The sequence below is a fragment of the Nomascus leucogenys genome, unplaced genomic scaffold (genome assembly GCF_006542625.1).
Source record: "Nomascus leucogenys isolate Asia unplaced genomic scaffold, Asia_NLE_v1 Super-Scaffold_285, whole genome shotgun sequence".
NCBI lineage: Eukaryota > Metazoa > Chordata > Mammalia > Primates > Hylobatidae > Nomascus > Nomascus leucogenys.
Window position 1 is genome coordinate 2,513,690 of NW_022095770.1, and position 72,089 is coordinate 2,585,778.

At 40.4% G+C, this 72,089-nt stretch overlaps 2 protein-coding genes and 2 long non-coding RNA genes across 4 annotated transcripts; 3 read left to right on the plus strand and 1 right to left on the minus strand.

Moving 5' to 3' along the window:
• Positions 1 to 11,465: 11,465 nt before the first annotated feature.
• On the plus strand, positions 11,466 to 19,543 carry KRT25 (keratin 25). Its single transcript, XM_030808225.1, has 7 exons — positions 11,466 to 12,762; positions 13,137 to 13,219; positions 13,588 to 13,744; positions 16,229 to 16,390; positions 16,476 to 16,601; positions 16,955 to 18,305; positions 19,178 to 19,543. Exons 1-6 carry the CDS (start codon positions 12,334 to 12,336, stop codon positions 17,174 to 17,176), a joined length of 1,179 nt encoding a protein of 392 aa, XP_030664085.1. The 5' UTR covers positions 11,466 to 12,333; the 3' UTR covers positions 17,177 to 18,305; positions 19,178 to 19,543.
• On the minus strand, positions 14,096 to 22,618 carry LOC115833605. The gene is made up of 4 exons (XR_004028988.1): positions 22,075 to 22,618; positions 21,279 to 21,370; positions 14,495 to 14,522; positions 14,096 to 14,234 (listed from the first exon to the last, which is right to left on the minus strand). It is a non-coding gene; the product is annotated as an uncharacterized LOC115833605 (long non-coding RNA).
• A 27,080-nt stretch (positions 22,619 to 49,698) lies between these two features.
• On the plus strand, positions 49,699 to 51,490 carry LOC100604175. The gene is made up of 3 exons (XR_001113608.1): positions 49,699 to 49,807; positions 50,919 to 51,016; positions 51,171 to 51,490. It is a non-coding gene; the product is annotated as an uncharacterized LOC100604175 (long non-coding RNA).
• Positions 51,491 to 65,641: 14,151 nt separating this feature from the next.
• On the plus strand, positions 65,642 to 71,297 carry KRT24 (keratin 24). The gene is made up of 8 exons (XM_003278274.2): positions 65,642 to 66,282; positions 67,425 to 67,507; positions 68,013 to 68,169; positions 68,922 to 69,083; positions 69,182 to 69,307; positions 69,644 to 69,861; positions 70,653 to 70,765; positions 70,963 to 71,297. The coding sequence occupies exons 1-8, from the start codon at positions 65,695 to 65,697 to the stop codon at positions 71,064 to 71,066; spliced, it is 1,551 nt and encodes a 516-aa protein (XP_003278322.1). The 5' UTR covers positions 65,642 to 65,694; the 3' UTR covers positions 71,067 to 71,297.
• Positions 71,298 to 72,089: the final 792 nt, after the last annotated feature.

Here is a 72,089-nt window from a genome sequence, read left to right on the forward strand (position 1 = left end):
ACTTGAAGCAAAATAAGGAAGAAATAAAAAGGATCCAAATCCCAACAGTGAGACAAGTCAAACTGATTAACAAACTTGAATCCACGACATGCTTCTAGAGCTCCGGCCAAATTAACCCCATGCGAATAGCACTTATACCCGTCTTAACCATGACTCAAAGTTCAGAAGCAATTAAAGAAGAAATGGATAAACTGGACAACATGAAAATAAAATACCATAAGCAAAGTCATCAATTCCAATATTGGGTATGCATCATGAATTGCCCCACCACTACTCAATTAAAACTGTCCTCTGGAAGGATGCCAATGGTTCCAAATTGCTTTCCTCAATCCACCTTTTCATTGTCCTCTCGGGTGATCACCTCACCCGCATTCTCGTCTCCCTTGGCTCCACTGATCCTCTTTCCCCCTTTCCCTCGTCCTAGATGTCCTTCTTTCAGGATTATTCTCTAGCTCTAATTCTTCCCAGCCCCTAAAGTGACTCCAAAAGTTCAGAATTAGACCTTCTGTACATTTCTCTCTAAATTCCTTCCCTTAGGGATCCTAACTACCCCCAAAGTCTGCTATTCTGAACTCTGTCCTTAACTGCAGTCCCGCAATTGCTTAAAGACATGTTTACATGAATATCCTGATATTACCTCAAATTCACGTCTTAAACCAAAACTCATCTTCAATCCCAAACTTTACTTCACTATTCTTTCCTTGTGCACTCACACCACACATACACACACACACACGCACACACATTCACTAGACTGTTAGACAACCTCTGTGTAATTCCTCGGAACCCTGAACATTGCTCAAATGTACCCCAGATTACCCTATATTATAATATCTGATTCGTGGGTATGTTTGTTTGCCTCTCCAAGTAGATTGTAAACTCTTGAAGGGTAGGAGCTGTATCTTGGTCACCTATGCATTGCCCAAGCCATATTGCAGGTGCTCGATAAAACCTGCTGAAGAAATGAATAAATTAATATATACGGATGATCTACTCCAGCCAAACTGATCACTCAGTGTCTCCACTTGCTTGGCATTTTCACAATTCCAACTTCCGAGAAGTCTTCTCTCTGCTGTTGCACACATGAAAAGTCCTACTCTTCCTTACAAGACTCAGCTTAAATTTCAACTGCACCATGAAACTTTCTCAGGTGGCCCCATTCCAACATGACCCCTTGCTCATTAGTCTTAAGAGTGCCAGTCTGGTGTCATGAAAACTAGCACCTTTGTAACTGTATCTCTTGATTCAAAACCAGGCTGTGTGTCATCACACAGACACTGCTGATATATAAATAAACAAATACATACATAATCTGGCAAATTTCTAAAACTTTTTAAGGTTTAGGTTTTTTAGCTATTAAACGAGGTAATAATACCTATCTTAGAGAATCTAGGGCAGGATTAAAGAAAAGTAAACCATCTAGATCATAGCAGATGTTCAGGAAATGTTAACTCCTTCCCCCTACACATCCAAGCCCCACCATCATTTTCCATTTATATAGCATACAGTGCTTAAGCTGATGGTATATGTCATGTCTCCTCAATTAGACTGTAACTACTGGCAAGATCCATAAGGATGGTAGCTGCATCTCATTCATTTTTCTATCTTTTAAATACCTACCAATGCACTTTACATAGAGACACAATAAAAATTGAGCACAATGAAAATACAGTTACAGTGGATTACAGCAATCAAGTGTAAAAGGTGCCAAGACTAGAATCATAAATGTTCACCCAATTTAGCTGTAGAATTATTATGTGGCACCTCTTAATTTTACTCATGCCAAAGGCTGATTTCAACAAATGACAGCGTGAATAAAGACAAATCAATTTCTACAGTATACAAGTTAATAAGTAATCTTTGGTAATAACCGTAAAAGGAGCTTAAATTAAATGGCATTTACATTTCCCTGAATTCACTCAAAATTATATAGTATTGGAGTTATCTGAGAAATTTTCCAAGTCAGTATTACCTTTTTGGCAATATTAAAGGAAGAAAATGCATTTTAAAGTAACTGTTAAGCTTTTTTCCATTAAACCACTATTACTCCTAAGTGAACTGTACATGACAAATACTGCCATGACATGAGATCAACTATGTATTTGCTTTTTAAATAGTCTCTGCCCAGATACATCTCCCGTATATAAGTTACATCCAGTATTGATATCACGCTTGTTCCAGGTACGAGAATGAGGTAGCTCTGCGCCAGAGCGTGGAGGCTGACATCAACGGCCTGCGTAGGGTGCTAGATGAGCTGACCCTGACCAAGGCTGACCTGGAGATGCAGATTGAGAGCCTGACTTAAGAGCTGGCCTATCTGAAGAAGAACCACGAGGAGGTGACACAAAAGTTATACTTTTCCCAGCCAAAAGAGAGTTCATTACGGTCCTCGTGTAGCCATTAAATCTTTCTGTTCCTCAAACAGGAAATGAAAGACCTTTGAAATGTGTCCACTGGTGATGTGAATGTGGAAATGAATGCTGCCCCAGGTGTTGATCTGACTCAACTTCTGAATAACATGAGAAGCCAATATGAACAACTTGCTGAACAAAACCGCAAAGATGCTGAAGCCTGGTTCAATGAAAAGGTAAAGTAATCTTCCTTTATAGTGAAACTCATGGAGGTTTTATCATTTCAGAATTTCCTCACCCTTTTCCCTGTTTTTAATACTCTAGAGCAAGGAACTGACTACAGAAATTGATAGTAACATTGAACAGATGTCCAGCCATAAATCTGAGATTACTGAATTGAGACGTACTGTACAAGCTCTGGAGATAGAACTACAGTCCCAACTGGCCCTGGTATGTTAACTCTCATGAAATGACTTCAACTTTATCATACAAAGTTTCATGCTCACTAAGAATATGCAATGCAACAAAAAAATGCAGAGTTGGAGGTAAGAAAGAGAAAACAAAGTGAAGCTCTATGTTAATGGAGGAAAAGTACTACTGGCGTTGATCTAAAAGTGCTGAAACTGAAATGGTGCCATTAAACATAAAACAAATTCTGTTCATTTTCTTATTCTTCTATATAATGCCTTACTAAATAATCAAATAAGCGTCACTATACTCAGCTGAACAAGGAAGTCACTAAGCCACAAAAAAATCCGTTTCAGAAGCAATCCCTGGAAGCCTCCTTGGCAGAAACAGAAGGTCGCTACTGTGTGCAGCTCTCACAGATTCAGGCCCAGATCTCCGCTCTGGAAGAACAGTTTCAACAGATTCGAGCTGAAACCAAGTGCCAGAATACTGAATACCAACAACTCCTGGATATTAAGATCCGACTGGAGAATGAAATTCAAACCTACCGCAGCCTGCTAGAAGGAGAGGGAAGGTAAATTTTAAAATGAAAAGTTATCCCAGTTTCTTTTATTCAATATTCCAGATAGCAAGGCTTATCTAAACCCCAAGATGCCAGAGAATGAGAGGAAGGGAAGAGAGGGGGTAGGGTACCGAAAAAGGAGTACGCAACCGCAATCTCACTTTCTCATGAATTTAGCCCAAAATGATTCTTAAGAGTTCTGTGAACATAACATTGTTTTCAAAGGATGAGTTTTAAAATATATACCTGGCAGGGTTTTAAAATATATTCCTGGCAGGGTTTTATTTTCTCAACACAAGTTTTGCTTATTTTCTAAATTAACGGCAACTGGAAAGCTACCCACCGTTTTCCAACGTTAGAGATAACCGAATGTGACCTCACCCCGTTTAGTTCCGGAGGCGGCGGACGCGGCGGCGGAAGTTTCGGCGGCGGCTACGGCGGCGGAAGCTCAGGCGGTGGCCACTCCGGCGGTGGCCACGGCAGTAGTTCCGGCGGCGGCTACGGAGGCGGAAGCTCCGGCGGCGGCTACGGGGGCGAAAGCTCCAGCCGCGGCCACGGCGGCAGTTCCGGCGGCGGCTACCGGGGCGGAGGTTCCGGCGGCGGCGACGGCAGCTCCAGTGGAGGCCACAAGTCCTCCTCTTCCGGGTCCGTGGGCGAGTCTTCATTTAAGGGACCAAGGTCAGCAGAAACTAGCTGGGGTAATGAGAATTAGTTTTAACTTCCTGTGATGGTTTTTTTGCGCTTTAAGCTCTAGAGTTGTTTTTAAAAATTAAAAATCTTAGAGACGGTTCCGTTTGCATTTGTTCACAAACTACTCTTAACACCAACCGTGAAAAATGGCATGATCAAAATGTCATACCTTAAGCATTTTTTTGGACTTAACAATGTAAAGTTGAAATTTCCTTCTTTTTACAATATATGCTTGTTAATTACTGAGGATCCCTACAGACTGTTTAAATTTTTTTTTCCATCATTCACACAGATACTAACAAAACCAGAGTAATCAAGACAATTATTGAAGAGGTGGCACCCGACGGTAGAGTCCTTTCATCTATGGTTGAATCAGAAACCAAGAAACACTACTATTAAACTGCATCAAGAGGAAAGAGTCTCCCTTCACACAGACCATTATTTACAGATGCATGGAAAACAAAGTCTCCAAGAAAACACTTCTGTCTTGGTGGTCTGTGGAAATAGACCTTGAAAATAAGGTGTCTACAAGGTTGTTTTGTGGTTTCTGTATTTCTTCTTTTCACTTTACCAGAAAGTGTTCTTTAATGGAAAGAAAAACAACTTTCTGTTCTCATTTACTTATGAATTTCAATAAACTTTCTTACTGATGCAAACTATCCCAATTTGTCAGAATTTATCTTTACTGAAGTACATAATACTCTTTAAGATTAAAGATTAGTAACCCATAGCAGTTGAAGGTTTATGTATCCAGAAATTCGGAAGACAGAACTATTGTCATGCCTTTTCTGCGTAAGTTTTTTTTTTATTTTCTTTTTTTAATTTTATTATATTATACTTTAAGTTTTAGGGTACATGTGCACAATGTGCAGGTTTGTTACATATGTATACATGTGCCATGTTGGTGTGCTGCACCCATTAACTCGTCATTTAGCATTAGGTATATCTCCTAATGCTATCCCTCCCTCCTCCCCCCACCCCACAACAGTCCCCGGAGTGTGATGTTCCCCTTCCTGTGTCCATGTGTTCTCATTGTTCAATTCCCACCTATAAGTGAGAACATGCGGTGTTTGGTTTTTTTGTCCTTGCAATAGTTTACTGAGAATGATGATTTTCAGTTTCATCCATGTCCCTACAAAGAACATGAACTGAGTAAGTTTTTTAATCGTATGTTCAGACCACTGTCAGTAAATTCACTGAGTAAAAAAGTCTGTAAATCCCCAATATTACTCTTTAAGATACACAGTGTGTGGAAGGCTCCCAGCTCTCTGGCTTTAAATTATTTCAATCCTGGAAATTCTGGAATATCTCAAATAAAACCCCCAAAATAATAATAATTGGAAATTTTATATTTTCTAATTACCTGACTTCTCACATTTGCCTTTTCTTACTTTCTTCCAGTTATTATATTACTTCTTCCCAATTGTTATTATAGCTTGACATATCTTCTGACACCACCCAAGTAAAATCATATCACCCCCAGAATTATTTGATGTCCATCAGATGAACATGAGAAACACTGTCAGGAAGTAGTGATGCCACTGTAACCAAAAGGACACCACTAGGTCTCTACCTTCCCCAACTGTGCCCAGTGATCAGGACTAAAGACCTTGTACTGTCATAGTCAGCCCAATCACATCCCTCAGCCAATAAGAACCCAACCAACATTACTTAGTACTCTACTGGGGATCCTATGAAGGGAATGAGCTGACGTGTCCCTTAGACTACCATGTGTCCTCTGATGAGTTCTTGGATTACTCATGTCCACCAAGTAGCAGCTTTCCTCAGTATCCTTGATTTGAGCTCCAGATCTGAGCCCTGATCCCCATGCCATTTGTTGGCACTCCACTGTGTAGACACTACTCTCTGTACCCCAAATTGATGACAGGAGCCTTGTTTCAATGGGATGGATTCCCTATAGTCCAGGCTTCATAACCTACTTAGCACCAAATATTAGCACAGCGCAGAGGCTCTCCATTTTCGTTCACGTGCCTCTAAATGCGTAAACGTCTAAATGCTCACATGGCTCTTTGTACCAGCCAACCTTCTTGGGAGCCAGTCTTCTCAGGTCCACTATTGAAGTCCCAACACGCCTCACTGCATAGAGCCCTGAAACACTGTGAAGTCCTTATGTTGCTGTGTAAGGACTCTGAACTCCTACTGTGTAAATAGTGCTATACTGCCTGCTGTTCAGAAACACCATCTTTTAAAATATGTATTATAAGGTTAACCAAATCCCTGGGACCTATTGTGTTTATATTCTGAGGTTACCATTCTCCTTATTCTGAAGAAATAGATTTTTTATATTCAATACCACTGATAAGAGGCAAATACACGTTACTATGAGATAGCGGTGCTTGCTATTAAGTTTGTCTCTTCTGCCCATTCTGCCCTCCTCCCCTAAGCCACAATCTTAGCAGTCAGAGTCCTCTATGTGGTTGGATGGTGACCCAAACTTTCATTCCTGAAAAGTCGGCATTTCAATCTTGCAATACCTCCTTAAACAATTATTTATATTCTCTCTGATAAAGTAAATACTTTATCTCAGATAAACAGCTGCTTTCTTGACTGGACTTAGATAACTATGGTTTGGTTTTTTTTTTTTTTTTTTAATGAGACAAAGTCTCACTGTGTTGCCCATGCTGGTCTTGAACTGGGCTCAAGCAATCCTTCTGCCTCAGTCTCTTGAGTAGCTGGGATTATAGGCACATGCCACAGTGCCCAACACTATGGTTTAATAAAGATAATCTGTCTAAACAAGCAACTTGACTTTAATAAGGACATTGGTATTTATAGTAAAATAATTACAGAATTATTTTTAAAAATTATTAAATAGCACAGGGCACTATTTTTACCAAATAAATTTGCATGTACCTATTAATCAAAAAATTCTGTACACATTCTTACAGATTCTAAAGTCATTACAGAATCCTGCTATTTAAGCAGGGTAGTGCCTAATTAGATTGGCAGAGCCAATTTGGCACCCATGTCGAAAAATATTACACAATAAAAACTTGTTTCTCCAAAGATGTTCTCTCATGATGCTAAAGGCCTAAAAGCTTTGCACCCTAATCTTGGTGCCCATGATGGCTTGATATTTTGCTTGGGAGTGAAGAAATAGCTTTGTTAGGGTCATCTTTATCAGGGAAGTAACTCGATTAAGGTTAAATAGGATGCATCTAATATTTCTCATCTATACTGCATTTTGAGAATGGGATTAGGGAAAGAGCTTATTCATGGTTATGAGCATGCATCTGAAGCACAGTGATCCCTGGACTTCCTATCCTGGCACCTGCATTTACAAATTATGTACCTTTGGACAAGTTACTTCAACCCTTCTGAGTCTGTTTACTTACCTATACAATAAGGATAGCTACCTTATATGAGGTAGTTGTGGTTAAACTAAGCTTGACAATGAAAATAATGATAATAATAGCCTTTAAATCACACCAGGCATTGTTCTGAGTAAATTAATGATGGATGGATAGATAGGTAGGTAGGTGGGTAAGTGGGTGGATGGATGGATAGATAGATAGATGATAGATAGATAGATAGATAGATAGATAGATAGATAGATAAAGATAGGTAGGTAGACTCAGTACATGTAACATGTATATGAACTCATTTAAGATTAGCTACTACCCTACAGTTTATTTTCAACACAGAACCATAGTTATCCTTTTAAAATGTAAGTCTAATTATATTAGATCAAATTGTAAGTCTAATTATATTTGATCAAAGTTCTTTGATGTCTCTCCATTTCTCTTTTGATGTTACCTTGGTTAATATTCTTTAACAAGATGGTCTTCCTTACCTCCTTCAAGCCTTTGCACAGTTGTCACTTTCTCTTTCAGACCTACCCTGATTTTCTGCTTAAAATTTTACCCGCCAATCTTCCAACTCCCCTACCTGCTCCATTTTTTTTATTATTATTATACTTTAAGTTCTAGGGTAGGTGTGCAGAATGTGCAGGTTTGTTACGTAGTTATACGTGTGTCATGTTGCTTGGCTGCACCCATTAACTCGTCATAATAGCTAAGGGTACTAAAAAGGCAAACACACACACACACATACACAAAATCTATATGCTGTCTACAAGAGACTCACTTCAGCTTTAAGGACACACATAGACTAAAAGTGAAGGGATGGAAAAAGATATTCCATGCAAATAGAAACAAAAAAGAGCAAAGGTAGCTATATTTACATCAGAGAAAAATAGACTTTAAGTCAAAAACTATAAAAAGAAAGAAAGTCATTATGTAATGATAAAGAAGACAATTAAGAGGATATAACAATTGTAAATATATATGCATCCAACATCAGAGCACCTAAATATATAAAGCAAATATTAACAGATATGAAGGAAGCAATAGACAACAATGCAACAATAGTAGGCGACTTCAGTACTACAGTTTCAACAATGGATCAATCAGACAGAAAATTAGTAAGGAAAGATTAGACTTAAACTACATCTTAGACCAAGTGGACCTAACAGAAGTATATAGAACATTATATCAAACAAGAGCAGAATACACATTCTTCTCAAGCACACACAGAACAGTCTCCATGACAGATTATATGTTAGGTCACAAACAAGTCTTAACAAACTTCAGATTAAAATTATATCAAGTATTTTTTCTCCACAATAGTATGAAATTAGAAATCAATAACAGGAGGAAATTTGGAAAGATCACAAATATGCGAAAATTAAACAATATGTTCCTGAACAACCAATGGGGCAAAGAAGAAATCAAAAGCGAAATCAAAAAATATCTAGAGACAAATGAAGATGGAAACATATGACAAAATTTATGGGATGTAGCAGAAGCAGTTTTAAGAGGGACGTTTATAACAATAAACGTCTACATTAAAATAAAGAAATAACCTACCATTACACATGAAGGAACTAGAAAAAAAGAAGAACAACCTAAGCCCAAAGCTGGTAGAAGGAGAAAATACCAAGGATCAGAAAAGAAATAAGTGAAACTATAAAACATTGATGAAATAAATTGATGAAGACAAAAATAAATGGAAAGATATGCATGTTCATGGATTGGAAGAATTAATATTGTTAAAATGTTTATATTACCCAAAGTGATATACAGATTCAATGTGATTCCTATCAAAATTCCAATGACATTTTCACAAAAAGAGAAAAAAACATGAATTCTAAAATTCATATAGAACCACAAAAGATCCTGAATAGCCAAAGCAATCCTAAGCAAAAAGAACAGTTGGAAGCATCACACTATCTGATCTCAAAATCTACTACAAATCTATAGTAATCAAAACATCACAACACTGGCACAAAAAGTGACATATAGACCAATGACAGAATAAAGAGCCCAGAAATAGATCTATGCATTTACAGCCAAATGATTTTCAAACAAAGGTGCCAAGAACACAAAATGGGGAAAGAACAGTCTTTTTAGTAAATGGTGTCGGGGAAACTATATTTCAGAAAAATGAAATTGGACCTTTATCTCACCCTATATACAAGAACCCATTCAAAATGTATTAAACAGGTAAGCATAATGCGTGAAACTGTAAAACTACTAGAAGAAAACATAGGGGAAAAACTTCTTGACATTAGTCTAGGCAAAGATTTTTTTATGTGACCCCATATACACAGGCAACAAAAGAAAAAATACATAAAATGTATTACACTAAACTAAAAAGCTTCTACATAGCAAATGAAATAATTAACAGAATGAAGAGATAACTCACAGATTGGGAGAAAATATTGTGAAGCACACATGTGACACAGGACTAATACCCAAAATACATAAGAAACTCAAGCAACTCAACAATAACAAAAACAAATAACCCAATTTAAAAGATATTTCTTAAAAGAAGACATACCAATGGCCAACAGGTATATGGGAAAAAATGCTCAACGCTACTAATCATGAATGAAATGCAAATGAAAAACACAATGAGATATCACCTCACACCTGCTAGAATGGTTATTATGAAAATGACAAGAAATAACAAGTGTTAGTAAGAAAGTGGAGAAAGAAAATCCTTGTACACTGTTAGTGGAAATGTAAATTAATACAGCCATTATGGAAAGCAGTATAGTGATTCCTCAAAAAATTAAAAGTAGAACTACCATGTGACCCAACAATCCCACTACTGAGTATTTAAAGGAAATGAAATCAGTATGTCAAGGAGATATCTGCATTCCATGCACATTGTAGCATGATTCACAATAGTCAAGATAGGAATTCAACCTAAGCATCCATCAACAAATGAAGTAATAAAGAAAATATAGTATTTATACCCAGTGGAATACTATTTAACCTTTAAAAAGGGAAATTCTGTCATTTGTGACAACATGGATGAACCTCTTGGATGAAATGATGTGAACCATACATCTGATCAAGCCTTAATATCCAAAATATATAAGTAATTCAAACACTCAATAACAAGAAAAGAGTGTGATTAAAAAGACATTTCTCAGCCGGGCACAGTGTCTCACGCCTGTAATCCCAGCACTTTGGGAGGCCGAGGTGGGCGGATCACTTGAGGTCAGGAGATCGAGACCATCCTGGCTAACACAGTGAAACCCCGTCTCTACTAAAAATACAAAAAGAAATTAGCCAGGTGTGGTGGCAGATACCTGTAATCCCAGCTACTCGGGAGGCTGAGGCAGGAAAATGGCTTGAACCTGGGAGGCGGAGCTTGCAGTGAGCCCAGATCGCACCACTGAACTCCAGCCTTGGCAACAGAGCGAGACTCCATCTCAAACAAAAAAAAAAAGACATTTCTCAAAAGACATACAAATAGCCAATAGGTCTATGAAAAGGTGCGCAACATCACTAATCATCAGGGAAGTGCACTAGGGAAATTTTGGTCAAAGAATACAAAATTTCATTTAGGTGGGAGGAATAAGTTTAGGATAACTATTGTACAATATGGTGACTATAGTTAATAACAATAAGAAAGTAGATTTTAAATGTTCTCAAGCTGATCTCAAGCTGCGTGCTGGGAGAACCACTTAAATGTTCTTACCACAAAATAGGTATGTGAGGTAATACATACGTTAATTAGCTTGATTTGGTCATTAGACAATATATTCATATATCAAAAAATCATGTTGTGCACCATAAATATATACAATTTTTATTTGTCAATTTTTTTTTTGAGACAGAGTCTCATTCTGTCACTCCAGCTGGAGTGCAGTGACACAATCTTAGCTCACTGTAACCTCTGCCTCCCAGGTTCAGTTGATTCTCTTGCCTCAGCCTCCCAAGTATCTGGGATTACAGGCACCTCGCCATGATGCCTGGATAATTTTTGTATTTTTAGTAGAGACAGGGTTTCACCATGTTGGTGAGGCTGGTCTCAAATGCCTGACCTCAAGTGATCCGCCTGCCTCAGCCTCCCAAAGTGCTAGGATTACAGGCATAAGCCACTGTGCCTGGCCTTATTTGTCGATTTTTTGTATTTCCATAATAGATAGAGTTTTCAGTAAATATATGTGAATTCCCACCCACTAAATACCTTACTGATGACTTTCATCTGAGCTGAACCACAATAAATTAAGACAGAAGAAACAGTTCCTACCAGGTTTGCTTCAGATTTTGCAGGGTCAGGAAATAAGTTAATGTCTTTCCAAACCCCCACAAAACATAACACCAATTAGGGGTGTGCTCCTAATTACCAAAATGGATAAGATAAGACAACTCTCCTCAGTCATAAGTGTCAACAAAATATGATGCTCATGTCAGCCAGAATGGAAGTTAACTTCCCATGGGAAACAGTGGCAAGAGGAATTTAAAAATAAAAACAAAAACCTACTGGTTGAAGAACCAGGTTGGGGAAATAATGATTACAGTTGTATTCTCTACTTATGTGGAAAAACTTGTGAAAATAAAAGCAGAAAAAGCCTCAGAAACATCACAACCTGCCTTGGCATAATAGCCCAAAACCATGATGCTAAATTTCTATTCTGTAATGAGCTGATGAGGTTTATCTTCTAAGGATGGAAGTGAAGAATGACTCACTCAGCATTTAAAAATGTAATAATGAACCTGACATTGCTCCACCCAGACCCATTTCTCAGATAACCACCAACCTGAGGGCAACTGTCCTCCTACAGGAATGAACCCAGCAAAGTGAGTTACTAATTAGAAAAAATCACCCAATTATGCCAACTTGCTGAGACTGGCAAGCCATGTTTTACTCTATGTAGGCAGAATTTCATTCAGAACACACTTGGGAGTTGCCTATAAAAAGGCAAACAAAACCATTTAGACGAGAAGGCACTCCATTCTGGCTTTCACGAATACAGCTCTGCAACGCGTTTGCCCTGATACCATGTCTCTTCGACTTTCCAGTGCATCCAGGAGGTCCTGTCCTCGTCCCACCACAGGATCACTCAGACTCTCTGGTGGGGGAACCAGCTTTGGGCCTGGAAATTCTTGCGGCATTTCAGGGATTGGAAGTGGCTTCTCTTGTGCCTTCGGAGGCAGCTCATCGGGAGGAAACACAGGGGGAGGTAATCCCTGTGCTGGCTTCACTGTGAATGAGGGGGGGCTCCTTTCTGGCAATGAGAAGGTGACCATGCAGAACCTCAATGACCGCCTGGCATCCTACCTGGACAACGTGCGTGCTCTGGAGGAGGCCAACGCTGACCTGGAGCAGAAGATCAAGGGCTGGTACGAGAAATTTGGGCCTGGCTCTTGCCGTGGTCTTGATCATGACTATAGCAGATATTTACCAATAATTGATGACCTTAAAAATCAGGTAAGAAATCATACTTCACAATCATTTTCATGTACCTTTATTTCTAAATTTTGTTTTCCTTTCTTTATTAAATTCTAAAAACATTTATCATTCCTACTTGCGATTTTTTTTTTTTTTTTTTTTTGAGAAGGAGTTTTGCTCTTGTTGCCCAGGCTGGAGTGCAATGGCAGGATCTCGGCTCACTGCAACCTCCACCTCCTGGGTTCAAGAGATTCTCCTGCCTCAGCCTCCCAAGTAGCTGGGATTACAGGTGCCTGCCACCATGCCCACCTACTTGTGATTTCTTAAAGAGAATTCCAATTTAGCATTAGAAATAAGCATTAAGCAGATTCAGTTGGTTTACTTCATGATAAAAGTCAAATTCCCATTTCTAGATCATCGCATCCACCACCAGCAACGCTAATGCTGTTCTGCAGATTGATAATGCCAGGCTTACAGCCGATGATTTCAGACTCAAGTAAGTAGACTGCCAGAATGAAATGAATTCATGGCAATTCATGCAAAGCATTACATCAAATTTACCAATTCTTATTCCAAAACTATAAAACACTTGAATTTCACATAAACAGGATGTTATTACTTTTTGATGCTTTGACTATTAAATACAAAGTGTGAACTGCTATTAAAACTAGCGCCCAATACCCTAGTTCTTTTTCTGTCAAATACTGCAAAGTAGAAACAATAATTATTATTATTATACAACAAGCTTTGAAAATGCCTCTTGTGGCCAAATCTTCAAAATTCCAGAATGCTAGCATTTGTCATTGATCAGTGACTATGTCTCCAACCATGTGACAAATTAGGAAATCATTAACACTCTTTAAGGTATGAAAATGAGCTGGCTCTTCACCAGAGTGTAGAGGCTGATGTCAATGGGTTACGAAGAGTTTTGGATGAAATAACTCTGTGCAGAACAGATCTGGAGATTCAGTACGAAACCCTGAGTGAGGAGATGACTTACCTAAAAAAGAACCATAAAGAGGTAAGAGCTGGTCGTCTACATTTTGTTATCCCTCCGCAGACACTGTGCACCTGACAGGAGATAATGTACATAACCTCTCATATAAAAAGTTGGTGCTGAAGACACATTGTCAGACAGACATGAGGGCTGAGCTGTCTTTTTTTTTTTTTTTTTTTTTGAGACCGAGTCTCGCTCTGTCGCCCAGGCTGGAGTGCAGTGGCGCCATCTCGGCTCACTGCAAGCTCCGCCTCCCGGGTTCACGCCATTCTCCTGCCTCAGCCTCCCGAGTAGCTGGGACTACAGGCGCCTGGCTAATTTTTTGTATTTTTAGTAGAGACGGAGTTTCACCGTGTAAGCCAGGATGGTCTCGATCTTCTGACCTCGTGATCCACCTGCCTCGGCCTCCCTAAGTGCTGGGATTACAGGCGTGAGCCGCTGCGCCCGGCCTGAGCTGTCTTTTTAAGTGTCAGATTCTTTGTATAGATTCACCCTTGCTCTCTCATCAAGTTTCCTATGAGAAAAAAAAAAAAAAAGGAATCATGTTTTCCAGACCAATCAGGGTTATAAGAGCAGTGTTTGGCTGTGTAATTATAACTAAGTTAAAATGATCCACTTAGGAGATTACGTCGAATTAGATAAAATAAATATAAAATAAATATAATTTAAGGCCATCCTTGAACTAGAAAACTAGATCTCAATTTCTATATGACAGTGGCAGATTTAAAACACTAAGACATTTACTTCATACACACGTTAAGTATACACACTTACCACTAGTACATATTCTTAATAGGTCTGGCTGTAAAAATAATGAGAATGAAGTTAAACTATTATACCAGAATTTACACTTAATCATAAACTTCCAAAGTGGTCACTGTTGGAAGCTAAGTTCCAAATTTTATATTGCAGCAATTACATCTTTAGGATTGCTTTCAGGGGCACTGTTTTCCAAAAGGGAAAAATCTTTATCCTTTGAAAATAAATTTGATATTTTAAATAGCCGAAAGACTTCTATGGTCAAGCCAAATGCTTAAAACAGAAGATCAAGCTAAGAATCCTACTTGATTAGTCATGAGGCTGTCTTATAAATATAACTACTTGAATAACATTGATTTGACTATGTGGATTCAAATATAGTTGCAGCCCATGGTGTTTAATCAATTTTTGATGAATTAAAAGCAATTGATTTTTGTAATGCCTCACTTACAGGCAAGCCTAGATATAGATATAGTTATAGATATAGATATAGATATATATCTTTTTTTATCTTTTTCTTTTTATGCTTGAACCAGGAAGTTTTCACTAAATCCTCAGAAGTAAAAGCCACATCTGTAGATCGGGAAGACATAGGGTCAACCAGGAGGAAAGAAGGCTGGAATAGCTGAGGGGCTCACTGCAGAGAGGAATAAAAGCCTTAGTTACCATCATTAAGACCAATTCATGAATGGGGAGGAGAGTTTCTGCAGCAGACATGAGCTGATGGGTGGTATTCCAATATACACAGTCTTCACAGTGATGCCTGCCATTCACAATCTTAGAACTGACTCACACATTCTAACAGCTTGCAGTTCAGACAGGGTAACATGTAGACTTTGACTGCAAAATAAATTCCAGCTTCTATGATGATAATAATCATAATAACCAGCATTCATTTAGCATTTATGTGCAAGGCAGTATCACGGAGTCTTATTATTATTATTAGTTCTTTGACTTAACAACTCAGAGAAGGGTTTTTAATTATCCTCAATTTTCAGATAAGCAAATAGAAACGTAAAGAGGTTAAGCAACTTTCCCAAACTCACCAGCCACTATAGGGCAGAACCAAAATTAACAGAGAGATTTGTGTGACCCCAAAGTCCTGCATGATACTCTAATGTCCCTGTATAGACTTAATACACAGCTGGGATTCTTTAGAGGATGATGTTCTTCCCTGAGGGGTACACACATACACACACACACACACACATACATACATACATTTATTTATTTATCATCATTTCAATTGTTCAAAATTATTCCAACTCAGCCCTTGAACCATGCTTATGGCTGTGCTCAGGGTGTAGCTGAGTTAAGACTGCATCAAAGCTGGCCTCTAGTGGAATGAAGACCAGTCCACAAAGGCGGAGAACACAATAAGCAATGGAGGACCATTCATTTTAAATGTTTAAAACTTTCATTTGGAAAAGAAATTAAGACTCATTCTGAGTAGTAGAACTGAAACTGATGAGTTTAAGTTATAACAGCAGGAGTTTGGCTCACTATAATATAGAACTCTGGAACAATTAAAACTCTTCCAGAATGAAACAGGCTACTTCATAAGTAGCGAGTTCACCGTCTTTGAGAATTAGGTCAACGGGACAGGAAGTATCAAATGTGGTGGGAGGGGGTCAATGCATAGCCTGGGAGGGGAAAACAAGACGAACTCTAAGTGCCCTTCCAAAGCTAAGCTTCTAGACTTTCCATGAGATTCCTGCAGAGCTGAGCTGAACACTTTTCTGCCTCTAGGAAATGCAAGTTCTGCAGTGCGCAGCTGGAGGCAACGTGAACGTGGAGATGAACGCAGCCCCCGGGGTGGACCTCACAGTTCTGCTGAACAACATGCGAGCTGAGTACGAAGCCCTTGCAGAGCAGAACCGCAGGGACGCAGAGGCCTGGTTCAACGAGAAGGTGACTCTCCTCCAGAAGACAATCCCTTTGCATGTTACCGATATTCACAAAACTAAGATTTGCTCCTTCACTTATGTCATTTCAGAGCGCCTCCCTGCAGCAGCAGATCTCTGAGGATGTCGGAGCCACAACCTCAGCCCGGAATGAGCTGACGGAAATGAAGCGCACTCTTCAGACCCTGGAAATTGAACTTCAGTCTCTCTTAGCCACGGTATGAAAAGAACAATTTTTTACCATCTCCCAGGTCATCATGTTAGATACTTGCCAGGTGGTTTTAAAAACCTTAACAATATTGAAATGTATATTTTTATAACTGCCTCAAAACATAACGAAAGAACAGGATTGTGTAGCTGACAGCTAAAACTACACGAATGTCTTTAGGTTTATTCCACCAAAAAGAAAGATTTGCTCATCTTCAAGCAGTATCACAGAGTCTTAACTATGAGTCCATGTGAAATCTGAAACAATTATATGTAAAGTTAACAACAGGAGAAAATCATATATCAAAGAAATCCCTGCATATCTGCATATCCATCTCAGCTTCTCTTTATTGCTTCCTGACAGAAACACTCCCTGGAGTGCTCCTTGACAGAGACCGAGAGCAACTACTGTGCACAGCTGGCGCAGATCCAGGCTCAGATCGGGGCCCTGGAGGAGCAGCTGCACCAGGTCAGAACCGAGACCGAGGGCCAGAAGCTGGAGTATGAACAGCTCCTGGATATCAAGCTCCACCTGGAAAAAGAAATTGAGACCTACTGTCTCCTTATAGGAGGAGATGATGGGTAGGTAAAATAATTTGCATGGATGGCGTAATATACTGAAATCTGCTTGCAAGTTAGATCCCACTTTCCACTGGAAAGTGGACATAATTTGGCTGCATGCATTTACTATCATGAATGCTAAATATTAAATATAATACACACTCGACTGCCAAGATACAAATTAACATCTTAACAAACAAATATGCAGCAGGCACCGAGTTTAAGGTATTGAACATTGAAAATATCACTTCTAGAGTGAAAAGAACAAACAGGAGGCTAAATGGAGTTTCAATATGTGGACCAGGATTCTGACTCTGGAAATGGTTTCTGAAGCTCAGCACTTCATGACATGAAGACAGAATCCTGTCTTCATAGCACTGATAAAGTCCCATGGGCACAGGTCTGGAAGTCTAGAGCTCAGGGTTGTTAGGAGCAGGAAGCTTCCTGAATTCACAATGAAGAGCATTTTCATCACCCCAGAAAGTTCTTCTGTGCCCCACTTCCCTTGGCAGTTACTATTTTATCCATTCTTGATGTTAATATAAAAGGAATCATACAGAAGAAAAATCAATTCTTAATGCTGAAGCAGAGCAAAAACATTACAGTCTCAGAGAAAACCCCACTTAGAAAAAATATCTTGTAATTGCCTGACTGCTGAAGTGATCTACACCACTCTTCCCCACCTATCATCAAACCCTCCCTCATTGACTAGAGTGTTGCTTCCAAATGTAAATCCATACACAGCTATATACATTTGTCACAATTCATAAACCTGCAAAACTTAAAAGGGTGAATTTCAACCTAAGTTGTACAAATACACCCAGTGGCATGCTAGAACTGCTGTTACCATCTCATGACAGCCTCTTCTGCCTATCTCTTCCTAACCCCTCACTTAGTGATGTCACTTGGTAACTTGATATCAGCAATGGAAAAGGTATTCATACCTCTACAGAAATCAGCAAACACTACAAATCAAAATACTGGGTTACACAGTTGAAAATAACAAAGAGTTAAAGAAAACCATATGGTGAACCTGGAATTGATGGGGTTCTCTCTAAATCACCCTCTTTTGTGGTGTTTTCACAGAGCCTGTAAGTCTGGGGCTTACAAGTCTAAAGATTATGGATCTGGAAATGTGGGAAGTCAAGTCAAAGGTAATTAAAATGAAATATGTTGTGCTATGCTACTTTTTTTATTTTTTAACTTTTAATTTAGGTTTGGGGGTACATTGGAAGGTTTGTTACATAGGTAAACACATGTCACAGAGGTTTGTTGTGCATATTATTTGATCATCCAGGAATTAAGTCCAGTACCCAACAGTTATCTTCTCTGCTCTTCTTCCTCCTCCCACCCTTCCCCCTCAAGTAGAACCCAGTATCTGTTGTTTCCTTCTTTGTGTTCATAAGTCCTTATCATTTAGCTCCCACTTATAAGTTGGAACATGTGGTGTTTGGTTTTCTGTTCCTGCATTAGTTTGCTAAGGATGATAGCCTCCAGTTCCATCCATGTTCCTGCAAAAGACATGATCTTGTTTTTTTCATGGCTGCATAATATTCCATGGTGTTTATGGCTTTATCCAGTCTATCACTGATGGGCATTTAGGTTGATTCCTTGTTCTTGCTATTGTGAATAATGCTGCAATGAACATTCACATGCATGTGTCTTTATGGTAGAATGCTTTCTATTCCTCTGGGTATATATACCCAACTACTACATTTTTAATGCATAGCTTGATTGTTCTTATATTACCATGGCTTGGTGAGAATACATACAATAAAGATTTGTAGTGGATATCCATATGTGCTAGATGTCTAATGTTAGCGATGTGTGCTAATTTTAAACAAAGTAACATGTCACCATGTTTTTTCCTAACCAAATAATCAAAATTATTCACCAAAAATGAGTCTAAGTATTTGTGCTTAGTGCAAAGTTCATTCTATATGCAAATCCTATTATTCCTTTAAATGATATAATTTTTATTCATTTTTTAACTACATAAAATCTCCTTTTAATTTTTAATTTTCAGACTCAGCCAAAGCCATAGTGGTTAAGAAAGTTCTTGAGGAGGTAGACCAACGCAGCAAAATACTTACCACCAGACTCCACTCACTGGAAGAGAAATCTCAAAGCAATTAATTTGAGATGCAACAGAGAACGTATGCCACATACCCCCTGCGAAGAAAAGGCATTATGTATCTGTCCAGAAAAATGCGCATGTCTAAGAAAAATGTGTATCCTGTTGTCTTTCTGTTACTTTCTTTCTGGACAATCAATGACAGCATCTCCTCATTCTTCTGGAAGAATGCCACACACAAATATGATGACTCATTTGATTATCCTACAAAATCTGTTGTCAATTCTTTGTATTCAATAAACCTCTTCTTTAGCAAGTTATCATTGGTGATATTGTCTTTAGAATGTTTATGTGTGCAATATAAATATGTGAACATCCAACAGCTTTTATTTATATAAAAACTCTTTCAAAATAATAGATTTCCTCATAGGTTTTCATAAGGCTTACCCTATAATTCAAACTGAGACAAATTCAGAAAGCATAAAAGTACTTCTATTTAAATCCCCAATCTGCCGTATTTTGACATACCAAGAAGCCTATTCCCTTTAGTAATAACTAAAATGTATACATTTCAGGTTCTTCATCTGTAAATGGGGATAATAAAAGTAGTTCTTTCAAATGGTTATTGTAAAGATTAAAGAAATAACTTATTGCAAAGTGCACATATGGGATAAGCATTTGACAGATGCTAATACTTACTTTTAATACTCAATATTTATAATGATTAATTCTCAACCTCATTTTCCTTTTGGATATATATTTTAAACAATATTCCAAATGTAATAGAGGTTATAGCAAAGTTTTAGTTTAGAATACAAGTTATAGGAATAGAGCCATCCACTTCTACTACAAAGTTGTAGCTGATGTTTATAACTCTCTTGACCAACAGATTTATCTCTACTAAAGGGAAATAAATTAGATTAATTAAAAGCGTAATTTCCTCAGATCAGATATTACCTCTAGATATTTAGTTGACCCTCTATCCTGTATGGATGGATTATCCATATTATAATCTATTCAAAAAAATGGTTTCAGCCTCTATGTGAAAATATAAAGCAGAAAAAGAGTCTTTTAAGTGTATTGTAATTATCTCTGAATTGTTTTTATTGCCTGCTTCTGATACAATCTTAGCCACAGGCCTAATTATGTTCCCCATTAGATTATGTGAAACAAAAATATTACAATCTCAGAGAAAATTCCACTTAGAAAAAAAATCTTGTAATTGTCTAAGTGCTGAAGAAATTTACACCACTATTCCCCATCTATCATCAAATCCTCCCTCATTGATATGGTTTGGCTCTGTGTCGCCACCCAAATCTCATTTTGAATTGTACTCCCATAATTCCCACATGTTGTGGGAGGGACCCAGTGGGAGATCATTGGAATCACGGGGGCAGTTTTCCCCATACTGTTCTCATGGTAGTGAATAAGTCTCACAAGATCTGATGGTTTTATCAGGGATTTCCGCTTTTGCATATTCCTCATTTTCTCTTGCCATGTAAGAAGTGCCTTTCGCCTCCCACCATGATTTGAGGCCTCTCAGTTATGTGGAACTGTAAGTCCAGTTAAACCTCTTTTTCTTCCCAGTCTTCATCAGCAGCATGAAAATGGACTAATACACTTATTGACCAGAGCGATGATTCCGAATGTAAATCCTTACACAGCTATATATGTCACGATTCATAGACAGGAACAACTTAAAAAGGTGAATTTTCATATAAGTTTGGAATACACCCAGTCGTGTGCTAGAACTGTTACCATCTCATGACAGCCCCTTCTGCATGTCTCTTCCTGACCCCTCACTTAGTGATATCACTTGGTAGCTTGATGTCAGCAATGGAGAAGGTATTTACACTTTTGCAGAAATTAGCAAACCCTACAAATCAGAAATTCTTCCTCCTCTGAAACCTGGTTATTACACATCTACCAGCACATCACTGATTGTACTCCAACAAAGGTGACTTTAAACACACACACACACACACACACACACACACACAATGGTTAATCTCTTCATATACATGGACAGAGAGAAAGATGAATACATCACTACCTTTCTTAAAATCCTCCAGTGGGATTGCTTGAGCCCAGGAGGTTGAAGCTGCAGAGAGCAGTGATTGCACCTTAGCCTGGGTGACAGAGACCCTGTTTCAAAAAAAAAAAAAAAAATCCTCCAGTGGATTCCTGATGTACCTAGGACTAAATTTAAATATTTTTCTATGGCCTCCAGAGCCCAATGTGACCTGGTTCTGCTTATCTCTCTATTCATATCTTATGCCCTCACTTCCCCCAGAGCCCTAAAAATATTACCCTCCTCTTATTCCTTGGATACAGCAAGCTCATTCCTGCCTCAGAGCCTCTGTGCTAGCTGTGTCCCCTGCCTGAAATGCTCTTCCCCAGATCTTCCCACGGCTAATTCCTTTTGCTCCTTCTCATCAGAAGAGCTGTCCCTGACCACTCTAGCAGAAGTCACTAGTACATCACACTGCCTTACTTCCTTCAGAACCTTCATCAGCACCTGAAATTATCTTGTTTATTTATTTTATTTCGTATTTGTTGTTCCTTCCCCTGCACCAGAATGTAAGCTTTCTAAGGCAGGGATATGACCCATTTTGTTCAACATCACACCCCCAGTAACCAGACAGTATCTGGCATATGGTAGGTACACATTAAATATTTGTTCAATAAATGAATAAATATACACATCTAAAACCAGAAGAAGTATTTTATAGTGGAAACATGTAAGACTAAAGTTGGTAATTAAAACTATAAAAGGTCACGGCTGCTATGAGTCAGGTGTCTCCCTCTCCCTAACCAGTCTGTAAGCTTTTAAAAGAAGGAGAGCTTACGTTACACATCCTTGACCAGCTTCTCATCATACAGGAAAGCCTGTGTTTGCACCAACTTGGTCCCCAGTGATTGTTCCAATTATGAGTTTTTGAAGAGTGAAAGTCTTGGCCTGAATGAAGAGACTCTAGACCCCCTGAGTGACCTTTCGTACTTCTCTGACGGCAGAGGAGAAAAGTAGAGAGACATGGACGGGTCTCTGAAGAGAGAAAGGGAACATAATAGGCTCGCTGGGAAGGCTAAAGCCCTGTGTTCCTGTGTCCTCCAAGGTGAGGGGCCTGGGATGTCTCGCCAGAAGCCAGTCTTCACATGGGATGAACTACCAGTTATCTCCATTAGAGAATAGAGAGGCAGTAAGATTTACTGAAGGAAACATTATATTAAAGAGAATGAATATGATAAATGTACATATGTAAAATAAAAAAGAAGTGGGGTCCTGTTCTAAAATGGGAATATCAACATTTAAGCAGTAGGTAGAGGAATGAAAATCTATGAAGAACAATCAATAGGAACAGTCACGGGGTAAAAAGGAGAATCAAGAGATGATACAGGAGACTTGGTTTCAACTGGTTCTCCTACTGGAAGCAACTAAAAATGCTGTATAAAATCCTTTTAAAATCTTTTTAAAAGCATTAATTGGCCAGGCACAGTGGCTCACACCTGTAATCCCAATGCTTTGGGAGGCTAAGATGGGTGGATCACCTAAGGTCAGGAGTTCGAGACCAGCCTGGCCAACATGGCAAAACCCTGTCTCTACTAAAAATACAAAAATTAGCTGGGCATGGTGGTGCATGCCTGTAATCCCAGCTACTCAGGGGCTGAGGCAGGAGAATCGCTTGAACCTAAGAGACTCTGTCTCAAATTTTAAAAAAAGCATTAATTGATACAAGGGAGCAATGATGGGGCCGGTGGCACATGGGTAAAAGAATTTACCAAGAGAGTAGTAGATAAAGAAAGGCAGACTTGGCTGGGCACAGTGACTCAAGCCTTTAATCTCTCCCCTGGGAGCCGAGGCAGATGGATTACTTGAGGTCAGGAGTTCGAGACCACCCTGGCCTACATGGCAAAACCCTGTCTCTACTAAAAATACAAAAAATTAGCCGGGCATGGTGGCATGTGCCTGTAGTCCCTGCTACTCAGGTGGCTGAGGCAGAAGAATCACTTGAACCGAGAGGTAGAGGTTTCAGTGAGCCAAGATCATACCATTACTCTCCACCACAGATGACAGAGCAAGACTTTGTCTCAAAAAAATCTCAAAAAAAAAAAGGGAGATTTATTAGAGAAAGTAGGAAAATACATTGCGAGGAGGCAACAAGCAGGATCAGAAGAAGAGAAGCTGACTGCAAAGAAAGAAAGGCTTGCTGGAGATTTCATAGGATGGTGTTTATGCTGTCTGTTGAAGAGGGCTTTGTTTAGTATTGACAATGCAAAGCTTGTAGTGAGCTAACTTGAAGGTGTCTGGTGATAGTTGGGTGCAGGAAGATTGTGAATTATTTTCGCAGGAGGGCTGTGTGTCCCTGAGCATGAAGAAAGGCAGACTTGTAGCTTATTTGCTTTATCTTTTTGCTTTTTCCTGCCTCCACCAGCCTGACGCCCTTTACCTAATTAGGACTTCAAATTAATAAGCTGTAATAACAAGGAAAACCCTGACCAAACACTATGTGAAGGAAGGAACCCAGAGAGAAAAGGAGAAATCTGAAGATGGCTTGCACTTTGAGGCATTTGCTGCAGCTGTGAACTTGGACTTCAGTGCTTATGACCTCACAGAGTATGAAGGACAGGAGATAAAACATAGCACCTGCCTAAGATGAGGAGTATAAACAGAGACCCTTCCTTATAAGTGTTAGCCCCAAAAAGCCATACATGCAGTACAATCATGACCTAGAAATAAACTCACCTCCCTGCCAGAGAACTGCAAAGAAAGTTCCCTGTCTCAACCACTGGCATAAAGGGAAGAGGGAAAATTAACTCTGAGAATATATGGTTACAAGCTAAACTTTGGATAGCGTTATAGCCAAAATCCACACTATCTTGCTACATGAAAATAACTTGAAGCTGGGAATTTACTTTAAGAGGGTTCCTAACAACTGGTACCTCCCTGGGGGCCTAACAGAAGCAAATGCAAATTCTCTTTAGATAAACCCACTATCATCCCAGGCCTCAAATGGTTCTCATAAATAAAATTTTAAGGAAAATTAGCTGTTGATAATCAGAAATTGCTAAACAAGTTACCATGAGCAAGGGCCAATAGAAACAATTTTAAAATACAGAGCATAAAAAATGATCAATATACTTTTAAAAATAAAACTTTGAAAATATGAGCAGAATCCAAAACACTATAAAGAATGACTAAGGATATTTGAAAAGAACTGACGATAAACTTCTAGATATAACAAAGGTAAGAAATAACATTTAAAATATCAACGTTTAGATCCAATAGTAGATTAGACACAGTGGGAGAGAGAATTAGTAAACTGAAAAGTAGAATGAGGGAATTATCCAGACTTCAGCACAGAGAGAAAAAAATTAGGTAGGTAAGTAGATAGATGGATAGACACATAGATAACATTAAGAGAAGCATAAAAGAGGATAAAGGATAAAAAGAGACAGCCCTATTAAAAATGGCACAAAAATTTGAACAAGCTCCTCACTGAAGAGGAAATCTATACATTCAATAAACATGAAATATACTCAACCTTATTAGTAACCAGAGAAACGCACATTAAAAATCACAGTTAGCTTCCATTTCACACTTCCCAACTTGGCAAGTATCAAAAAGTCTTCCTGCATCAAATATATATGAGTATGTGGGGCAACAGAAACTCATACTCTTGTGAGGTTGTAACTCTGAACTTCGAATATTCGCTTTCACCTAATCAACTTGGATATATGCATATTCTATGCAGTGGGTTGAATATTTACAATCTTCCAAAATTTCTATGTGGAAGCCTAGCAGATGGTATGAGGAGGTGGGGTCTTTGGGAAGTGATTAGGTCATAAGGGTGGAGCTCTCATGATTGAGAATGGTGCCCTTAATAAAGAGACCCAGAGAACTCCCTTGCCCTTCCACCTTGTGAGGACACAGTGTTACATGGTACAGAAGGTGACATCTATGAATCAGGAAGTGGACTCTGATCAGACATCAAAGTGGCCGGCACTTTGATCTTGAACTTCCCAGCCCCCAGAACTGTGGGAAATAAATCTCTGTTGTTTATAAGCCACCTAGTGTATGGTATTTTGTTACAGCAGACCAAACAGATTAAGGAGGTCTAGAACTTGGAAAGACCCTTACACGGGTGCACCAGGAGACATGTCCAAGAATGTTCATGCAACATTGTTCATAGTAGTAAAAAACTAGGAACAACCCAAATACTAGCCATCAATGGTAGGATGGATAAATAAAGTGAAGTCTATAACAAAAAATACTATCCAACAGTGGAAAATAATGGACTACAAACCTTGTGGTGATGCTGTGATCCCACTGGCTATCCAAATCCAGAAGCCTTCCAATGGAGAGCTTTTCATCCCAGCTGCATAGGTATTGGCAGCAGGCAGTCCTCAGACATCAGCCCCTCAGGGGTTGCTTCAGCTGCAGTGTCACCTCACCTGAGTTCACACCCTACATCCAATGAATGATTGCTACAGGAGTATAAAGGCTTGGCCATCTTGGCCCCACTCAGGACAATACTGAGCCCCAGAGCTCCTCATGGAAACTCACTTTCTACCTGTGCCCAATCCTGCTTCTTTCTCCCCTTCTACAGGTATTGATCCCAGGGCAATCTTTAATAAGCACCCTGCACAGTTAACTCAGCTCTGACTCTGTTTCCCAGAGAATCCAACCTACAACTGCCACACACATCAACAATGATGAGTTACAGAAACTAAAGCCAAACGAAGGAAGCAAGTCCCAGCAGAGTGCATAAGGCGGATTCCACTTGTATAAAGTTCCAAATAGAAAAACTAAAGAAGACACTGTTTAGCGGTGCATATGTAGATAGCAAAACTTTTTTTAAAGGCAGGTGAAAGGTTTTCTTCCCTTCTGACACCAACTCAGTGTCCTACAATTCAATTCAATTCTAACACTAACACCCTGGAGTTAGTGTCAGACTCCACATGTCTAAAGGCTCAGTCCCACAAGACTGTCCTCACATCAGATACCAGCCACAAGTATCAGGCCCCCAGGTTACCCACACTTCTGTCTGATATGGCTACAAATTCAGGGTTCTCACAACCTCCCCCTCCGCAAAGTTCAATAATTCTCTAGAATGACTCACAGAACTCAGGTAAGTGCTTTACTTACTATCGTGGGTTTACTATAAAGGATACAACTCAGCAACAGCTGAATGCAAGAGATGCCCGGGGCAAGGTCGGGGGCGAGGAACATGGAGCTTCCATGCCCTCTCCGGGTGGGCCACCTCCCAGCACCTTGATGTGTTCACCAATCCAGAAACTCTCTGAACCCCCTCATTTAGAAGCTTTTATTGAGGTTTCATCATGTAAGCATGATCGATTATTAACTCAGTCTCTAGTCTCTGTCCCTTCTCTGGAGAGTGGGGAAGGGTTAGGGCTGAAGTGTCTAGGCTTCTCATCAAGGTTTGGTCTTTCTGGCAGCCAGCCCCCATCCTGAAGCTACTCACGGGCCCACCAAGAGTCACCTCATTAGAATCAAAGATGCTCCTATCACACAGGAAATGTCAAAGGATTTAGGAGCTCTGTGTCAGGACAAGAAAGGATGTTTCCATCACTCAGGAAATTACAAGGATTTTAGAAGCTCTGTGCCAGGAAATAGAGACAAAGACCAACTATATATTTCTTATTATGTCACAGCAAGTAATAAAGAAAACTCAGGATAGTGATGACATCTGAGCAGTAATAGGGGAGATATCACTGGGAAGAAACAGCAGCGTCTCTAAGATACAAGTATGTTTTACTATTATTTATTATTTAAACTACACAATTTCTAAATTTTTTGCATGCAGGAAATTATACAATGAAAAATTTTTAAGCAGATGATAAAAATAATACCAATATTTTAAGTAAAGAAAATGACTGAATGACTAGAAAATAATGACGCTATTGAGAGATGTAGCAAACTGAAAAGGGATGTCAGTGGAATGGAAAGGTGGTGAGTTTAGCTTAGAACACAAGCACGAAGGTGAGAACAATCAATTTTCTAAGAGAAAGAATTGGAGCAGGAGGGGAGGTTTTGGATGGCATAGGAGAGAGGTAACCACTGATACCTCGAAAGTCGATCAGAATGAAGAACTCTGCAGACGATGAAGACCCGAGGTCAGGAATACACTGAGCAATGGATGAGGATGCAGATAGACATGAATTAGAAAACAGAGTTAGGACGGAAGCAGTGGCTTACACCTGTAATCCCAGCACTTTGAGAGGCTGAGGGGGGAGGATGGCTTGAAGTAAACAGTTCTAGACGAGCCTGGGCCACATAGCAAGACCTCATCTCTACTTAAAAAAAAATTAGCCAGGCATTGTGTGGAGTGCCTATAGTCCCAGCTACTTGGGAGGGTGGGGTGGGAGGGCCACTTGAGCCCCAGAGATGGAGGCTGAAGTGACCTATGATCACACCACTGCACTCCAGCTTGGGCGGTAGAGCAAGACCCTGTCTCAAAAAAAAAAAAAAAAAAAAAAAAGCACAGAAAAAAGAAGGTCAGAGGAACCCAGGAGGGAGGAGAGTTAAGGTAAGTCAGGAGACTTTGCGTCATTTGTCCTGAGTTCCCAGATCAAACAATACAGCCCCAACAAATGTGTTCATAAAAGACATTCCCCGCCAAATAGAAAACACTGTTGTTTTTATGCCCCTTGGGTTCTGTGCCACTGTTCCCATCCGTTTAATAACAATAATCAAGAATGTTCTCAAAAATAAGACTCTTATTCAGTAATAGAACGACTTCATTTGGAAAGTGATTTTTGAAATAGAATAATTACTATGTTGCAGAAAGAGAACAACTTTCCAGAGATGTTTCCAGAGCTTCCACTAACACAGTGTAGCCAGTGTGTCTTCATGGCTCCGTAGCAAAGCTGTTTCTCTTCCATCTGCCACTGTGGCTGCTGTCATTGCTAATTCTTGGTTCACAGCAATTATGAGATTTTCAGGTATTTACATTAATGTCTTACCAGATAAAGTCTTACTTCATAGGGAAACCAAATCTTATAATATTGCATCTGTCCTTATTTAAGCTTAAAGTTATATCTGCATGGACCTGCACAGATAATAAAACTGCCCAAATGGTAGATGTATACTCAGTTAGGGATAATCTAAGAGAAGGTGGAGGATAGCATTGAAATTGATATTTCATACTCTTCACCTTTATCTCTGCAAACATTTCTGATTTGTTCTTTTAAAACACCTATCACTCTGCCCCTTGGAGAATGCTCACAATTATTAATCAAAAACTGTGTATTCATAGTTTTTGTGTGGAATAATTCCAACTCTGTTCTATTTCTCCTTTAATCTTTGTAGAAAAATGTGGATATGTCAGTTTGGGCAAAGGATGACTGATGTCTGTTATCCATTAGTTTGGTCAACAGATATCAATACAGTGCCCACTTCAATTCTAGGGGAGTGTGAATCTAGGGGAATGCAGACAAACTGGCCCCTGCTTTCATGGAGCTTGTGTATTAAAATGATACCTGGGATTTAATTTAGAGGCACAACTGAGTGACAACACAGAGGGGCCGGTGCCACTAAAGATTTGTATTACTTACGTTTCCCAGAGAAGGAAGCATGTCATTCTGTGCAAGACCACGTGGGGAGCACCGATGTGGGCCAGGAGGCAGAAAGGAATGGGAGAAAGAGCCTAGGCCAGAGCCTTTATTGGGGTTTCCAGAGGAGAGCCAAGGCAGGGTAGGGTAGGCAGCTTAAGATGGACTGGTTTGAATTAATTCCAGTGTGCTTTGGTCTATAAGGTGCCTGGTACCTGGCCCTGGGGTGATGTAGGGCAGGGGAAGTATGGCTTGGTGTGTGAATTAGCTAAGGAGGTGGTTGGAGCTCTAGACTCAGGATTGGCTGGTTTGTGTAAGAAAGACATGCTCCTGGCTGAGCCCTTTGCTATCTCTAAAAATTGGCTAGCACAGGGAGGGGCATTCTGTCCCCAGCCAGCAAGTTTTTGAGGTATTGAAATATCATAAAATATAGAAAATTAAAAACATGACCAATACAGGAGCGGGGTGGCTTCTTTGAAAAGGGTGGTCAATGAAGACTTCTCAGAGGGATGACATTTGAGTTGAGGCCCAAATGATGCGAAGCAATCAACCACAAGAAGTTTTGCAGGCAGCTTGCACACAGATCCTGGCACGACAGGAAAAAGGCTGGCATGTCCCACAAATAGAAGCATGGCCAGAGTGGCCGGAGCAGAGCGAGCAAAGAAGAGGGAGGATCAGATGAGGCTGTGGAGGAATCTGGACTTCATTCTAAGTTCAACGGGAAGCCATGGGTATGTTCAGACCCTAGAGTGCCGTGATTCTGGAAAAATCACTCCACTTGTAGTGCGGAGAATGCAGGAAGCCTGGAGTGGATGCAGGGGACTCTTGCAGTAACCTACACATGATGTGGTGGAAGCATGGGCTGTTTGTGAAGGTTTCTACTCATTTTCCTGTGGGGGTCCTCCCAGAACACCCACCCTATAGCACCTATGGACCCTATCTTCACTCTATGTTGGAATTGTCTGTTTACCCTTTCATCTCATGATTTGGCTCTTGCAAACAAGGGCTGTTTCAATCATCTTCAAATCCTTACCACCTAGCACAGTACTAGACTCAGAGCTGAATGAATGAACGATATGACTCAAGTTGTACCAAAACTAATTCAAAGCAGCACCTAAGGCCTAAAAGGAATATAAGTTTTGTTTTGTTTTTTCTTAAAACCTTTTATTTTGAAATAATTTTAGATTTACATAATAGTTGCAAAGACAGTAGAGAGTTACTACATATTCTTTACCCAGTATCTTCTAATATTAATATCTTATGTAACTACAGTACATTTGTCAAAACTAGGAATTAACATTAGTACAGTACTATCAACTAAACTACAGACTTTATTCAGATTCACCCTAAAAGGAATTTAAATAATTAATTACTGAAGCTCTTCAGTACCAAAATAAACTAGGATTACTCTACCCTGTGCCATACTTAGCTTCATAAATATCCAAAGGCATCTATTAAAGACAATCAGATAATCAATCAGGGAAAAGGGGCAGATTATACAGTAGTTTTCCTGAGATAATGTAGGCAAAAATTTTGGCCATAATCTGTATCATAACTAGAAACCATTCTGTGGTAACATGGCCAAACTGCAAAGAATGACCATTGCTGATCATGTTATAAAGCAGCTCGGCTGAATGTATGGCCCTTTGGGTAAATGTGGAAACAGCATCCCAGCCCTACTAGAAGTTCTGATATGCACTTCCCTTTCCACTCTCAACTGAGAATATTTATTACAAAGGTCTCCTATGAGGTTTGGCATGTTACTCCCTGCACTAAGGTGCCCAGCCCACACTCCATGCTCCAAGCTGAGGGCCCAGGAAAGGAGGCATGTTCTTCTAATTTGTACAAAGTTACAGCAAGGGCCACAGAAGTGCCGGCACAAGTCATTAAAATGCCAAAATTGGCCAGTCACAGTGGCTCACGCCTGTGATCCTAGCACTTTGGAAGACCAAGACAGGCATATTGCTTGAGCCCAGGATTTTGAGATCAACCTGGACAATATGGCAAAACCCCGTCTCTACAAAAAATACACAAAATAAGCCAGGACTTGTGGTGCACTCCTGTCGTCCCAGCTACTTGAGAGGCTGAGGCAGGAGGATTGCTTGAACCTGTGAGGTCGAGGTTGCAGTGAGCACAGCACTCCAGCCTGGGCAACAGATTGAGACCCTGTCTCTAAATAAATAAATAATATAATAAAATACCAAAATAGCTCATACGGCTGATAAGTAGCCACTGCCCAGAGGCCCCCTGAATGGCCTCAACGATGGCCGCAGGATTTGCCCATGACCCCCTGCACACCATCAGTAACCAAACATGCTAGGCACAGCAGGTGGGTCCAGGACCCCAATGCAGACTTACCAGCTGCCAGTATTCATTCTGACTCATCCATGCCTATGCCATATAATTGTTAACTGTTTTGGATATCATGCCTGGTTTTATTCATTTTCCTTTGTTTTCTTCTTATTCACATCTTAGAAAATCTTTCAGAAACCATCTGTAGCCTCAGGAATGGCCTAGTGGTTGTACATAGAACTATTTCCACAATTCCAGGTGATCAATTTCCAGGGCATGAGAACATGACAGGAGCGGTAGTCCTATGAGGATTCAGACTACAGCTGAGTGGTTCCAGCCTCGGTGAGCAGGTCAGGGCACCGTGGCTTGGACCTTTTCCTCTAATTCATTTTATTAATGAATCAAAGGAACATACCAAGCTAAAGAAAATGTAGTCCCGTACTTGTCAGAGAAGGCAACACTGAAGAGTGGTTAAGGGAACAAGCCTCGAATTTTCTGGATTTAAAACTATTTCTACCCTTTCTAGCTGTGTTTTCTTGGGCACGTTATCTAATTACCTTGTCTCTCAATTTCCTCACCTGTAAAATGGTGATAATTATATTAACACCTATTCGGAGAGTTGGTGTGATGATTAAATATCTAATCTATGCACTTTGGAGAGTGTCTGGTTCATATGAAACCCTCAATCAATGTAGCTACTACGGTGAAAAAGAAATAAAAATTTAAAAATTAATTGTATGTTATCAGATAACTTTAAAGATATAAGAGAGCTTAGAGACCAGTCCGTGTCACTTCCCCCTTGAGGAAACTAATGCCCCATGAGAAGTGTTTGATTCAGAGCCATTTCTGGTACAAAGAACGAGAGATTTCATCTTATCAATTCTCTTATTTATTTATTTATTTTTGTAGAGATGGGGTCTCCCTATGTTGCCTTGTCTAGTCTCAAATCTCTGGGCTCAAGCAATCCTCCCTCCTTAACCTCCCAAAGTGCTGGGACAGGCATGAGCCACCACGCCCAGCCTTATCAATCCTCTTAAAGGTGAATGACAATTCTCCCTACTTTACCATAAGACTCAGACGATGTGTTGAATAAATTAGCCAATTAAAACAAAAATATTCAGGAGAAAATGACCTAATGCCAATGACTGTGTTGCCAAAATGGCAAGTCTACAAAGAACATACAGACAGCACTGTTCCTAATCCTGTCCTCTGTGATACTTTTTTTTTTTTTTTTTGAGAGGAGGTCTCGCTCTGTCGCCCAGGCTGGAGTGCAGTGGTGCAATCTCGGCTCACTGCAAGCTCCGCCTCCCGGGTTCACGCCATTCTCCTGCCTCAGCCTCTCCAAGTAGCTGAGACTACAAGCGCCCACCACCACGCCCGGCTAATTTTTTATATTTTTAGTAGAGACGGGGTTTCACCGTGGTCTCGATCTCCTGACCTCGTGATTCGCCCGCCTCGGCCTTCCAAAGTGCTGGGATTACAAGCGTGAGCCACTGTGCCCGGCCCTCTGTGATACTTATACGTGCAGGAACATGGCACTCATTGCAGCCAAACCTTCCTGCTCAGATGGGAGGTTCTGTGTGGCGAGGTGGTTAACATGCCTGAACTAGTGTCAAAGGCAGGAAGTAATTGAAAGCTTTCCAAAAAGGGAAGAAAAATGTAACCACCTTGGTTCTTGAGGGCATTCTGCTTAATATGGAAAGAGGTATATTTATATACCTAAGAGAGCATGGCTATAATTTGTAAATTACCTAGAGGATTTAGTAACTGAAATATAACCAGAAGTCCTCACTCCCCACCAGTTTACAGGTATCCATGAAGTCTTTTTAACACTGATGCACTAATTTAATTTTCCTAGTTGTTTAGTTGCCACCTATAAAAAACTACATACAAAACCTCTGGCTACCAGCCTTTTCCACTATAATTTAATGCTCTGCGCTAGGCCACTGATACTCTCAAGTCTCACGATATGCTACAATTACTTGGAAGTTTCTATCCAAAAAGGGAGAAGAGAAACACCCTTCTACCTTTTCTCTGAGCTCCATTCTATAGGGGTATGTTGGGGCCCCCAAGACCATCCTCAATTTCAATGATTCACTAGAAGGACTCACAGATCTCAGAAAAACTGTTATACACAAGGTTATGGCTTATTACAGTGAAAGGATACACGTTAAAATCAGCAAAGGCAAAAGGCACATAGGGCCATGTCCAGGAGAGATGAGGCATAAGCTTCCAATTGTTCTTTCACATGGAGTCACAAAAAGCGGCACTTAATTTTCCCAGAAATGATGTGTGAGAACGCATACGTAGTAATGTCAACCAGAGAAGCTCACCCAAACTTTGGTGTCCAGAGTTTTTACTGGGGGTCAGTCACTTAGGTATGGGATGCCCACATGATTCACCTCAGTTACTCAGTCTGCAGCCCCTCCAGAAGTCAAACTGATACAGCGTAGCCCAATATAAGTCACACTGTTAGCATAAACTCTCTGCCGTGGCCTAAAGCCCCAGGTATACAAAGACACTCCTATCAGGCAGAATATTCCAAAGCTGAGAGCTTTTTCCCCAAGAGCTGGGTAAGGGCTACGCCTTTCTTTGGTATATACAAGATCTGAACACCCCAAGCCTGCTGAGTTAAACTTTTCCTGCAGAAGAGGTCTCCTATGCAGAGCCCCCAAGATAGTACAGAGTTTCACTTCAGCACATTCATCCCCTACAAGTCCTACCCCCAACTGCTAGCATGCATGAGCACCCCACACTCAAGCCCTCCACACCCTTGGACATCTAGGCTCTGTCATCACATACAGCTCATGATGGAGTCCATCTTTCCTTAAAATGAGTTCTCTTGGGCTGGGCATGGTGGCTTATGCCCGTAATCCCAGCACTTTCGGAGGCTGAGGCAGGCAGATCACCTGAAGTCAGGAGTTCGAGACCAGCCTGGCAAACATAGTGAAAACCCATCTCCACTAAAAATACAAAAATTAGTTGGCGCAGTGGCAGGTGCCTGTAATCCCAGCTACTCAGGAGGCTGAGGCAGGAGAAACGCCTGAACCCAGGAGACAGAGGTTGCAGGGAGCTGAGTTCATGCCACTGCACTCCAGCCTGGGTAACAGAGCAGGACCCAGTCAAAAAAAAAAAAAAAAAAAAAAGCTGGACACAGTGGCTCATGCCTGTAATCCCAGCACTTTGGGAGGCTGAGGAGGGCAGATCACGAGGTCAGGAGTTCGAGACCAGCCTGGCCAACACAGTGAAACCCCGTCTCTACTAAAAATACAAAAATTAGCTGGGCCTTGTGGTGGGCACCTATAATCCCAGCTACTGGGGAGGCTGAGGCAGGAGAATCGCTTGAACCCAGGAGGCGGAGGCTGCAGTGAGCCAAGATTGCGCCACTGTACTCCAGCCTGGGCGACAGAGCAAGACTCCGTCTCAAAAAAATAGAGTTATCTGTTAGAGACCTTCTTTAATGTTTAGCATCTGCTGGGTTCCTGCCAATCTTCCGCACATGCATGTACGCAAAGCTCAATTGCAGAAAAGACTTGAGATCTTTCCACAGAAGTCACCTCAGCAGAAAATAAAGACAATTACCCCTGAGAGTACCTAAATCTCCACTCAGGCTCAGAGGGATCTAACAGTGTTCAGAAGCTTTGACTATAGAAGAGGGATGAAGTTTTTGTGTGAGAAATAATTGAATCAGGGCAAGCTTAAGAAAAACTTACATTCACTGAAACCATTTTCCAGGTGATTAAAGCAAAAGTGGGAAATTCAAGCAATACAAATAGGCATGTTTCAAAATATCAGAAGGTAGTATTTTCAATCTGTTGCCACAATTAAGTTTCTAGACCCAGAAATGCAAGATGAAATTACAAATGGGTACTGCCTTAAATCTAACATAAAAATTTATCTTCCAAGACATAAAACCCACTCTTTCTTCTCTTCACCTACAATATAGATTTTTCTTAAAGTCTAGAGACAGAACTTAAGAAAACAAACACTGGCAATTAATTTAATAGTGATTATACTTTACATTTATATATTACTTTAGGATTTTAATATACACAAAAAAAGTAAAGGTTGATCTTCACAAAACCCTTACAAGAAGTATGATGATCATTTATAGATCAAGATCCTGATTAGAGATGTTACCTGTTTTGTCCTGGGTCACAAGCAATTTAGTGAAAGTACAGAATTTGAACCCAGGTCTACAAACTACTAGTCCAGTGTTCTTCCCACTCAACACACTACCCCAGGAATTTGGCAAGGATTTCAAAAAACTCAACCCCTTGAAAGTTATTCCACAAAAAGCAATTTTATGGAAAACGATTTCAAAACATATGGGCAGGCATAGCAACAAACTATCAGATGTCACATCTTTTCTTCAACGCAAACCAAAAATGTTTAATTTTATGCCACTGGTTAATGCCAATGAAGAGAAAATAAAATATATTCACTTCACTAAGGAGAATTCACCAAGACAAAGACAGAATGCCTCTTAGTTATTGAAACAAGTGTGATTCTCAGAATCATAGGAAAATTGGTAGATTTCATGGGAAGTTTTGTTTAATTATAATGTTCACCACACTTGTCTCACAAGGAAGATCCGAAAGCAAATTTGGTGAAATTAGAGTAAAAGGTAAGAAAATATTACTCATTAAAAAGGATTAAAATTTTAATGTTATAAAACCACTATACATTACTATATCTGCCTGTGTCACAGTTAAAACACAAACATACCCAAAGAGGTTCTTTCTTTCTCCCAAAAAAATAAAATATTATGAAACATAAAATATGTGCTGATAATTTTTAAATCACTACAAAGGGACAGAACTTACGGGGGAACACTGAATTTCATGTGTAACGAATCATAAAAACTGGGAGAACCATGTTTTTTACCCATAAACTTCATCTCTGCAGGCGTGTACACCTTTCAGCCTAGCATCTCCTCAAGGTAAATGGGTGGTCGGTGACACACCCTCAGAGACTATCAGTGAAGGTGGTAACCATAAGCCCTGTATCTCAGGGGACTTTAGGTAGGAAAATGAGTGTTGGGTGGGAATCAAGAGACTCAGATTCTAATCCTGATTCTTGCATAGCAGATTGTATTGCATAGAGGAAAACATAACTTTTGAGACTCAGTTTGCTTCTCTGTAAAATGCCCTCATTGCCTCTCACAGCTCTAATAAGTATTCAGTTACAATGACACATACAAACGTAGTCGAAAACTGCAAAAGTGATGTAGAAATGCAAAAACATTGATAGCAGAAGAGATTAGACAAGAAAATGATGTCTTATTTAAAGGAACCAAACATGTTTAATCTGATAAATTATTAGGACATATTTTTGAAAAGTGGCACTTGAGGCAGATTAGGGATAGTGGTGTAGGTGGTGTAGGTTTCCATGATGATGAACAGACCTGCAGTTTAGGTAGTGTCGAAATGTAAAGGCCAACTTCTCCAACAGTGGGCTTTTCCCACATGAAGAACAGCTGGTCTGAGAAACCCTTAGTTACCAGGGTACAGTATTAAACAAACTGCTCACTCAACAAAGTCAGCAGGGATTTGGTCCAGCCAAAAATTACAACGAATATTATCCACTAATTGAAGAATTGATGAGTCAAGCAAAAAACCTACACTCTTCAACCTCTTTATTAGATGTAATTGTTTGGAGGGGCTTTCAAAATAAAAAAAAAATGCATTGCAACATATACATAATCTTGCTTTCTATTTTTGAAGTTAAGAGCTGCTAGTGATTAAAATCTTATAGATAGCCATAATGGTTATTGATTACAGCCATTTGTCATTAAAAACAAAAGCAGTTCTCAATCCAAAAGAAGGTTGTATTCCAAGAGTTGTTAATAAATGTTTTTATTTAATAACACATTTCACACTTCCTATATTCCTGGTCCTTTACAAACACAACTTATTTAATCCTTGTGATAATTTTATGAAGCAGGAGCTATTGTCTTCAATTTACAGATGAGAAAATGAAGGCACAGAGATGTTATGTCACGTGCTGAAGGTCACACAGCTAGTAAATAGCCAAATAATCAGTGGGGAGCTGGAAGTACAAAAATGTGGCTCCAGGATTTTTTAGCTGCCATGCCATGCTTACCTTTTCGAACTTGACATAATTCTCCACAGAAGCAATGGTATAAATAGTTATAAAGCTCCACAATACCCTATTTAAACCACATGTAGCTGAAATTCTATTGATCTATCAAAGTGCTATCCCTGGCTCGCAGCTCAGTGGTTATCACAGAGGAAGTGCTTAATAGCATTGTTGAATTTAAGATAGACTAGATGCCCCACTTACGATGTTAACACTCTAGAACACTGGAGCAGTCAATGGCAGAAACATAGATGTGCTCCTCTACAGCGTCTCCTACACTGGTCTCGACGGCTTGGTGGTAGAAAGGAATTTGGGTGATTGGGCTTTATGGAGATGGCACAACTTTTTAGCAGCAGATGACAGATGGGGTTTTGGTTTTAGCAGCAAAGCAGCAGCAGAAAACTTCAGCTGCAAACTGGGGAGAGAATCTGGGTTCTACTGGGCAGCAGGATACGGTTGCAAGCCTGTGGCAGAAGGTGGAGTGGAAGTAGGTAGTGGGATGGCAAAGTGAGCTTCTGGTACCAAGGCACATGGAAACTGGGTCTGTAACTAGGGCAGCTATTTGTCAACAAGGGAAGATGATAAATCTGCCATCTGCAACCCAGAGTCTGCCTCTAGGTCAACACTTGGACAATTAATAATATCTCCCTACTGTTTCTCAGCAGGCAAAAAAAAAAAATGTAAATTATTTTTCGGACACTTACTGAACATGGTGAAGAATACATAAGAGAAGACTTGCTGTGATTATATAAAATACAACAAAAATTATACATGAAAGGTTTTTCCCCCCTCCTGGCTCTGTCTCTCAGGCTAGAATGTAGTGGCACAATCACACATCACCGTAATCTCAAACTCCTGGACTCAAGTGATCCTCCCGCCTCAGCCTCCTGAGTAGCCAGGACTACAGGTATGCACCACTATGCCCAGCTAACTTTTTAATTTCTTTGTGTAGAGACAAGGTCTCAATATATTGACCAAGCTTATATATGAAATTCCTTAAGAACAGGGACTATTACTTGTTAGTTTTATTCCCAAGGTTTAGCAGAATGTTTTTGCAAGATGCTCAATAAATATTAAATAATTGATAAAAGTAGACTTACTACTGATGTGTAAAATAGAAGATAAATAACCAGCCTGGGCAACATGATGAAACCCTGTCTCTACAAAAAACACAAAAATTAGCCAGGTATGGTGGTGCACGCAGCTATTAGGGAGGACAACGGGGGAGGATCTCTTGAGCCCAGGAGGCAGAGGTTGCAGTAAACCAAGATCGCTCCACAACACTCTAGCCTGGGTAACAGAGCCAGACCCTGTCTCAAATATACATATATAATGTATATTTATATATGATATATATTTATTTATATATTATATATAAGTTATATAATATATAATAACAATAATAAAATAACTAAATAGAATAATTGATAAATGAATAGAATAATAAATTGAATAATAAAAGAATAATAAATAAGCAGAATAATGGAGTGATAGACAAATTGTAAATGAACGAAGCAATAGCACCAACTTTTAACTGCTATGTTCATCATAAACAGCACAGTGAGTTTGAAATATTCATATTACCTTGTTATACAATATACAATATGAGCAATACGGGCATTACATGTATCCTTGTCCAAAATAAATTATTCTGGAGCTATCAACATTTCCATCTTTAATCTTTAAAATCTGTATGTTATGGCAGGAAGATGTGGTTCCAGTTTATTCAGATATTTTAATACAACTTCCTCTTTGGATACAACACCAAAATCTACAAAGCCATGTAAGGAAGAATAATCTTCATCTTGTCAGTAAACAAATAAAAGTGCAGGTGTCTTGGATCTTTGTTAAAGCAATGTCACTAACTCGTTTGAGATCTTAAAGAAACCACTACTCTGAGTTAAGACTTTTTAAAATTAAGATTTTTTAATTTTAAAAGGAAGGAGGCAGGGCGTGGTGGCTCACGCCTGTAATCCCAGCACTTTAGGAGGCTGAGGCGGGTGGATCACGAGGTCAGGAGATCGAGACCATCCTGGTTAACACGGTGAAACCCTGTCTCTACTAAATAAAATACAAAAAATTAGCCGGGCTGGGTGGCGGGCACCTGTAGTCCCAGCTACTCGGGAGGCTGAGGCAGGAGAATGGCGTGAACCCAGGAGACGGAGCTTGCAGTGAGCCGAGATCGCACCACCACACTCCAGCCTGAGCCACAGAGCAAGACTCCGTCTCAAAAAAAAAAAAAAGGAAGGAATTCATCGGAATTCCTTTAAGTTTTTCATCCTTTTCTAGATGGTAGAGAATTTCACTAAATTTGCTTGAAGTTACTGGACTTGATATCAGGGGAAAAAAATACATGCAATTTAATAGAAAATATTTGGGAAAATATTTTTGTTTGAAACAATTTTAACCACTTTTCAAAAACACCAGCGTCAAAACAGGGTTTATCTAAACTGCAAAATGGAGGTCAACGACACAGGCAATGCCCTGAAAACTTTCACAACTGCTGGCCTGGAAATGAATATGAAACCAAACTGAAGAAAGTGACTCACCACAGAATGGAATCATGCCTCAATGCTTTTCCACCTCTCCTCCAAAACAATCATTTTCTTCAGGGTTTGTTTTAGAAAAAAAAAAAATCAGAGAAAATAGAAGTATAGATTTTTTCTGTTTTAATGCAATCTTTTCTGTTCCTTTTGATTAGGCAATGAGATTGAGGAATAGTCTAGTAGCCATATAATTACTGTAAGGAATGCTGCCCCAGCTGCCGACGGGTCTTAACATTTGAATGTTGATAAACGTAACACAACATTTTTGTCAAGCAAAACCATTAAGAAGCTAAAGAACAATTCAATTAATAGAGTAGCTAGTCAAATATATATGTGTAAATAAAATAGGGGTATATTTCAGAGCTCTGTTTTGCCAAGACATTATAGCTCAGAGTGAGTCATGGCCAGCTCAGTTCTCCACTGAAGCAGCAAGATATGACATCATGAAACTGAAAAACGCATTCTTCACACCCATGACACTGAACTACAATCCCTAATAGCTAAGGTATGTGAGAGCAGCTGATTACAACCTCAAACTTAAATCAGAAAGAATCCATAGATAGGGTCTACATCGTGTTTTTGTAAATAATTATATATAAAAATTTCAAAGATAAACCCCTTAGAAAACACATCAAATGGAACACCAAATATACATAGAAAAATGGTGAGGACTATGATGGACCTTTCAATAGATGAAGATAGGCTGACCTCCTGGTTTAGAAACATATGGTCTTATGGAATAAATAATACAGTACAAATGCAAGAAAACAACAATAAAATGATCAAACCTTATGCTTCAATATGGAATTACAATTTACAGAGCGCTCTGTGCTCTCACATTTGATGTGATAATACTTTGCTATATGTAGGGCAGGAGCTATTATCCTTAATTTTGCAGGTGAAAAAACTATGGCTCAAGAAATGGAAGTTTCTAGATTAAGTTAAGGCTTCTTGGTAACTAGTAGAGTTCTACCACTAGAGGACTCTACTAGTTCTGACCCTAAATCCAGGCAGACTTCTGCAAATAATATGAGTGCATAGGCCTGAGTTGGAATCTCAGTTCCAACACTTCCCAGATATCTGGCCCTGGGAAAGTCACTTCATTTCTTTGAGTTTTGTTACAGGTTGGCTGTCAGTGAGTAGATGCTGAGACTGAGTTTGAGGATCAAAAGGTATCCTAAGGAGTAATACTTATGAAAGGAAAAGGGAGGAAGCAAGACCAGGCAGGCTTTTAGTCTTTTGGGGGATAGTTAGCAGACTGATGCAGAACAAAGTCTCTATCAGCCCCATGAGAGTTCTGGAGCAAAGACTGCCCATTAGCCCCTAGCATGCCCCAAAAATAAGTCATCACCATTTATCAACTGCATCAGATAGGCCCATTTTTTTTTTATAATTTCAAGTGACTTTTACAAATAATATACAGAAGATTTAAAAGATAGCACAAAATGAATTTATTTAAAATGTTAATATAAACTAAAACATAGAAAACCCAAATTTTTATTCTATAATTTTGTGGTTTTGGAAGTATATATACCTCAAATGGGCAACATCCTTTGAATGCATGTCACGCATGCCCCTGGAACATACCTGTTCTGTATTTATGGATTCCAGATTTCAAATGCATCTGTAATAGGTTCTAGCTCATCATTACTTTCAACTCTTGCACTTGCAGAAACAAAATGCAATAAGTTTGGGAACTTTAATAGCTCACAGGATTTCTTAAGAGAGGAGCCACCCTCTTTGCTCCATAATTGCAAAACATTTTCATTTTTATATATATATTTATAAATATCAATTGTATAATCAATCTAATATTTTTTTATTTCTACATTAACTATTTCCTCCCAATCAACCTTTGTATACACACCTGCCTTTAACACGTGTGCACTTGCAAATCATATCTCATAAATTTTGGTAACGAACATCATAAAAGTTGAAAGAATACTGTCCACCTTCTTTCAGCAAAATGGAATGGCTCAGGAGCTTGTGGCAAAATATTGTATGATGAAATTATTTCTGTCGAATGAGTATAGATGATATATTAGTCTGTTCTTAAGCTAGTAAAGACATACAAGAGACTGGGTAATTTATTTTTAAAGAGAGGTTTAATGGACTCACAGTTCCACATGGCTGGGGAAGCCTCACAATCATGGTGGAAGGTGAAGGAGAAGCAAAGGCACATCTTACGTGGCGGCAGGCAAGGGAAAGTGTGCAGGGAACTGCACTTTATAAAACCCTCAGATCTCGTGAGATTTATTCACTATCACAAGAACAGCAAGGGAAAAACTGCCCCCGTGATTCAATTACCTCCCACCAGGTCCCTCCCATGACATGTGGGGATTATGGGAGCCACAATTCAAGATGAGATTTGGGTGGGGACACAGCCAAACCGTAAATAAATTACTCTTTAAATCTTGATATAGAGAAAATTATTCTAGAATATCATCATCTGGACATTCATAGTCCAAGATCTGCTTAAGCAATCAACTTCACCATTCTCTTTAGAGTCTAAAGTGCTGCTTTCTCTCCTTTGCATCATTTTCTGATGTTTCTAATAATTGTCAAACATATTCCTCAATTTTCTTCTCTTTGCCATTATGGGTAGAAAATCTAAAACTAAATTTTCAATATCGTTCAATTATAATTTTTAAAAAAAGAGAGACAGGCTCAAAGCTGGTATCACCATACTTCTCTTATACCTTCTTGAAAAGTGATATAATACTTTGGGCAATGCATTGAGAAAACTGATGATGGAATAATGATGATTTATTTCATTGTCGTATCATCCTTCCAGGCAATTCCATCATTCTTTCATTTTCTTATTTTAGCCTATTTTAGCATAGTTAGGAATAACTGATGAGTGAAGATGAAATAACTTTTAGGATAATGAAATAGCAAACTGTTTCAAGATATAGAAAAAAATAAAACCATTAAGATCTCATAAATGTGTCTTAGATTTATGAAAGGATCCAGTGAATCCTTATGGCAATTATAAGATGGAATAAACTTCATTCTATTTTTTTAAAAATAAGTAAATTTTCTCTTTGTTCTTTGGAAGACTAATAAGAATATAAGTCACAAAGTATCAGTCCTCACAAATAGTTAGAACTGCTTTAAAAAGACAGTCAAAAATTAAATTGGGTCCAGTGGCCCCTGATGATATATCAAGTGTTAGTGAAGCTAGGTCCTGTTCAAACCCCTTAGTCAGATACTGGCTGGTGGCCACCCCAAGAAGAGGATGCCCTTGGCTACCACTGTCTTGCTGAGTCACTGGCCAGTGTAGTGGTCCACTCTCCTCCTGCTAGTAAAGACATACCTGAGACTGGGTAATTTATAAAGGAAAGAGATTTAATTGACTCACAGTTCAGCATGGCTGGGGAGACCTCAGGAAACTTACAATCTTGGTGAAATGGGAAGCAAACATGTCCTTCTTCACATGGCGGCAGCAAGAAGTGCTGAGCAAAAGAGGGAAAAGCCTCATATAAAACCATCAGATCTCATGAGAACTCACTCACCATCACAAGAACAGCATGAGGGTAACAGCCCCCATGATTAAATCACCTCCCACTGAGTCCCTCCCATGACACGTGGGGATTATGGGAACTACAACTCAAGATAAGATTTGGGTGGGGACGCAGCCAAACCATATCAGCCAGGGTTAGTTGCAAGAATAGGGACCAGGGAACCCTGCAGGAGTGAATAACCCTTACAGCTGGCAGTGAGTCCTTTCTTGAAAGGAGATCTGAGCATTTCTATGTCTATCATATCTGTGTCTGTCACAGCTTCTACTTAATTATTCATTAATTCACTCACTCAAAAAAATATATGTTGAGCACCTACTACATGCAAGTCACTTTTCTTGGTACTGGGGATTCTCGGGTAAACAAAACAGAACCCCAAAAAATGCTTAGAGCTTACATTCTAGTGTAGGCTGGGGAAGACAATGGACAAGATAAATAAATGAAACATATAGTGGGTTACTGATAAATGTCAAAGAGAAAAAGTACGAAAGGAGAATGTTAAATATCAGGGAGATGTGAACTAGCAGAAGACTGGGGGCAGAATTTTAGATACATTCTCTTGGAAAGCCCTTACTATTCAAAAGTGGACTTGAGTAAAGACCTGAAGGAAATGAAGGAGCTAAACCCTGCAGGTATCTGAGGGAAGAGCTTTCGAGGCAAAGCAAACACAAAGACGTTGAGACCTGGTGTGCTTGAGGAACTAGTGTTGAGTGAGTGAGGGCAAGAGAGGTAGGAGCTGATATCGGGAGCTACTGGAGGCCAGACAACACATGTCACTTAGGGAGAACTTGGGCTTTTATTCTGCATGAGATGGGAAGCCTCTAGTAAGTTTTACAGAGTTGCATGTCTTTCAGGTGGGTTCACTCTGCTGTGTTGAAAAGAGCTTGGGGGTAAGGTCAAGAGCAGACAGGTCAGTTAGAAGGCTACTATAGCCGGGTGCAGTGGCTCATGCCTGTAATCCCAGCACTTTGGGAGGTCAAAGTGGGCAGATCACCCAAGGCCAGGAGTTCAAGACCAGCCTGGTCAACATGGTGAAACTTCATCTCTACCAAAAATACAAAAATTAGCCAGGGATGGTGTCACACGCCTGTAATCCCAGCTAATCGGGACGCTGAGGCAAGAGAATCGCTTGAACCCAGGAGGCAGAGATTGCAGTGAGCCAAGATCACGCCATGTACTCCAGCCTGGGCGACAGAGCCAGACTCCATCTAAAAAAAAAAAAAAAGAAGAAGAAGAAGGCTACTACAGTACTCCTGACCAGAGAGAATGGCAACGCAGTTTTTGGCCTAAGCAGCTAGAGGATAGAGCTGTCATTAACCCAGATGGGGAAGACTGCAGGAGCTATTGAGTTGAAGAGGAAGGGACAAAATTTTAGGAGCTCAATATTGGACACATTGAGTTTCAGATGCTGATTTGGCACCCCAGTGTCAATGTCAAGTAGGTAGCTGCATCTGCCAATCTGGATTTCCAGGAGAAATCTGGACTGGTGATATACATGTGGGAGTTGTCAGCATGTGGATGATATTAAACTCTACACATTGGAAAAGACCATCTAAAAACTGAAAATAGATTTAAAAAGAGAGAGAGAGGGAGAGAAGAGGTGCCTACCACACAGGGTTGTTGGGTCCCTCCGTCAGTAATATGCACGAAAGCCCAAGACACATGTAGTGTAGGCACTTGTTATCCACCTCAATAAATTCAATTTTCTATAGTATTCTATTTAAAACATTGAAATCACTAGAATTCATTAGTGCTCTACAATCCATTATTTCCTGGCGATCATTTTTTCACCTTCCTAGACCTCTGTAGTTGGCAAATCGTACATTTCTCTAGGTCCATTAAACTCATGCATTTTTCCTTTGTGATTCCTTTTTCACCTACGTAGCTGACAGAGGTAAATATTATAGGCTTACCTCTTCAGAGTAAAATAAAATATTGTGGACATCCATAATTAATGAGGAAAGTGGGCTCTTATCTTTGAATTTTTTTAATGAAAACTATGGCTACAAGATCTCAATAATGTTTTTAAAATCCTTAGGGGTAGGCCAAAACTAATGGATTTAAGTAAGAGGAACAATTCCTTTGGCTGTTGAATCAGGAGGCTAAAAAGAAACATTATTATTGCTCAAAAGTCTTGCACAGAAGAATCCAATGACACTTTACTAACAACCCCACCCTTATCAACGAAGTGTGCTCTCCAAGCTAATCCTCATAAATTAGCAAAGTCAGGCTTTCTTTCTGCAAGAATAGTTACAATGCTCAATTTGTTCCCAAAAATGTTAAGGGAATATAAAGCTACTCATCATTATTACTGGGTTAAAAAAGAAAGAAATATTTCCTGACAAATCACTTCTGAGTATTTGAATTGTGACTAACACTGGAATCTGGTTTAATAATCTTCCCAGAATCACAAAGGAAAAATGCATGAGTTTAATGGACCCAGAGAAATGTACGATTTGCCAACTACAGAGGTCTAGGAAGGTGAAAAAATGATTGCCAGGAAATAATGGATTGTAGAGCACTAATGAATTCTAGTGAAATAATAACAAATCTAATGTTACTCCATGTTTATCCAATTTTTAAAATATTATTTGGCCCAACAGGGAGAGGTTAACTCAAAATAAATTAACCTAGAATGGGTTGGAAACGTGAAACAGGGACAGAGCCAAATGAAATGAATGCCCTAAAACCTGTGTACATAAAGACCAAGGAGTCCAAATCAGTGCACTTTTCACTTCCATCTCTCACACCTAGACAAGCTCAACGTTTGCAGGAGCAGCATGTCTTGCTCTTCCCGTGTCTCCTCCTCCAGGGCTAGAGGCAGCAGCTTGGCCAGGCTGACTGCTGGTGGAAGCAGCTTCAGCAGTAGAGGCAGATGTGGTCTGGGGGTTGGCTCTGTCCAGGGCTTCCAAAGAGGAGCCGGCAGCTATGGCCTGAGTGGGGAGGTCTAGTAGTGGCTTTGGAGACAGCTTTAGTGGGGGCTTTGATAACTGCTCTGTAGGAGGTGGTTCTAGCTTCAGCAGGATCTCTGGATTCTGTGGGAGTTCTGGATTAGGCGGTGGTGCTAGTGGAGGTTTCTGCAGTATGGTGGTTGTATGGGAGGTGGTGGTGGCAACGGGGAGCTTTTCTCTGGAGGGGAAAAATAAGCCATGCAGAACCTCAGTGACGGCCTAGCCAATTACCTAGACAAAGTCAGAGCCCTGGAGGAGGACAACACAAAATCAAGGAGAGGTGTGACAAATTTGGGCCTGGGTCTGGAGATGGTGGATCTAGAAGAGATTGCAGCAAATACTATCCAATAATTGAACATCGCAGGGACCAGGTGAGAAACTCAGTGATGGCAGCTCTTTTGTACTTATGTATTAAATTTTAGGACAATATGAAATTGTTCTTTTATTTTTTGCTCAATTTTTCCATGCAGAATGTTTCAGATACATATTTGGTAAAAAGAGAGAGAGAGAGAGAAAAGAAACAAAAAACTTTCCATGATGTCACTCTAGATTTATTTAGAATGTAATCCACACTGGACATTAGTTACTAAAAAATTTTTCTGCAACTATATCTTGACAGTCAAAGGTAAATCAGTAATGACATGTTACTCATTAAAATGTTCATGAGTTTTATTGCGTCTCCTAGATCATTGCAGCCATGATAATAACGCCAGCATGACTTCCCCAATTGACAATGCTGGACTTGCAGCAGATGACTTCAAAATGAAGTGAGTTTGTTTCAAAATATCAATTGTTACCATGACAAAAAATAAGACTTATGTTTTTACTTTTAACATAAAATGTATATAAAGGCAATTAGATCCAAGTATCAGATAAATGTAATATATTAGTATAAAATATCTACACTGAAGGAAAAAAGGCCAATTTTTTTTTCTTTTTTTTTTCTTTAGGTAGCTTTTTTTTTATTTTTTTTATTTTTTATTATACTTTAGGTTTTAGGGTACATGTGCACAATGTGCAGGTTTGTTACATATGTATCCATGTGCCATGTTGATTTCCTGCACCCATTAACTCGTCATTTAGCATTAGGTATATCTCCTAATGCTGTCCCTCCCCCCTCCCCCAACCCCACAACAGTCCCCGGAGTGTGATGTTCCCCTTCCTGTGTCCATGAGTTCTCATTGTTCAATTCCCACCTATGAATGAGAACATGCGGTGTTTGGTTTTTTGTCCTTGCAATAGTTTACTGAGAATGATGTTTTCCAGTTTCATCCATGTCCCTACAAAGGACATGAACTCATCATTTTTTATGGCTGCATAGTACTCCATGGTGTATATGTGCCACATTTTCTTAATCCAGTCTATCGTTGTTGGACATTTGGGTTGGTTTCAACTCTTTGCTATTGTGAATAGTGCCGCAATAAACATATGTGTGCATGTGTCTTTATAGCAGCATGATTTATAGTCCTTTGGGTATATACCCAGTAATGGGATGGCTGGGTCAAATGGTATTTCTAGTTCTAGATCCCTGAGGAATCGCCACACTGACTTCCACAATGGTTGAACTAGTTTACAGTCCCACCAACAGTGTAAAAGTGTTCCTATTTCTCCACATCCTCTCCAGCACCTGTTGTTTCCTGATTTTTTAATGATGGCCATTCTAACTGGTGTGAGATGGTATCTCACTGTGGTTTTGATTTGCATTTCTCTGATGGCCAGTGATGATGAGCATTTCTTCATGTGTTTTTTGGCTGCATAAATGTCTTCTTTTGAGAAGTGTCTGTTCATGTCAAAAAGGCCAATTTTAATGTATATTTAATGATAAGAGATTCCAAAATTGGAATTTTTAAAAATGATTTCAGGCTGGGCATGGTGGCTCACGCCTGTAATCCCAGCACTTTGGGAGGCCAAGGAGGGTGGGTCACCTGAGGTCAGGAGGTCACCTGAGACCAGCCTGGCCAACATGGCGAAACCTCATCTCTACTAAAAATACAAAAAATTAGCCAGGCATGGTGGCAGGCACCTGTAATCCCAGCTACTTGGGATGCTGAGGCAGGAGAATCAGTTGAACCCAGGAAGCAGAGGTTGCAGTGAGCCAAGATCATACCATTGCACTCCATCCTGGGGGACAGAGCAAGACTCCTTCTCAAAATTAATTAATTAAGAAATAAAAATGATTTCATAGTCTTTGTTTAAATATTTCAAAAGAATTTCAGCTTGAGCTGGATGTCAATGGGCATGTCCTTTTTAAAACAAAGCTTCTCAAAGTAGTTAATCTAATTCGTATATCATATTCCAAAGATCTCCTAAGGTAAGAAAACGAGCTCTATCTCTGCCAGTCAGTTGAAGCCTATGTAAATGGCCCGCCAAAAGTACTCCATGAGCTGAATGTGACCACATGGGACCTTAAAATACAGTCCAAACGCCTAGCAGAAGACCTGGCTTATCTCAAGAACAACCCCAAGGAGGTAGGAGAAATAAACTCATCAAGGGGCTTCCCATCACCATCACCATTCAGCAAGGTCCCCAACCTCAAAGGATTTTTGCCACTGTGACTTTTGCGTTTCTTCTCGGCCAAGAAATGAGCACTTTGCAGAGACAGCCCAGTGGGGATGTGACTGTAGAAATGAACTTGGCCCCAGGGGCAGATCTAACCAAGTGGCTGAACTGCATGAGGCAAAATAGTAAGAGGAACTGGCTGAGCAAAACCTTAGGGAGGCCAAGGAGTGGTTCAACAAGCAGGTAGCTCAACCCTAATGCTAACCCGAACCCTAACCTGGCAAAGTGAGAGAAGACAGAAAGCCAGGCAGACTGCTTGGAGCTTCTATGATTTCACTGTATTTTGTTGATTTCATGCTTGCAGAGTGCATCCCTGCAGACACAGATCTCCACGGATGCTGAAGCGGTTAGCTCAGCCAAGAGTGAGATAATGGAGCTGAAACGAGTCCTCCAGTCCCTCCAGCATGAACTGCAGTCTGTCTTGGCCATGGTAGGTGGGAAAGGGGCACTCACTCAATTTTCTTCTATAGTTTTAAAAAATTGTTTTGCAGACACTGTTTGAAGCAAGCTGGCTTTTGTAAATGGGAATAATAGTACCTATCTCATAAGGTTGTTATGAGAATTACATGAGTCAATATTTATAAAATACTTGAACAGTGCCTAATAGTGAGTAGGAATTGCTATATGGTTACAGTAGAACTCTCTGATTAATATTTGCTATCATTACTATTATTGGGTATTAATTATCAAAGGTAAATCTCTATTAAGTGGTTCATTTGGAGACACCCTCACCATACGAAATATATGTTTCAGGATTCATATGTTGAATACTGAGCAGTTATTCTGACAATGCTTCAATTTTCATGGGCATTTGTAGCAAAGCTCCCTAGAAGGAACCCTGGCTGACACAGAAGCTGGCTACGTGGCTCAGCTGTCAGAAATTAAGATGCATATCAGGATCCTGGAGGAGCAGATCTGCCAGATCTGGGGCGAGACTGAATACAGTTACGCACACAGAGTATGCATAACTGCTGGACATCAAGACACGCCTGGAGGTGGAGATCGAGACCTACCACCGCCTGCTCGGTGAGAGGGAGTGTGAGTCACTGATAACTTTGATTTTGTTGTTAAAATCACTTTCTTAAAAATGAAGAAATTGTTTTTTATTCAGAGACTGAGATTTACAGTTTTGGAAAGTTTCAAATCAAGTACAATCTGAAAAGCTAGTAGAAAAAAGAAAAGAAAAAAAAACACAACTTTCTGCAGTATCACTCTAGATTTATTTAGAATGTAATTGACACTGGGCGCTAACTCCTTTAAAATTTTTCTGCAACCTTATCTTGATAATTGAATGTAAATAAGAAATTACATGTTATTCCTTAAAATGTTCATTAGTTTTTTTGTATCTCCTAGATAATTGCAGTCATTTCTGAGACAGGGTCTCACTCTGTTGCCCAGACTAGAGTGCAGTGGTGTGTTTACAGCTCACTGCAGCTTTGACCTCCCAGGCTCAAATGATCCTCCCACATCAGCCTCCTGAGTAGCTGGGACTACAGACATGAGCCACCATGCCTGGCTATTTTTTTTTTTTTTTTTGAGACAGAGTCTCGCTCTGTCACCAGGCTGGAGTGCAGTGGCACAGTCTCGGCTCACTGCAACCTCTGCCTCCCAGGTTCAAGTGATTCTCTTGCCTTAGCCTCCCAAGTAGCTGGGACTACAGGCACTCACCACCACGCCCGGCTAATTTTTGTATTTTTAGTAGAGATGGGGTTTCACCATGTTGGCCCGGATGGTCTCGATCTCTTGACCTCGTGATCCACCCGCCTTGGCCTCCCAAAGTGCTGGGATTGCAGGCATGAGCCATTCGCCCAGCATGCTATTAATAATGCCCAGCTGGCATTCTTAATAATGCCAGCATTCACATACAATTTTTGTGTGGGCATATGTTTTCATTTCTACTGGGTATATACCTTAGAGTGGAATGGTTGGGTCGTGTGTTAGCCTTGTGTTTAATCTTTGAGGAACTGCCAGGCTATTTTCCACAGTGACTCCACTATTTTACATTCCTACCAGCGGTGTAGGAGGGCTCCAATTTCTTCACATCCTCACCAACACTCGTTCCATTCAGAAAGAAAGTATGTCTGCCTCTTTACAGTTTTTGGCCAAAGAGAAGTAACTGACAACAATCATTTCTTTTATTTGTCAATAGTTCTGAGGCCAGAGAAGCTGAATCCAAAGGATCATCCTCTGTGGACCCCAAAGGAAGAATCAGCACAACTCAGTCAAGGGGAAGAGTCGCTTTTTAAAGTAATACTTTCTGCTTACTTAATGAGCATCCATCATGAATAAAGTGTGCTTTCCTTACCCCCAAAATCTGGGCTACAGTAATTCAATTTAAAGCATGACTTGTAAACCAACCTTTACATTTCCAGTTCTAAAATTCTCCCTATTTCTCTTTTAGATTCACATAAAAGCAGAGGAACCAGGCTGGTGACAGATAATGACCAACTAATTCCATCTCAAGTCAACAATGTTTCTGATGTAAAATTCAAGAGTAAGATGCAGGCAGCTGAGTCCTGTCCCCAGGATGTAAATGATGACACCTAACAAAGTCGTGCTGAAGCACTGCAACAAACCTGCAGCCACAGAGCTGCAGCTACTCCTGTAATCGTTTCTCAGATTCTTTTGTCTTACTGGTTTGGTTTTGTCTTTAAATTGCAAAATGTGTTTTCCTTCTTAATCATTCTGTGTCAGTAAACTTTCTGCCTGTTGCAAATCAACTACATCAATCTTTGTCCTTTTGTTTCACTGACTTGTTTTATAACAGCTTTATTGAGATATGATTCCTATACCATACAATCCACACTTTTTTTTTTTTTTTTTGAGATGGAGTCTCACTGTGTCAACCAGACTAGAGTGCGATGGCACGATCTCAGCTCACCGCAACCTCCATCTCCTGGCTTCAAGCAGTTCTCCTGTCTCAGCCTCCTAAGTAGCTGGCATTACAGGAGCATGCCACCATGCCTGGCTAATGTTTTTTTGTATTGCTAGAACAGACGGGGTTTTGCCATGTTGGCCAGGCTGGTCTCGAACTCCTGACCTCAAGTGATCCACCTGCCTTGGCCTCCAAAAGTGCTGGGATTACAGGTGTGAGACACCACACCTGGCTCAACTCACACATTTAAAGTGCACAATTCAATGGTTTGCAGCATATTCACTGAGTGGTACAATTATCACCTCAATCAACTTTAGAGCATTTTTATCACCTCAAAAAGAAATCACATATCCATGAACAGTTAGTCCTCATTTTCCCCCAACAAACTCCCACCTCCAGACTTAGGCAACCAGTAATGCATCTTCTATCCTATATATTTGCCCATTCTAGACTTTTCACATAAATGGAATCATATGATATGATACGTGGTCTTTGCGTTTGGCTTCTTTCACTTAGCAAGATGCCTTCAACATTCACCCATATTGTAGCATGTATCAGTATTTCATTCTTTTTTATTACTGAATAATATTCCAGTGTATGGATATACCATATTTTATTTATCCATTCATCAGATGATGAGCATTTAGGTTATTTATGATATTTGGCTATTATGAATAATGCTGCTATGAACATTCACACACAAATTTTTGCACAGACATATGTTTTCATTTCTATTGGGAATATACCTTAGAGTGGAATGGTTGGGTCATATGTTAGCCCTGTGTTTAACCTTTGAGGAACTGCCCGACTATTTTCCACAGTGGCTGCACTATTTAACATTTCTACCAGCTGTGTAGGAGGGTTCCAATTTCTTCACATCCTCACCAACACTTGTTAATGATTTTTTAAATTCTAGCAATCTTAGAGGATATTAAGTGGTATCTCACTGTAGTTTCACGCTGACTCTTGAAATCTATTATTTCATATAGTCCAAAACCATTCCAAAAAAATTATGAAATATCTGATAGGGCTGCAGTTTTCCAGCTTTCTTGTGTCAAAAATACATACATATTAAGATGGCACCCAGGCTTAAAAACCTACACTCTACCTGTAAAGACAGTGCTAATACAAATGAAAATGAAGACTTCAAGTATTTTTAAAAAGAGGAATCAGGTCCGGTGCGGTGGCTCACACCTGAAATCTCAACACTTTGAAAGGCCAAGGTGGGAAGATCGTTTGAGCCCAGAAGTTTGAGACCCGCCTGGGCAAATTAGCCAGGCACTGGGCATAGTGGTGCATGCCTGTGATTCCAGCTACTTGGGAAGCTGAGGTGGGAAGATTGCTTGAGCCCAGGAGGTCGAGGCTGCAGTGAGCTCAGATGGCACCACAGCACTCCAGCCTGGGCAACGGAGTGAGATCCTGTCTCGAAAAAACAAAAAATAAAATACAAGAGAGATGATGAGGAATGACTTGAGCTTCCAGAGAGCAAAGCATTCATGTAGTGTGGATACTCCCCAGGGCAGATGCATCCAGCTCCAGCTGCTGGCGTATGGGCTGCTAACAGCTACCCTCACAGGGTTCTGCCTTGCCCAGGATTATGCCCCTTCAGGAGAGTGCCCATGAGCCAGTAACTGGCTTATAGGGGACACAAAGTTCCGGGCCCCCTGTCTCAAATTAGGACAACTCTGAAGGGCCAGCCCTGTCCAGAGCTCCCCAAAGGATCAGTGGAAGCTTTCAGTAAAACAGCACTGCATCGGCCTCTCCCTATGCCCATTCCAGTCTCACCCATCTGCTGACAGGTTTATCTCACAAAAGAATTCCCTGATTAACTTCTGCACACTTCTCTCCATCTCAGAGTCTGTTTCCAGGAAACACAAGTTAAAAAAAAAAAAAAGTATTATTTACAGCAATTAGAACAACATGCCACTGACACAGGCATGAACACCCCAGAAAAAGGCCCATCTGTACGTAAGAGTGACATTTTCAAATCAGTTGTGGGCAAGTAGATTATTCAATAAAGGCTGCCGAAATAACCAGTTAACTAAGGGGTGGGAGCCGGGATGGGGATGAGGCTAAGGCGGGTGTTGAATAGTTATATCACACACACCAAAATAAATTCTACAGACATTGCAGAAATAAAAGAAAATAAACTTTTACAGACTTTAAATTTTTTTAATTTTGTATTTGGGGAATGGTGATGGCTTGTTTCATCAAAAACAAAAACAACATGAAGGAGAAAAAGGAGGACAGATTTATATCAAGAAAATAACGTGAAATAAGAAGCAAAAGAAAAAAATGAAAGAAAAAATAAATTTAGTGAAGTATGGGGAAAACCTGCTCCAACACCAAGGGAAGTCTGTGCAGCCAGACCACAGAGTCCAGACATGGACCGCACGATTTAAATCACGATCCCCTAGCTGCAGTTTGGCACCACCTGCTGTCTGCTGTCTTATCTGTCTAAAATCAAGAGGATTTGGGGGTTTGCAATTTTCCAAGAAAGCAGCAGTTCCAGGAATGGGCAGCCTGTTTAGTTGCCCTGACTCATCCTCAACCTCCCCATTCCCCATCTTCTCCCTAGCCACCCCATCCGCCTGTCCACCTGCCATATATCCCCCCAACGCTCCAGAGGATAAGAACTTTAGCCTACCCTCTTGGGTGCTGCATGTAGAATGGAAGCCAACAGCCAATCACTTTAAGTCTAGATTTTCAGCAATGCCACATGGTACCAGGGGTTTTCACTGCACTTGTCATATACAGCCATCCAAGAGCTGATGTCCCCATATATAAACTCAGGAACAGAGATAACCATATCAATAAGAAACGGATACATGATACACACAAGAAATTCATAAAATACGAATCGCCAACAAACATTAAAAAGTGATGATGTCCAACATCTCTTGTAATCAAAGAAAAGCAAATTAAAATAATGAGATGCCATGTTCAGCATCGAAACAGGTCCAATTTGTTTAATAATAATAAATACCTATTTTAGCAAGGGTGTAGGGAAAAGGCACTAATACCTTGCTGGATGGAGTGTAAACTAGCAAAACCTTTAAGAAAACAATTCAGCAACAGGTATCAAAAGCCTTTTTAAGAAAAGAGCATATCCTTAGAGCCAGCAGTTTCATTTCTAGGAATTTATTCTTACATAATCAACTATTAATATATGTATATTCCTCTCAGCTGTTCATCATAGTGAAACGTTAGCTATAATAAAATATTCAACAATGAAGAATCAATAGGCTAAGTTATGAAACACCCATCAAAGTCCATCAAAGGACTGTCACACAGCCATTAAGAATGTTCAGGTTCATGTATTGACCTAAAAAGATGTCAATCGTCTATGGAGAAATAAAAAGCAGAGTTTTAAGACAATATGTACAGTATGACCTGCTTTTATAAGAACATAATTACATGTATATTAACACTATGTGTTAGTCTGTTCTCACACTGCTATGAAGAAATATCTGAGACTGGCTAATTTATAAAGAAAAGAGGTTTAATCGGCTTACGGTTCTGCAGGCTGTGCAGGAAGCATAGCGGCTTCTGCTTCTGGAGTATCCTCAGAAAACTTACGATCATGGCAGAAGGTGAAGGGGAAGCCGGTATGTCTCACATAACCAGAATGGGACGCAGAAGGGGCAGGGAGGTGCCACACACCTTTAAACAACCACATTTCACAAGAACTCACTATCACAATAACAGCACCTGGGGGAGGGATGGTGTTAAACTGTGAGAAACCGCCCCCCACACAATGATCCAATCACCTCCTACCAGGCCCCACCTCCAGCATCAGGGATTACGAGATTTGGATAGGGACACGGGCCCAAACCATATCACTGTACTTACTTGGTTTTTTATTTTTATTTTTTTTAAAAAAAGCAAAACCAATATACATCCAAATGTTAACAGTGACTATTTTGGGATAGTGAAATTATGAGTGATCTTTATTTCCTGCTGCATGTTTACATGCATTTTCTCGTCTTTCTGAAATAAACATGTAGAACTTGTAAAATTTAAAAATCTTTAAAGAAAAACCATCTGTATGTTTAAATTTTTTTAGATGAATACTCTTTGTTTTGTTTTGTTTTGTTCTGCTTTGTTTTGTTTTGTTTTGTTTTGTTTGAGACGGTGTCTCGCTCTGTCACCCAGGCCAGAGTGCAGAGGCGAAATCTCAGCTCACTGCAACCTCCACCTCCCCAGTTCAAGCGATTCTCCTGCCTCAGCCTCCCGAGTAGCTGGGACTACGGGCATGTGGACACCACACCAGTCTAATTTTTTGTATTTTTAGTAGAGATGGGGTTTCACCGTGTTAGCCAGGATGGTCTTGATCTCCTGACCTCGTTGATCCACCCACCTCGGCTTCCCAAAGTGCTGGGATTACAGGCATGAGCCACCGCGCCCGGCCTCTCCTTTTTTATTGTCAAAGAAAAATACAAGAAGGACCAAGTGATAAGTAATGTGGTAGAAACTGTAAGAATAATAAGAAAGAAAAATTATGCGGGGAGAAGGAGAAGCTAGTAAATTAAGGGTTGGAGTGTTCCAGAAGAGTGTTCCAGAAGAGATAGCCCTTGAAAAGTGGTAAAATTTGGATACATAGAAAGAACAGAATAAGGTGTGATTTGAGGCCTTGCTCCAAGATCAGTCACATCAAAAGTACTTCTAGAAACACCCAGTCACCTCCAATGAATGGGTCACAAGTTAGCATCTAAAGATCATCCATTAGTCCTCTTTAGACATATGTGCTTGTGTCCACTCTACACACAGAAAGATAACGGTAGGTCCTGGACTTGCTGTTGAATGCCACTGTGGGAAGGACAGGGCTTACCTGGCACCCTTCAACCAAGGTTTCCTGGGCACCTAGTTTCTCTGTCTCCCTCCAGGGTACGGGCACCAAAAGACAAGCACAATTGCTTGCTGGGACCTTCTCCTCACTCCATCTAGTCAGCCTCCACATCACAACAGAGTCCTGTTCCTTTCTCCCTTTCTGGAAGGATCTGGCTTCACGGCCAGTATTCCTACTGGCTCTTCTCCACGTTCTGGTAACAATATGGATGGCCCCTGTGTCCTAATCCCACAGCCTCTTCTGCCCAGCTCAAATCTGCAGACTGATCAGCTCTGCCCACCCACGGTCACAGCTTTGCCATGGCTTCTCCAGGGCCCTCTCCTCCTAGGGTAAGCCCTGTGCCCCTTTCTCTCCCAGCATGCCCCAGGGCCACTGCAGGTAGGCTGAGCACCCCAGCCTGTCCCTGTCACTGTCCCTGGGGTGAGTCTTGCCAGGACTAGTCTGATGAGCACAGAGATCACCCACTGGATAATAATAATTTGGCTAACTACCAGAAAGGTCTCCAAGAGTGTTGCCATTGCCTTATATGTGGTATTCTCTTATAATTATTTTAATCTGTTCTATACCCAGTTATGTCTCTTTCCCACTTCCAACCTTGTGTGTTGGACCTCTCTCTCTTTTCCTAATCAGGCTCATGAAGAGGTTGTCTATTTAATTGATCTCTAAAAGGATCAGCTTTTCAACATATTTATGTATTTTTTTCTTTTCTGTTTGAATAATTTCAGCCTTTATTTTTACTAATTTATTTTTATATTTTTTAGTGTATCTTGCTGTTCTTTAAAAGAAATTTTTATGCTAAATTTCTTCATCTTTGGTCTTTTTTAACAACACAGCCATTAGGGGCTATAAATTTTCTTTATCGTTCAAAGTTAGCTACATCCCAAAAGTCCAGGTATGAAGTGCTTTTCATTTTACTTTTTTTTTTTTTTTTAGAGACGGGGGGTCTTGCTCTGTCACCCAGAGTGGAGTGCAGTGGCACAATCATAGCTCACTGCAGCCTCAAATTCGTAGGCTCAAGCAATCCTCCTGCCTTGGCCTCCCAAAGGACTGGGATTACAGGGGTAAGCCACCATGCCTGGACTTTTTCACTACTTTCTGGTTTGTCATATTTGGTCCAACAGTTATGAAAGGCTTCTTTTTTTCCTATGATGCCCAAGTGGGTATCCTAACATTCAATTCAATTCTGACACTAATTATCTGGAATTAGGGTTACTCTGCAAGTTGAAAGGCTCCGTCTCACAAGACTGTCCTCACTGCAGATGCTAGTCACAAGTATCAGGTCCCCAGGTGATGTGGTTTGGATCTGTGTCCCCACCAAATCTCATGTTGAAATGTAATCCCCAATGCTGGAAGTGGGGCCTGGTGGGAGGTGATTGAATCATGGGGGCCAATTCTCATGGTTTAACACCATCCCCTCCTTGGTACTGTTGTTGTGATAGTCAGTGAGTTCTTGTGTGATCTAGTTGTTTAAAAGTGTGTGAAACCTCTCCGCTCTCGCTCTTGCTCCTGCTCCGGCCATGTAAGACATGTCTGCTTCTCCTTTGCCTTCTGCCATCATTGTAAGTTTCCTGAAGCCTCCCCAGAAGCAAAGCAGATGCCAGCATCATGCTTCCTGTACACCCTGCAGAACTGTGAGCCAGTTTCTTTATAAATTACCCAGTTTCAGATATTTATTTATTTATAGCAGTGCAAGAACAGACTTGTACACCAGGTTACCCACATCTTTAATTTGCTACAAAATTTGGGGTTTCCACAATCTTCCCTACTTAAGTTTTGATAATTTCTAGAATGACTTACGGGACTCAGGAAAGCACTTTGCCTACTATTACCAGTTTATTATAAAGGATCGACTCAAGAAGAGTTAAACGGAAAGGATAAATAGGGCAGGATATGGGGGAACAGGCACAGAACTTCCATGCCCTCTCTGGACATACCATACTCCCAGCACCTCCATATGTTCATCAACCCAGAAGCTTTCTGAGCCCCATTATTTAAGACAGCAGTCCCAAACCTTTTTGGCACCAGGCTCTGGTTTTGTGGAAAACAATTTTTCCATAGACCAGGTGGGTAGAATGGTTTCTGGACGACTCAAGCACATTACTTTTTTTTTTTTTTTTTTTTTTTTTTTTTTTTTTTTTTTTTGAGACGGAGTCTTGCTCTGTCACCCAGGTTGGAGTGCAGTGGCGCAATCTCGGCTCACTGCAAGCTCCGCCTCCCAGGTTCACACCATTCTCCTGCCTCAGCCTCTCCAAGTAGCTGGGACTACAGGCGCCCGCCACCACGCCCGGCTAATTTTTTGTATTTTTTTTTTTAGTAGAGACGGGGTTTCACCGTGGTCTCGATCTCCTGACCTCATGATCCACCCGCCTCAGCCTCCCAAAGTGCTGGGATTACAGGTGTGAGCCACCGCACCCGGCCACATTACATTTATTATGTACTTTATTTCTATTATTATTACATTGTAATATATAATGAAATAATTATACAACTCACCATAACATAGAATCAGTGGGGGCCCTGAGTTTGTTTTCCTGAAACTAGACAGTCCCATCTGGGGGTGATGGGAGACAGTGACATATCATCAGGCGTTAGAGCTCATAAGGAGCACACAACCTAGATCCCTCCCATGCAGTTCACAATGGGGTTCATGCTCCTGTGAGAATCTAATGCCACTGCTGATCTGACAGGAGGTGGAGCTCAGGCGGTAATGCTCGTGCAGACTCCACTCACCTCTGGCTGCGTGGCCCAGTTCCTTCAAACAATTCCCAGGGACTGGGGACCCCTGACTTAAGGGTTATGTAGGTTTCATGACATAGACATGAGTCTGGCCATTTGTGATTAACTCAATACCCAGCCCCTCTCCCCTCCCCAAAGGTTAGATGTGGCTGAAAGTTCTAAGCTTCTAATCAAGGCTTGATCCTCTGGAGACCAGTCTTCATCCTGAAGCTATTGAGAGGCCCCTAGCGGCAAGCCATCTCATCAGGACTCAAAAGACACTCTCATCATTCATATATATTTCCCTTTATACCACAGTTACCTAAGAGAATGTATCAACTCACAAAGATTTTTCTGGTTGTCTTTTTTATTGTTTAGTTCTAATTGTAACTCTGATCAAGAACATTGCCCTGAAAGAATTTCTAGGCAAGTATTCTTTTCCTCACTTGGGTGCCTTTATGAGAGCTTTCCTTGGAGTAGACACATAGAGGCCAGTTAAGAGGACCTCTAAGGCCAGGCGCGGTGGCTCAAGCCTGTAATCCCAGCACTTTGGGAGGCTGAGGCGGGCGGATCATGAGGTCAGGAGATCGAGACCATCCTGGCTAACACGGTGAAACCCCGTCTCTACTAAAAATACAAAAAATTAGCCGGGCGTGGTGGCGGGCGCCTGTAGTCCCAGCTACTCGGGAGGCTGAGGCAGGAGAATGGCGTGAACCCAGGAGGTGGAGGTTGCGGTGAGCTGAGATCGCGCCACTGCACTCCAGCCTGGGGGACAGAGAAAGACTCTGTCTCAAAAAAAAAAAAGAGGACCTCTAAGCACAATTTCCACTCTACCCAGTTCTCAAGTACAAGCAGTGAACTTTTGCAGCTAATGCTCTAGTAAAGAAAATCCCTCCTGGCTGGGAGCAGTGGCTCACGCCTGTAATCCCAGCACTTTGGGAGGCCGAGGCAGGCGGATCACCTGAAGTCGGGAGTTCGAGACCAGCCTGAACAACATGGAGAAACCCCGTCTCTACTAAAAATACAAAATTAGCTGGGTGTGGTGGTGCATGCCTATAGTCCCAGCTACTCTGGAGGCTGAGACAGGAGAATCGCTTGAACCCAGGAGGCAGAGGTTGCGGTGAGCTGAGATCACGCCATTGCACTCCCACCTGGGCAACGAGAGCGAAACTCTGTCTCAAAAAAAAAAAAAGAAAAAAAAAAGAAAATTTATCCTAATTGTAATATAAAACACTTTCTAAATCTGAGAAGTAATACATTTAATTACTGGACTGCTAAAAATTAGAGCTGGAAGGGAACCTGAAAAGTAGATAGACCAATATAATAATTTTACAGATGAGGGCATGGTGGCTTGGTCAAGACATATTGACTGTACTCAAATGTTGTGTTATAGTTCTGGTGGACAGAGGACAAGAGACGTGAGACTGAGGAAGCTTTCTTCTGAGCCTATCATATAAAATACTATCATATAAAATATGATCTTATATAAAATACCATGCCATTCTTTTGCTATGAAGCTACTATTTAAGCCCTGGATACCTTGACCAAAGATTTGCAGCTTCTCTGACATCAGAGGGCAGCAGGAGGTTGAGGAGTCAAGCTCGAAGAGACAGAGCAGAAAGGCCCAGTATATCGACTTGGCATTGGCAAGAGGCACGGGGGCTGGGCCCTACTGTTCAGGTTATGATCTGGGTTGTTCATGCTTTTGGATTCTCTGAAGAGAAGACTACTGTCTGTCTGGTATGAAGAAAGGCACAAAAGGACTTTTTAAGCAGAACTAATCCTTGAAAACTGTGCTTACTTCAAACTGTCTTGACTGTGGACCCTGGAGGACAAAGCATTCCAATCACCGCAAAATCACTCACCCATTCTCTTAACTCTCCATAAACTCATTGAACGATCTTCAGGAAACATAGAGAATTGAGTTATTTAAAGAGATTTGAAAGCACTCACATACAAGAACAAAGCCAGGTGATTTTTCTTCCAGAACAAAATTTGGCAAAATGGCATGACCAAGCAGATGTTTCCTGGTGGAGAAAAGGAAGCCTTCAAATAGACACACTTAAGTGAAACCAGGAAGAGAAAGAATGGATGACGGTGATGGGGAAGGAGAGAAAGTGGTGAAGGAAGAGAAACAGCCACAGAATTGGTGGATTTCTGGGGTGTGACAACGGCACACCCAATCCATTGACGGGTGGTGCCAGATCTACCGGAGTGGGCTCTTAGTCATGTTATTATTGCAAAACCTTTTTTCTCTTCCAAGTAGTTGAGCCTGGCGGGGCCTAGAGTAGCCACCAGCAGGAAGCTGGCCCAAACAATGATTCCCTACAGCAAGGTCCCCGGTTGACTCTTGCCTGACCTTTCTGCCCTCTTCCCAAACAACATTTCCTCTTACTGCCAAGCCCTGCTCTCCACCACCACACACTGAGAATCACTAACCCTGAAGTGGAGCATAAAGATTCAGAAAACAAAACGCAACACATAGTAAAGAACAAAAGTAATCAGTGATCCAAGTTGTTTATGAAGAAAATCAGGCCATGTTAGTTTTTATTAATTCAAGGAATATTTATTGTCTGTCTGCTGCCTGTCATTGCAAAGGCATTGCAAAGAGACTGTTCACGCATCAAATCTATACTTTCCAACGTGTCCAAAAGAAAGAATATTGGTATGTTAAAGAGATATCTGCTCTCCCATGTTTATTACAGCACTATTGACAATAGCCAAGATTTAGAAGCAACCTAAGCATCCATCAACAGTCGAATGGATAAAGAAAAAGTGGCACAGGCCAGGCGCTGTAGCTCACCCCTGTAATCCCAGCACTTTGCGAGGCCAAGGAGGGCAGATCACGGGGTCAGGAGTTCAAGATCAGCCTGGCCAACATGGTGAAACCCCGTCTCTACTAAAAATATAAAAATTAGCTGGGCGTGGCAGTGGGTGCCTGTAATCCCAGCTACTCGGGAGGCTGAGGCAGGAGAATCGCTTGAACACAGGAGGTGGAGGTTGCAGTGAGCCGAGATCGTGCCATTGCACTCAAGTCTGGGCAACAAGAGTGAAACTTGTCTTAAAAAAAAAAAGGTGGCACATTTACACAATGGAGTACTATTCAGGCATGAAAAGGATGAAATCCCATCATCTGCAACAACGTGGATGAAACTGGAGGTCATTATGTTAAGTGAAATAAGCCAAGCACAGAAAGACAAACTTGGTGTATTCTCACTTACTTGTGGGAGCTAAAAATTCAAACAATTGAACTCATGAAGATAGAGAGTAGAATGATGGTTATCGGAGGCTGGGAAGGGAAATAGGGGAGAAGGGGAAAAGTGAGGATGCTTGATGGATACAAAAAATAGTCAGAAAAAATGAATAAGACCTAGTATTTCATAGTGTAACAGAGTGACTATAGTCAATAATAATTTAATTGTATAATTTATAATAACTAAAAAATAGTATAATTGGAATGTTTGTAACACAAAGGGTAAGTGCTCGAGGTGATGGGTACCCCATTTACCCTGATGGGATACATACACCTATATCAAAATATCTCATGTACCCCATAAATCTATATACCTACTATGCACCCACAAAAGTTAAAAGTTAAATTTTTTTAAATGTATATTTTCCCTTCTTTTTTACTGTCTGCTACAGAAAGTTTTGTCAACATTCAACAAATACTCTAAACCCAGCAACTTCCCTTAACTACTCCGATCTGATGCTTCTATTTGAAAAACACACAACAGAATATTTTCTCGAATGAACAGAAGATAGAATCCCCAAGCTCTATTCTCAATTCTGTAAAGATTCATCAGGAGCCATATGCCATGCATTTCAGTATTTGGTTTTCCTACTAGTCTAAAAACCTGCAATATATTAATCTGAAAAATATTTAAATACTAGTAATCTATCCCACACACAAAAAAAAGAATATTGATGGTTACTATCTGCAAATCATTCTGCACTTATTATTAAAATCATATTCTATAAGGAAATATAGCTTTTATATGATTCTTTACAGGTAAAAATAAACTTCAAATCACAAACTATTCAAAATCTGAACTGGGAGCCCAGACACCTAAGATTCAGTCTGTCTCTCTCTCTTTTTTTTTTTTTTTTTTTTGAGATGGAGTCTCGCGCTCTCGCCCAAGCTGGAGTGCAGTGGCAAAATCTCTGCTCACTGCAAGCTCCACCCACCGGGTTCAAGCAATTCTCCTGCCTCAGCCTCCCAAGAAGCTGGGATTTAAACGTGCTTTCAGCCAAATGCAAGTCTTTATGAAAATTGAAAGATTACATTTCATAGTTTTAAAAGGGAGAAACACTCTGTGACTGTTCCTCCCACTGCCAGCATTTGCATACCATTTAATCATTAGGGTTTAGTTTTCTTTGGTTTCATAGCTTTAGGGATGGGAGAGGCAGGATGACCAACACATTATGTGTGGTGCATTTTTTAGCTACTTTAGAAGGGCGTTATAAAAATTACTCCCAGCTTAACAATTTAAAAGTTTGTACACTATGTACCCCTTGGAGACATGTCACCCTAAATATGAAGAAGAGTAACATCATACTCCTGTGAAAACAGTACAGGTAGAGCATAAAAGCCACATAAGAGCTACATAGTAAAGGGAATGATCACCTATTTAATCATGTGTCCCAATCAAATGCAATTTAAGGAAAAATTAAAAGCAGAACATTGTTTAACAAATGATTGAATGTAAAGATTAAGGTATGCACATAGTTTAACAGAGACTGGCAAAAGAAGGAAGAAATTCTTAAATAAACAAAAGTCAGCTACTTTAAAGCTAAAGAGGATACAAACTATTTCTGGAAGCATCTGTTTTTTAAGACTTTTTAAAAATTGTGGTAAAATACATATAACATAAACTTATCATCTTAATCATTTATAAGTTTACAGTTCAGTAGTCTTTAGTGCACTGACACTGTTGTGCAACCAATCTCCCAAACTCTTTTCTTTTTTTTTTTTTTTTTTTTGAGACGAGTCTCACTCTGTCTCTGAGGCTGGAGTCCAGTGGCGTGATCTTGGCTTACTGCAGCCTCTGCCTCCCGGGTTCAAGCAATTCTCCTGCCTCAGCCTCCCGAGTAGCTGGGACTACAGGCACGTGACACCACACCAGTCTAATTTTTTGTATTTTTAGCAGAGACGGGATTTCACCGTCTTGGTCAGGCTGGTCTCAAACTCCCAACCTCAGGTGATCCACCTGCCTCGGCCTCCCAAAGAGGTGGGATTACAGGCGTGAGCCACCACGCCTGGCCCCAAACTCTTTTCATATTCCAAAACTAAAATTCTATGCCCAGTAAGCAACAACTGTCTATCCCCAACCCTTCAGCCACTGGCAACTACCATTCTACTTTCTGTCTCTATGAATTTGATTACTCTAGGCACCTCATAGTACTGGAATTTACAGTATCTATCTTTCAAAAAGACACTATTAAACCGGTGAAGTGACTAGAAGACATGAATGGAAACAGCCTAAAATACAAAGGGACAAAAAACCATGAAGCACAAAGGGGACTCAGGAGGGTTCAGAATCTATAAAATAACTCCAATTGTAACACTAGTTATCAGAAGTAGATACAAATCCTCCTTTATCTTTAAAACGAAGGCAGGAGATACCTGCATCATCTATTCATTTCTTGAAATTTGACTCAAAAAGGAAGTTGCTCTCTTTATATCAGACTAGAATTCAACCAGAAAGAAAAGCATATTAAAACGATCTGCCTAAAAGCTTTTCAGTCTTTCTTAGACATTAGCTACTTGAATAAACATGTTGCTGAGATCTATTAATACTTACCTAGAAAACTATTATTTATGTTTTTCTTATGAACGATAAAAACATAATTTTTACAAATTATATGCTTTTTTGTATGTTATACAAAATATTAAAAAAAGAAAGCAATAACTTAAAATCACAAACTTCAACAACCTTAAAAAAATGCTGATTGAAATAATCAGAGGTGGATGCTTAATGAAATCTGAAATTATTGCTGATGTGAAAGCTAATTTCAAATTTTGAGAACAATATGAATAAAAAAGTTACATGATTGATGGAAAATTTTTATTCTCATCATATTAAGTATTTTAATTACATTTGTTAACCTGGAGATATTCTCTGCAAATGTGAAATCATGAAGCAAATTTAATAGAACTACACTTCCAGAGAAAAGTTACCAGTCATCAAAACCTCCAAAAGATTAAAACTGTAATTCTGAAAATTTTTTTGTTTTGCTCCACCTTATTCTTTTTTTTATTGATATAGTAAATGCCCCAGGGCTCTGACCTAGCTTCAGAGAAGTGTTCAAGAAAAAGAAATTATCCAATTACTGATTACCAAAACTGTAGCAGAGATTAAGAAGTGACAGAGAAAAGGAACACCCTCAAAGTGTGTATATAAAAGCCAAAAAGGCAGCCTTGAATACACTCTTGGTCATCACCTCTCTTATTTGCCTGGACAAGCTCACGTTTGCAGGAGCACCATGTCTTGCTCATCTCGTGTCTCCTCCTCCAGGGCTGGAGGCAGCAGCTCAGCCAGGGTGTCTGCTGGTGGAAGCAGCTTCAGCAGTGGAAGCAGATGTGGTGTTGGGGGCAGCTCGGCCCAGGGCTTCCGAGGAGGAGCCATGGGGTCTAGCGGTGCTTTTGGGGGCGGCTTTGAAGGGGGCTTTGGAGGAGGCTTTGGTTTCGGGGGAGCTTCAGGTTCTGGGGCAGGATTTGGTGGGGGTTCTAGCCTTGGAGGGGTCTCTGGATTTGGCAGGGGTTCTGGATTCTGTGGGAGTTCTGGATTCAGCAGTGGTGCTAGTGGAGGCTTCTACAGCTATGGTGGTGGTATGGGAGGTGGTGTTGGCGATGGGGGGCTTTTCTCTGGAGGGGAAAAGCAAACCATGCAGAACCTCAATGACCGCTTGGCCAATTACCTAGACAAGGTCAGAGCCCTGGAGAAGGCTAACACTGATCTGGAGAACAAAATCAAGGAGTGGTATGACAAATATGGGCCTGGGTCTGGAGACGGTGGATCCGGAAGAGATTATAGCAAATACTATTCAATAATTGAAGATCTCAGAAACCAGGTGAGACTATCTGTGCCTAAGTTTCTATTATTTGTGGATCTTTCACTTCTTTTCAGATCATGTACTATAATGAAAATTTTAAGAAATTATTTGAAAACATTTTTGCTTGTTACATAGGCAAAGTGGAACCTGATGTGTCTTAATTATTATAGTGCTTTATGTGACATCCAATCACATTAATTTTCTGTTTCCATCTCAGTTTCAGTATTTCTACATAAGAGTAAAACTTATACAATACCAGGCAGCTAATTATCATTTATATATAAGAATGATGGCAGTGAGTCAACATTAGTTTAATCTTAATTATTTATGATGAATTCTGACAGACTGACACATTTTATTGTCTTACAAGATTTAAATATTCTTTAGGATTATTTTTCTTCCTAGAAAATCTGGTGCAAACATTACATAAGAATGTAGTAGAATCTAAAATGTTTAGCCACTTTTGTATGGGAAGTATATTTTTAAAGACTTTTTTGGAAGTGAAATACAATTTGTGCACTATTTTCTGAAAAGCTCATGAGATAATGATCTAACAAAGTAGCAGAAATATGCAGAGGGCTATGTCCTATGAAACAGGATCCTGTGCCTAGTCCAATAAATGTGCAAACCGTTATCTTTTTGCAGAAAGATGTAGTCCTAAATATACCAGCCCCAGATAAACAGGTGTCATTACTAAGTTTGCAAAGCAAGTCACCTTTAAAAGCTAATAGCACAGGCCAGGCACGGTGGCTCACATCTGTAATCCCAGCACTTTGGGAGGCTGAGGCGGGCAAAAATCACTTGAGGTCAGGAATTTGAGATTAGCCTGGCCAACATGGTGAAACCCCGTGTCTACTAAAAACACACACACAAAAATTAGCCAGGCACAGTGGCACGCGCCTGTAATCTCAGCTACTCAGGAGGCTGAGGCACAAGAATCGCTTGAACATGGGAGGCGGAGGGTGCAGTGAGCCGAGATCTCGCCACTGCACTCCAGCCTGGGCGACAGAGCGAGACTCTGTCTCTACCCACACACACACACACACACACACACACACACACAGAGCTAATAACACAGGCAACATCTACCCTTACAGGTAGGCATGCAGACACAAGGTAAAAATCATTCGTGATTCACTCACTATTAACATCTTTTTTAGATCATTGCTGCCACTGTTGAAAATGCTGGGATCATTTTGCAGATTGACAATGCCAGATTGGCTGCTGATGACTTCAGACTGAAGTAAGAAACATAAAGACTTGAAAACAAGTGTTATGGGAAAAAAATAAATTGTATTCCATTTTATATATATATATATACACTAGAGGATCATGACCTAAATTGACAAACATCCCAAGGGTAAACTTTAGACCATCAGACAAATCTCCACTGATGCTGGGGCAGGTAGATCTCTCTGCTGAGCACCTAAGCCAGTAGCCACACACAAGCTGCTTCTCTGCTCTTTTCATCAGCCTACAACAGCTACAAAAGAAAAAAGAAAGAAAAAAGAAAGAGGCAAATTTAGAATGAGAATTTTATTATTAAAAATGTTAGACATGATTAGAATTAACATTACACTAGTATTTTTCTTTGTAAGGGAAAATTTCCCAAGAGAAAACTTGATAACCTTTATTTATTAAAATGCCCACAGGTGAGAACTTTTTCAATAGGTAAGAATGGAAGGTACCCTTTGAAACACGGCCAGGTGAGCTCACAGTGTTTTTTGCCTTACTGCTGCCCCTTCCAGGTATGAGAACGAGCTGTGTCTCCAGCAGAGTGTGGAGGCTGACATCAATGGCCTGCGGAAAGTCCTGGATGACCTGACTATGACCCGCTCTGACCTGGAGATGCAGATCGAGAGTTTCACCGAGGAGCTAACCTACCTGAAGAAGAACCACGAGGAGGTAGGAACATGTTCTACATAAATGAATAACTCTAGCTAACATATTTCTCCCCACATGCATTCTATACAAATAAAATTGGCTGGGCACAGTGGCTCATGCCTGTAGTCTCAGCTACTCCGGAGGCCGAGGCAGGGGGATCCCTTGAGCCCAGGAGTTGGAGGCCACAGTGAGCTATGATCATGCCACTGGATTCCAGCCTGAGCAACAGAGAGACGCTGTGTCTCTAAAAAAGTAAAATAGGCCAGGCATGGTGGCTCATGCCTATAATCTCAGCACTTTGGGAGGCCAAGGGAGGCAGATCACGAGGTCAGGAGTTTGAGACCAGCCTGACCAACATGGTGAAATCCCCTCCCTACTAAAAATACAAAAATTAATGGGGCGTGATGGCGCACGCCTGTTGCGCCTGTAATCCCAGCTACTCAGGAGGCTGAGGCAGGAGAATCGCTTGAACTGGGGAGGCGGAGGTTGCAGTGAGCCAAGATCAAGCCACTGCACTCCAGCCTGGGCGACAGAGTGAGACTCCATCTCAAAAAAAAAAAAAAAAAAGGTAAAATAAACTCAATTTTATCTAAGTGAATTTCCCACATACTATGACCAGGAAACAAAAGTAATCATGAGTAAATTATACCTAGATTTGATTTTTTTTTTTTTCCTTTCAGTGTCCTACTTTCAAATTGTTGTTGTCTAGGCACATTTTCGGAAGTCATCGCTTTTCTGTTTGCATCACGATAGTCTTTTTTCCTTCATGCTAGGAAATGAAGGATATGCAAGGAAGCTCTGGAGGGGAGGTGACCGTAGAAATGAATGCTGCCCCAGGGACCGACCTGACCAAATTACTGAATGACATGAGGGCGCAGTACGAGGAGCTGGCTGAGCAAAACCGCCGAGAGGCTGAAGAGCAGTTCAACAAGCAGGTAGATCCTCTCTGCTAAGCACCTAAGCCAGTAGCCACACACAAGCCGCTTCTGCTCCTTTCATCAGCCTACAACAGCTGCATTATGTTTGTACTTAGAGTGCATCACTACAAGCACAAATCTCCACTGATGCTGGGGCAGCCACTTATGCCAAGAATGAGATAACAGAACTGAAACGTACCCTGCAAGCCCTGGAAATTGAGCTTCAGTCCCAACTGGCCATGGTATGTGCAAATAGCTTTTCACATTTTCCAACAGGGAGTTAAGCAAATGCAGTTTTCTTTCTTTGCCAAGAGGTTCACTAGGCACATAAAAAAGGCAGTGTTGAGGAGAACTGCATTATGATTATAGAAAGCATTAAAAGTTAAAGATAATGTACTCTATTTTGCATAAAAGATTTAGTTTAAAAAGAAGTGCCAACCAAAATTAAAGAAGCAATGATATAACAATATAGGTTATATGGCGAAGGTGCACTTCTGGTGCCACATAAAATTGCATTTTTAAAAAATCATCCAATGATTTATTTTCATCATGAATTTTTTATTTGCTTTTTCTCTTAGAAAAGCTCCCTGGAGGGAACCCTGGCTGACACAGAAGCTGGCTACGTGGCTCAGCTGTCAGAAATTCAAACACAGATCAGTGCCCTGGAGGAGGAGATCTGCCAGATCCGGGGTGAGACTAAATGCCAGAACGCAGAGTACGAGCAACTGCTGGACATCAAGACACGCCTGGAGGTGGAGATCGAGACCTACCGCCGCCTGCTCGATGGAGAGAGAGGGTAAACCAAAGTTATGAACAAACTAAAATGCATACCTTAGCGAATTTATTTTATAAAACCAAAATGGGACTCAGGGGTTAGACTTGTATATAGAGAGAGTAATAAAGTAACCGACACAGGCTGGATGCAGTGGCTCAGGCCTGTAATCCCAGCACTTTGGGAGGCTGAGGTGGTAGAATCACGTGAGCCCAGGAGTTCAAGATCAGCTTGGGCAACACAGCAAAACCCCTTCTCTTCAAAAAATAATTTTTAAAAAATTAGCTGGAGGCTGGACTCAGTGTCTCATGCCTGTAATCCCAGCACTTTGGGAGGCCAAGGCAGGCAGATCACGTGAGGTCAGGAGTTCGAGACCAGCCTGGCCAACATGGTGAAATCCTGTCTCTAATAAAAATACAAAAATTAGCCAGGCGTGGTGGCACACACCTGTAGTCCCAGCTACTCAGGGGACTGAGGCGGGAGGATCACTTGAGCCCAGGAGGTTGAGGCTGCAGTGAGCTGTAATCATGCCAGCCTGGGTGACAGAGGGAGACCTTGTCTCAAAAAAAAAAAAAAAAAAAAAAAATTTTAGCTGGGCATGGTGGCGCACACCTATAATCCCAGATACTGGGGAGGCTGAGACAGGAGGATCACTTGAGCCCAGGAGTGCAAGGCTGAACAAAAAAGCAACAGACACAATCCAATTAAGACACATAAACACATCCAAAGCTTCATCATGAAGAATCCCCGGCGCAGAGGGTTTCTCCTGCCTTTGCAAACTGCAAAGGAAAACATAATTCTTTTTTTTTCTCCAGTGGTTCTAGTTTTGCAGAATTTGGTGGTAGAAACTCAGGATCCACAAACATGGGATCCAGGGATCTGGTATCTGGTGACTCAAGATCTGGAAGCTGTTCTGGTCAAGGACGAGGTAAACTTTTTTTAATGTTGATAATAGTTCTGTAATTTAAAAGTAAAGGCATACTTTGCTTGTCATACTAAAAGCGTCTGCTATTGTTTACATAATCTTACCCAGAGAGAACACGTTGAATGCATGTGATTGAATTTCTCTTGCTCTGTGTTTCTGTGATAGTTTCCAGACTGACATTGCAATCCCATGATTTTCAGATTCAAGCAAGACTAGAGTGACTAAGACCATCGTAGAGGAGTTGGTGGATGGCAAGGTTGTCTCATCTCAAGTCAGCAGTATTTCTGAGGTGAAAGTTAAATAAGGAACTTCCAGATCAACAAGGGTGTCTTTCAAAGAAAAAAAAATCAAGAAGGACACAAGTGAAGAAATGGCATCTTTCTGGATAATTTCAGGAAAAGCTTCAGTCCAGAAATGGATGACTAGCCAATTTTTCTGCATCTTATTTCCTCATTAGAATGCTCTTGAAATAGCTGAATTAACAACTTTGCTCTAATTGTTTCTATGCTTCAATAAATTTACTTTTGCAAGTTAATTATTACTAATTTTTTTAAAAAGTATTTTATCTAGGAAGGAAGCTATCAATTATGATCTAGCTGCATGACTATATTACTAACGTCAGTTCATTGTTTATATCTTATGGTTGTAACCGAGCGAGTTATAGAGAAACGCCACACTCTGAGACTAATTCAGGAGTCCTTTTATTGCCAGCGAACGAGACGGCTAGAGCTCAAAATTCTCTCAGCCCTGAAGAAAGGGCTAGATTTCTTTTTATACTGTGGTCTAAATAGGGGAGGGGGAGTTTAGCTGAAGCAATTTTTACAGAAGCAGAACAGGCAAACCAATTAAAAAATATTAATTGGTTACAGAAACAGTTACAGAAAAGTAAACAGTTCCAGGTGCAGGGGCTCAAACTATCACAAAGAGATAATGCAGGGGCTTTGGGTGCCATCCCCCAAGCGCATCCCCAGGAACTGCTGATTTAGCTTGCCTGGATATCTTATCAGTAAGTGCATTCCTGGATGTGCTCAGAGTCAGCTTGCACCACTTAGGCCGTTAAGGGAGGGGGGCTGCAAGTGAAGAAACAAAAATGGAGTCTGTCTGGCTCTCTCAGCTAAGAGAGACAATCAGGTTAAAACAAGGTAGGGTATCACATTACCTTATTTATACAATTCAGATTATAGCCATTTTTTTAACGTGGGCATTTTTAATGGCATCGCACAAGAACTCAGTGGCACGATAGCTGAAATTAGACTACAGTGTCAACAGCTTAGCCCACAAAGAAGGATACGATTATTTTAATAATCAACGTATAACTAATGTCTAG

What these genes read in the sequence shown, in the direction of transcription:
- KRT25 (XM_030808225.1), top strand. Translation starts at nt 12,334, where the DNA reads ATGTCTCTTCGACTTTCCAGTGCATCCAGGAGGTCCTGTCCTCGTCCC. An exon ending in TAAAAAAGAACCATAAAGAG is followed by an intron (nt 13,745 to 16,228) that starts GTAAGAGCTGGT and finishes TTCTGCCTCTAG; the next exon opens with GAAATGCAAGTTCTGCAGTG. An exon ending in TTCAGTCTCTCTTAGCCACG is followed by an intron (nt 16,602 to 16,954) that starts GTATGAAAAGAA and finishes GCTTCCTGACAG; the next exon opens with AAACACTCCCTGGAGTGCTC.
- KRT24 (XM_003278274.2), top strand. Translation starts at nt 65,695, where the DNA reads ATGTCTTGCTCATCTCGTGTCTCCTCCTCCAGGGCTGGAGGCAGCAGC. An exon ending in TTGAAGATCTCAGAAACCAG is followed by an intron (nt 66,283 to 67,424) that starts GTGAGACTATCT and finishes CATCTTTTTTAG; the next exon opens with ATCATTGCTGCCACTGTTGA. An exon ending in GCTGATGACTTCAGACTGAA is followed by an intron (nt 67,508 to 68,012) that starts GTAAGAAACATA and finishes TGCCCCTTCCAG; the next exon opens with GTATGAGAACGAGCTGTGTC.